General features: G+C 36.5%; 3 protein-coding genes across 6 annotated transcripts in view; 2 read left to right on the forward strand and 1 right to left on the reverse strand.

Moving 5' to 3' along the window:
- Positions 1-5158: 5158 nt before the first annotated feature.
- On the reverse strand, positions 5159-5659 carry LOC130055030 (uncharacterized). The gene has a single exon (XM_056166187.1). The coding sequence runs from the start codon at positions 5657-5659 to the stop codon at positions 5159-5161; it is 501 nt and encodes a 166-aa protein (XP_056022162.1).
- Positions 5660-19131: 13472 nt separating this feature from the next.
- On the forward strand, positions 19132-33563 carry LOC125651810 (protein dispatched-like). Its single transcript, XM_048880589.2, has 10 exons — positions 19132-19792; positions 22132-23924; positions 25990-26214; positions 26306-26431; positions 26822-26950; positions 30391-30529; positions 30926-31053; positions 31500-31577; positions 32331-32501; positions 32988-33563. Exons 1-10 carry the CDS (start codon positions 19633-19635, stop codon positions 33366-33368), a joined length of 3330 nt encoding a protein of 1109 aa, XP_048736546.2. The 5' UTR covers positions 19132-19632; the 3' UTR covers positions 33369-33563.
- A 25505-nt stretch (positions 33564-59068) lies between these two features.
- Positions 59069-72089, forward strand: part of LOC125649107 (YLP motif-containing protein 1-like) — a 74805-nt gene continuing 61784 nt past the window's right edge. For 2 of the 4 annotated variants that reach the window (XM_056166505.1, XM_056166503.1), the window contains exons 1-4: positions 59100-59437; positions 66707-67052; positions 69909-70016; positions 70999-72089. The exon at positions 70999-72089 is cut by the window's right edge and continues 32 nt beyond it. In XM_056166505.1, the coding sequence (XP_056022480.1) occupies positions 59180-59437; positions 66707-67052; positions 69909-70016; positions 70999-72089 (1803 nt within the window). In that variant the 5' untranslated portion in view covers positions 59100-59179. Of the gene's footprint in view, positions 59438-66706; positions 67053-69908; positions 70017-70998 lie in introns of all 4 variants that reach the window. The other 2 variants (XM_056166502.1, XM_056166504.1) reach the window with 2 other exon arrangements.

Genomic DNA, 72089 nt, shown 5'->3' on the forward strand with positions numbered 1-72089 from the left:
TCTAAAGGTAACACTTATGTAAAAGAAAAAAGTCAAAATCAGCAAAAGAAAAAGAGATAATTTCTATATACGTTCACTAAAATTTTCGTGATCCATATGGGCGCCGCCATTTATTTTTTCATGACCTGTTTCAACAGTTATTCGTGTTTTATTTTGAATGCCAATAATAGAAGACTCTGACGTGCAATTCGTAATTAAAATACTCAGTTTGTTCAAAGTGAATAGTATAATTATCATTGTAACAGGTTTTAGCAAATAAATACATATAAAACCGTAATACGACTAAATAAATGAACGAGTTCATGAGTTTCTTTGAATAAGAATATACGATAAAATTACAGTTACTTTTTTTACCATTTTGAATTTATTGGTTAATTTAGTTTAGTTTTAACGGCCTTTTTCATTGCATACGGAATGTATTATTGTTGTTTATAATTGTTTGCTTTGAAAAAGAAAAAAAAGTCGAGGCTAAATGTGACGTCACAATGCACAGTTTACGTCGCCTTGCGTTTTATTTCCCGCGTTCAATGAATAGGCGGATCATGTAAAACTGTTGTCCCCATATAAACTCCTTTAATATTGAGATGTTACTGGGTGTTTACCGCAAGGAAATTTCATTAAATATATATATTTTTTAAATAAATCTACCGTACTTAACGGAATTATGATTACCACTTGGGACATTCCAATGACCATTACGTACATGCTTCGCTCGGTCCAACGGTCACACCGTATACATATTATGATAAAGATTTGTCATACTATTCTGCTGATATACGGCCTAGATAAGCCTCATTACTAATTTGAAACGTTGAAATTCCCGCGATCTATAGAAGCTGCCATGATGTGTAACTCTTTTGTATTCAAGATCACAAAAATCAATAATTTTGACGTCACACCGTCTGTTCCGGTTTTGACGAGATTCTAAGATCATCAAAAATGTGCAAGTGGTAAATCTTACGAATAAATAGGTTCATGCCTTCCTGTCAGGCAGTTAATTACACTAATGCGAAGGGGAGATGTGAAAAAGGTTTTTTCTCGAAATTCCCGACTCAACCAAGTCATTTGAAAAGAAAAGATTACGTAAACTGGATTCATCATTTGCGTAATGACAAGATGAGGTTCTAGACATTTGTATGAAGAAACGATTATCGTCTGGCTGGTCTGCAACTCGACAGAACGTCTTCTTTTCTCAATTTCTTCTTGCGAAAGAATGGGCTCAAATCTATACGGCTCCAAACTTAACTGTTCGTGACTTGTCATGTTTACAGTGCTGCTGATGAAATAAACCAAAATAGACGGTGTGACGTCATAAATTAAACATGAATGGCCGCTCTCTTAGCGGCGGGTAATTTAAAATACATGATAGATTAATATTGATTTAATTGTTAAGCAAGGATTTCTGTTGTTAAAGACTGTCAATTATGATATCAGTAAGTGATACTTTATTCATAAAAGCAACAATGTGGTTAGGGTTGTCTTTCCCTTTTAGTCCTGTAACAGGTTCTTGCTACATCACGATCACTCCAAAATACCCAGCATGAACATTTTACAAACATATTCATGGATGTGATTTAAATATATTCATACTACATGTATCTACATTATATTTCTGCCGCTTTCACTGTGACTTGTTTAACCTTTGACGCGTTACTTGTTCTGAACTGTATCCTCTTGACTGCCTTTCCTTTCCTTATTTTTTAAGTGACTAATTGTGTGATAAAAATGCTCAAGTCTTGTTGTAAACCTTTCAAGATTGTAAAACTGTGAACAGCACCACCTTTGAACAACAAAAACATTTCAATATAATGATAATTTTGAATAAATCGAAAAATTCAACAATGTTGCACATACGTGCGCCGATCCAGAATTTTTCTCTGCTTAGTAGTTACCCGCTTTTTAAGGTCTTGATTTCAAGGGTATGGGCCTTTCCAAATGGGAAAAATAGCAAAATTTGCTTGACAATGGGAGAAATCTTTCATACAAAGAAGTAGGGAGAAAACCAATCCAGAGTGCATATTGCTGTAATCTAACCACCGGGGTTGCCTACGTGTTCATTCCTTTAGGTACTATAGTTATACCATTGATATAAAGGTCAGAAGTTGTTCTCAGCACTTTTCAAACAACGATATATTTAGAATGTGTATCCAAACAATTGTATTACTGGCTATAGCAGATGCACCTGATCATAAAGCGTACCATATACACATGTATGCAGATTTGGGTCACAATATAAAATCTAAATTATCTTTGCTCATAACAATGGAGACAGATTCCAAAGAGAAATAACATAAAAGGCAAACTAACAGCTCAGACAAACGAAATTATTTCAGTTTCTCCATCGTCAGCCGCTTTATATCGCAATATAATATAATATAATGAGAGATATAAACACCATATGCAGGTGATAATGCAATATTACTACAAAAATATGGAAAGTTGACGATGGAGAAGCTGAAATCCCGTTTGTCACACAGTTGAGTTGTCAGTTTGCCGTTAATGTCTACTTTCAATAAAATATCTAAGTATGAAGCAGAAGTGGAGGACTCTGTGGTGTCTTTTATTTCGAGCTCACAGGGATATATCGAATCGACATATGAATGAAAGTTATTATTGTTAATAGACAAAACGTCGTCGATATATCTAAATGTGGAATTGAAGGCCACAGCAAGAGATTTTTTCTTCTTACGTGGTAGTTTTTTTTAATAAATTCTGCTTCGTATGAATATAGAAATAGGTCAGCTAACAAAGGACACAATGCGTGCCCATGGTTTGATTGATCGTATTGCTTAACGTCTCGCTCGAGAATATTTCACTCATAATTATGGAGACGTCACCAAGACCGGTGAAGGGCTTCAATTTTAGGCCTATGCTCGGCGCTTACAGCCATTGAGCAGTGAGGGTTCTTTAGCGTGTCACAACTATTGTGACACGGATCATCTGTTTTTAAGGTCATCTCTGAGGACCCGTGACATTCACATTTGATGCCGAGCGTTTGGCGATGGAACTGTCACTATTTGTTTTAACGACTTAGGTCTCTCGCGGCCGGGATTCGAACCCCGGCCTTCCCCGCGGCGGTCGTGCCCATGGGAATTCCAACAGACTGTTGGAAGACCTGATCACCAAAGACCACGAAGATATTGTCAATGAGGAACTCTAGCATATTTTTTTTATTTTATTTCAACTTCAGGGTACTTGTGCGTGGAATCAGAGTGGTGTTTAACAAAGTAAGTTTTTGGATGACTGATCTCTAGATATGAATGTTTCCGTTTTCCATTTTTGTTGAAGAAGCAACTGTCTATGATGTCAAAAGGTCTCGTCTTTAATTTATCGTGAGGAATGGTCGTGTATAGTGTTGAAAAGTCATAGGTTTTAATGTTATTGATTTGGGAAAAGTTTTGCGATTTCAAGTTTGCTGAAAGTTCTTTAGAATTGTTTAGAATCCACATTTGATTAACACCACTTCTGGCATATGTAGTCGCACAGTAAGTTTGAAGTTTCTCCTTCACAGCTGTTAATATTTTCGTGAGGAGCAAAGATAGGGGCTTCGTATAGCATTTACTGAATCCAGCAATGTATCTTTGTTTGTAAGGGTTTTTATGTAGTTTAGGAATCCAGTATAGGTACGGTAACTCATATTCATTCGACCCATTGACTGGGATATTAAATGTGTCTAAAACTGAAGCATGGTTTTGAAGAATTTCATCTTTTGAAAGGGCAATAGGAGTATAAGTACGATTGCAAAAAGTGGAATTAATGCCAAGTTCGTTTAAAATATGGTTGTAATAATGAGCCTTACAAACAAAGACAATGTTGTTACTGGCTTTGTCAGCTGGAACCAAAACATATTCCTCATGTAACCTATCTAATTCTTTTATGTGTCAGGTTTGAAGTGAGAAAGTGTAGGCTTTCGCAAGGTGAACAGCATAGTGCACAGCTAACCTGACTACCAAGCACATGTTTAGTGACGTCAATAGCTGAAAATAAAGAATGAAGGTTATTGATTGAACCACGAGACTTCATCAGTGAAATCCCAGTGATACAGAAATGTTGTATGCTTGAACGTTTGATTCAAGTTAAAATATAAAATGTAGATATCCAATATTGATCATAGCACAGGAGTTTATCACGATTACTAAATAAGGTGATTCGGTTACATTTGTAAGCGCCGACACAGAACCACTACCAGCCAGACTGCATGAACACTACAGTCATGCGATTACACTATAAATTGCAACTACATTGCAGCACACCGCTTTTGAATGAACTCTACAAACGTTTTGAGTATACCTACCCCCAATTTCCAGCCTGCCAACGGAATAACCCCAATCACGCGGATCGTTCTTCTTCTTCTTCCTGTATGGTATTTCATCACTTAAAGTGTATTTTCGTACCGTGTGGTGCAAGGACGTCTTATGATATTAAAATAAAAATTTACAAGTGCATTCAAAAGTTTAAAATCCAGGTTGTCTATGGTCGGATACTGATTGACTGGATCTGGCATTTGAAGCTGTCTAAGGATGTTGCATTGACAGCCTCAGATGGTAAAGAGTTCCAAATCCTAATCCCATCTGGACAAAACGATTTCCAGTAAACTGTAGTCCTGGCATACGGCACAAGGAATGTGATGTTGTTCCCCTTGGAGAAAAAGTTGGTATCAGGAGTGTAAATGAAATGTCAATCAGCTAATACACAACCAGGCACATCATAATACTCATGGCCTGGGGTCTGCGCTCCAGTAGTAAGGGCCAGTTGAGTTGCTAGATCATATTGGAGACACTGCTGGTTGTCCTAAAATCATTCATTACCATTCTAGCAGCTCTCCTCTGTACCATCTCAATCTTTTTGATATTTTCTGCCGTATGAGGATCCCAGATAACACTTGCATATTCTAATGTCTTATAGAATAGGGCTTTGGGTTCACGTGGGCATTGATGGATGTTACGCCGCAGAAAAATTGATGTTGAGTTTGCTTTTTTGGTGATCTGGTTAATGTGCTGAGTCCATTTCAAACTCTTGTGGATATTAACCTCAAGGTATTTGGCAAAATCAACCCCTTCAAGTGTGTGTCCATGGATGTTGATGGGGTATTCTACACACTTCCTTTTGTTGGTGACATGCAGTACTTGACAATTACCATCCCATTGCTGTAGAGCTTCTAGGTCTTCTTGAAGCTTGATGGCGTCCTTCTCCTTTCTGATATTCCTGTAGAGGGCACAGTCATCTGCAAATAATCTTGCTGTAGATCCCTCTGAGACACAATCTGGTAGGTCATTAATAAACAACAGGAATGGTCTAAGCAGACTACCCTGGGGGACTCAACTGGGGCTGTAGATAATGTAACGCCCTCCAGTAACATTTGTTGGGACCGGCCTACAAGGAAGTCTTTGATCCAATGCAGATGACTGTGTCTAATCCCATAATGGTATAACTTATACAGAAGACGCTTGTGAGGAACTTTGTCGAAGGCCTTTGCAAAGTCTATTAAGATGACGTCAGCCTGGCCTTTGGACTCGATGTTATAAGCTAAGTCCTGGATGGTAAGTATTAGCTGACTCCCACAAGAACGCTTCTTACCAAAACCATGCTGGGCATCATGGAGTATATTGTTACCTTCCAAGTGTCGCATGATGTCACTGCACATAATATGCTCCAGCATCTTGCATGTCACAGATGTTTAACTGACTGGACGATAATTTTCCGCTATATTCTTCTCCCCTTTTTTGTAAAGAGGTACCACATTTGCTGTCTTCCACTCTACTGGGATAGATGCTTGGTTTAGAGATGCCTGGAAGAGTACCTGAAACATTGGAGCAATCTCATCAGAAAAATCTTTCAGTAACCTACAGGCAACTCCATTTGGACCAGTTGCCTTGTGGATCTAGAGGTTGGAGAGCAACTTCCTTACACCTTCGAGTCCAATTGTGATGGACGGCATGTCCTTATAAGGGCTGCGACCTATCTGGGTTCTCTCTTCCACCAATAAAAACTGGGAGCCACCAGATAACTGAAAAATTGTTGAATGTGGCGGAAAACAATCAATCAATCAACCATCTTCAAACGATGGTATCTCTGGATGTCCTTGTCATTCTTGGTTTGCCTCGCTTTCCAGAAGCTGCATTTCTATTTCCGGGTGGCCCTCTTTACGCTTCGATTAACCCATGGTTGCGAGTATCTTGGTGACGACATCTTAGATGGAACGTGCTGGTCTTGTAAGCAAAGTAAACTTGTTTTGATATAGGCCCAGCTATTTTCTACAGGGTTGGTGTTGTTAAACCCTGCCAGGAACTTGTTGGTCAGGATGCGACACTCCTCTTTCATGGTTTTCAGATCAGCCCTATTCCATACATGGATTTTGTGCTGTACAGACCTTGAACGTCTGACTGAGGCAGACATCAACAAGTACAATATCATGGTCGCCAACACCTGGGGCTGGTCTGCATTTGTCTACCAGAGATGGCCTATTGGTCATGAAGAGATCCAGTGTGGCATTTAGACGTATTGGGAAGTCTACCATTTGCTCAAGTGCACAATGGTGAACACAGCTGAAAAATCGTTGATAGCGACAGAATTTGAATTTCCCTCTATTGACTGCGATGACCAGTTGATGTCGGGTGATTTAAGTCTCCCCCTATCCAAAGCACTACCTTTTATGGCTGTCCTCTCAAGGTATCTGCATATGCTGTCCATGTGGTCCAGGTCAGAACTAGGGGGACGTTATCAAGCTCCAATGATCAATTCCTTAGAGTTTTCCAGGGTCAGTGATACATACACAGCCTCATTGGTTATATACTTGTTTATGCGATCACAGACAATATTATACCTGAACGAACCGCAACTAGTACGCCTCCATATTCGTCCTGTCTTTCCTTCCTATATATGCAGTAGTTTGGTGGGAATAATTCTGAATTGTGTATAGATTCGTTCAGCTAGGTCTCTGTACCAATCAGGATACTAGGGCTGTAACTGTCAATGATGTTAAGCAGTTCGGCTTTTTTTGTTCTTGATGCTCTGAAAATTGATGTTAAGAATCACAAAGTTGTTCCATGATTTAACTTTATAATGTGGTGATGTTCCAGATGTGCTCTTTGGAACCTTAGGTAATGAACAGGCCCTATGTGGTCCTCAGTCCACGTTATAACTACTCGTATGGTTGGAATCGAGACTACTAAATGAGTTGTTGTGCACGTCTATGGAATCAAAGAAACTAGATGTGAATTGAGGCATACCACATGCTACACAATGCCATGAAATGTCATTAAGGCATTTACACATGTTTGTTGTCATATGCATGCATTTAGCATGGTACCAAAGGTTAGTCATTACAAGCTACACCCTGTTGCTTCATTGTAACAGCCTTACCACAGATCTGACATGGATACTTTGGGGCCCTTGGCCCTGGGTTGGATTCAATGTCAGATGCACATGTTATTAAAATGAAGCATAGGTATAGTGACGTGTAAATTTTACCTCTCCTGATATTGGATTAGATTTCAAACCTCTAATTGTTGTCATTATTCTGATGCCATTCGACACAAGTCTGGTCTTGATCCTGCTGTCAGGTTGTGCAGTAGCAGTTTCATTCTCACATGATACTCTCCATATTGATAATATCAGAAAGAGAAAGTAGAAATTGAAACACAACGTCATTGTTTACGTATTTTTCCGCACCGGAAGTAAGTTTGGCTTTGTTGGTTTTTGTGTTCAATGTTTGGTTTTAGCCACAAGTAACATATACAGAAGATCAGTTGGTCATACGATCATTATAATCGTCATTTCCAATAGTTTTTGCATTATCTCCCACAGAAAAGCTGAATTTACACGCTGAAGTTGTTAGTTTAGAAAGCCAGAAACGAAAGACGTCCTTACACCACGCATGCGCGATATGCACCCATATCTATCGTGGTACAACAAATGGATAAACTGGCGAGGAACCTGATAACGATATTCATGGTGGAGAGAGACAAGATGGGGAATACGAGAGAGCAAAACATACACCCATCGCGTTCCAATTGCACGTATAATCTTAGAAGTATTAACCAAACATCATAGAGATAAAGACGACATCATATCGTATGTTGCAAAGGTACGGCGGCATAGAGAGGCCAAGTAAAAAAAAAAATATTATTCGTTCGGACGAATTAGTAATTCGTTCGGACGAATTAGCAATTTGTTCGGACGAATTAGCTATTCGTTCGGACGAATTAGCAATTTGTTCGGACAAATAAGTTATTTGTTCGGACAAATAAGTTATTTGTTCGGACGAATTAGCAATTTGTTCGGACAAATTAGCAATTCGTTCGGACGAATTAGCTATTTGTTCGGACAAATTAGTAATTCGTTCGGACGAGTTAGCAATTTGTTCGGACGAATTTGTAATTAGCTATAAGGTAACACCAATGCCGTAGTGAAACATCATAAAGTGGTGGTTGGGAAGCACAAAACTTAAATTGGGGCACATGCTAAAATGGGATTCAATTCCAAAATTTTCCATATAAACATCATGAAGATGGCGACGGTAAATACAGTAAACTACATAACCACCCCAACCCCTGAAATAACAAGCTAAAAATGACCCCCAAAAATTCGATAGGACAAAATGATATATGCTGTCTTTATAGAGAGCTCTGTAGATACATGTACATGTAGGTACATGTATACATACCTATACAGAGATCTATAAGGTTGTAGGGAGGGTTGGCAGCGGATACTCGTCAGGGACGTAGCAACAGGGAGGGAGGGGACAGGAAGGGCCTGGTCCTCTCCCCACTTTTTAAAAAAATCTTCCCCCTTTTTTTTTTTTTTTTACATATTAAAATTCTTTTTGGTTCGGCTGACCCCCCCCCCCCCCCCAATCCTTTTTGGCTGGCCCCCAGCTTCCCCCTTTCAAAAACGATGCTACGCGCCTGCTCGTGTCCCCATAACACTTTCAAAAATGTTTGTGCCCCCTCCTTACACTTCTGGGAAATTTATGTTCTAAAATTGTTAGACCCCTAATTGCTATAAAGAAAAATTGGTATAAAATTTGGATATCCAGATTTGCGTTGACAAACCTTTGATAGGCTCTGATTGGCGCATAATTGCATTATTGTCGTCCTATACAAAACTTTAGTTTCTTATTGAATGTGTTACACTCCGTTGTACAGAAAATTTTCATTTAACATACTTTTGCCCGGGGAGGGGAGTTTGAGGCCTACCTCAAACTTTTAAGACTGAGCAAGGTGTAGGGATTTCGACAATTTTTAGCTTGTTATTTCAGGGGTTTGGGTGTGTGTGTGAAGTTTACTGTATTTACCGTCGCCATCTTCATGATGTTTATATGGAAAATTTTGGAATTGAATCCCATTTTAGCATGTGTCCCAATTTAAGTTTTGTGCTTCCCAACCACCACTTTACGATGTTTCACTACGGCGTTGGCGTTCCCTTATAGCTAATTACAAATTCGTCCGAACAAATTACTAACTCGTCCGAACAAATTACTAATTTGCCCGAACAAATTTACTTATTCGTTCGAACGAATTTCTACTTCGTCCGAACAAATTGCTAATTCGTCCGAACGAATTGCTAATTTGTCCGAACAAATAGTTAATTTGTCCGAACAAATAACTGGCTTTCTCCTCCTAGGACCCTGATTTCGCCCAACTCTCTGTTCGTTATCCTCACCATCTCATGTTTCAAAAAAAGGGTGTTGCACCGAAGCAGGAATTTTCCCTAACGGAGCTCGGTGCTAGCACCCGTGTCATAGAACTGACCTTTATCCGTATTTATACTCTTATTACGTATTTGCCATTTAAATATCTGTAGAATTTCCCAGTACTAAGGACAAGCCTAATACATTTTATGTGTCAATACATTATACATGGAGTGTAAACATAAGTTTTGAAATCATGAACATTAAATTGTGGGTTTTTTCTGAATATCTGAATGTATACGGTTACGAGTGTATAAAATATCTGATATTCTATACGACTACAGTCTAAAACCTCTTATATTCTACGTATTATTTTCTACAACCATCAGTTAGCAACTGCACATGACTCTGACCACAAACAAAATATGGGAAGTTTAATACGTATTAATAAAGTTCAACAAAATTATATGTGCATGCACATGAAAACATTAATTCACCATAGCAATATGTCACTGGAATACATAACATCTTATCCGCTCAAACTGTTTAACAGTTATTTACCTTTATTTGACCTTAAACTTTTTTCCTTTCAGAGCTTTGCAAAGTTTACAACGGGTTTTCGTGAAAGACACCATATTATGCCTTTGTCAACACCTTTCACTCAGGAAAACATACAAGTTCTCGTTAGCAACCTTGACTATTAAAACACAGGTATTGCACGCTGTATTCGGCGTGTTTACAGCGAATCCCATTCACAAACTAAACAGTGTCCAAACTCGACACATTGTAGTAAACAGAGATTTGACCTGAAACATTTATAAAAATTAGAAGTGGGTTTCAATTAGCAAAAAAATCTAGATGGAAAACGTCATATGAAAAAAAAAGTGTTCGTGAGGGATTCGAACCCGGTCGTTTAAAAAAAAAAAGAACTCATCTTTACATATTAAATTCGACGACCTTACCCACTAAACCACGCAGTAGACAATAAATTTCTAAGGAAAATCAACGCACAGGTGAAGTTGAAAATACTATCAATGAAGTCGTTTCGATTTTTTTGAAATTTTACCAACAAAAAAAAAATGTCCCCTATGAAACAAAATTTCAAAGCGACAGTTTTTTTAGTTGAAAACTCGAAGAACATATTCATACTAAATTTATTTTGTTTCACGGAGGCAGTTTTTCTGAAATTCGGGGATATCCCTCTATTGTAACGCTAAAATTATTATTAATCGCTTATTGCTTGATTTAAACTCTATTATTTTAGCTATTTTTGTCAACACACGTCTTTAAAACTTATTTTCAAAAATGTTTGAATCAACACATAAATTCCAATTGGTTTTATCATATATTTGAACAACTTAATTTTGTAGATCTTTCAAGCAACACTTTAGGGAAATTATCACGAGACGTGCAGCACTTTCTTTCTTCCTGTAAAAGTTTTTCGGCAACCGTAACTTTGATTTCTTGTTTTAATGGAAGATTAAATCCCAAAGGGCATAGCTAATCCAATCAACTCATCCTTTTCCAAAGAATCCTAAACCTGAATATTTGGCGAAACAAGAAAAATCTGTGACCGAAAACTTGTTGATTTCTGCGGGCTGTGATTGATGGATTGTTTCTTTATTGTTTAATGTCCCTCTCGAAATTTGTTCACGTCACCATTGACGATGAGGGGCTTCAAATTTTAGGCCTATACTCAGCGCTTACGGTCTTTGAGCAGGGAGGGATCTTTATCGTGCCACACCTGCTGTGACACGGGGCCCCAGTTTCTGCGGTCTCATCCGAAGGACCACCCCATTTAGTCGCCTCTTACGAAAAGCAAAGTGTACTGAGGACCCATTCTAACCCGGATCCTCACGGGGTCTACTGGCTATGAAATTCAATAGATAAAATAAACTAGACACAATTTTTGAGTTGATTTTACTTTCATTCTTTAGCACATGCCATTTTTATTATCCTGTGAGATATCTCAATCTCATGGTCATGGGTGGATTGTTTTGAATGACCAGTTGTTATATAAAAGAATGTCCCGTCTTACTCGAGGAGCGCACGTCCGTCCTGTAATCGGTGTTGTTCCACATATGGATAGTGATATGGAGGATATTAGGTTTTCGTGAGAACTGAATCCTCAGTCAGGGTAAGTGAATCTTCTTTTACAAATTTTATTATTAAAAAGTATCTCTGTAGATTTGTACGTGTATAACTTGCTCTATTTCATATCAGAAATGTCGACATTCTAGCTGTGATAGATGTCAAACAATATAATGGAGAGTTTATCAATATATCACCACTATTTAGCAAATAATAGCAGGACATTTCTACTAAACATACAATCTAAAGCAATACAAGCTGTAACAGACGGTAAATAAATTAAAAAATAAAAGAATAGTCAACATAATAGAATCAGAGTGAATCTGAAGCAATAAACCCGTCAAATTAGCAAAAAATGTTAATTCACGAATCATTGTCATCCTGTCAGTAATTCCTGCTCGCAACCTCCGATGTGCATTGACCTTGGAGGTCACCAGTTCGGAAAAAGTGAAAGAGAGACACTGAGCACGTGTTAGATTTGTAAACAGTTTAACATGCCAATTTTATAGAAAATTCACAATTTTAAAATTTCATTTGAGTGGCACATTTGCGTAATTATTACCTTTTTACACTTACAGAGTATTTCTAGTCATTCATGAAACAACGTAATATTTTAAAACAAACGACACGTGTAATTACTTGCGTCAGTTTCCGTCTTTGTATATGGCCTCGGTCTCAGCAACCCGATTACCTGTGTTCGACAATCATCGTTCCCATGTCCGTGTATACGACACAATGGCGGTTTATACGAAACGTTCATTGTAGGTGTGCTCTCAAACAATATTCCCTTGTTTATTTTGCAGGATTTTTCTTCAGATCTTGGGGATTATATTAGTTATGCCGGTAGGTGTTATTTGGTGAATAATTGGATAGTTGAAAAAATACCGTCAGTTACAGCTTGTATTGCTTTCCGCGACAGCTTCATCACAGTCGTCACTTTCATCCAAAGTTTCGGGATGTGGTATGTTCTTAGCATCCTTTAGAAAGTGTACCCAATCCTTCACATAGCAGAATGATCGAGGTGTGTGCGTGGTATAGCTTAGATACCAAACCTGTGCACACATGCCGACGACCCTAGATCTGCAGTACCAGAACTTCACTGTGGCTTCATCATGGGAAATCCAAAGCATGTACACTTTTGTTGAAATATGTCGACTTTGTAATCTGGCACAAAGAAGACATGGATCGTACACACAAAGCAGGACTTTGTATTCTGAATCTTCTTTTAAGTGTTCAGCTGTGTATGCTTTAGCTAAATTCACGTGATATATGCCAATGGTGAGAGCACGTGAGTCGTCCTTTGTCATCTTTGGAAACACAAGATCAGTACTGTCGATTATCATCTTAATCTATATTATATATCAACATAGTACCTCCGATTTTTTTTTATTTACAAAACATCTTTGACAGTTGGATATGGAGATGGGGCTCTGTGTGGTTGGCTATGGAGATGGGGCTCTGTGCAGTTGGCTATGGAGATGGGGCTCTGTGCAGTTGGCTATGGAGATGGGGCTTTGTGTGATTGCAGTTATAGCTAGTACTGCCATACCTGCTGTTTTAAAGGGAAAGTAGCGATAATGAACAGTAATCAATTTCATAACTCCTATAAGCAATACAAAATAGAGAGTTGGGCAAACACGGACCCCTGGATATATACCAGAGGTGGGATCAGGTGCCTAGGAAGAGTAAGCATCCCCTGTCGACCGGTCACACCCGCCTACTAACTAAATCGTTGCATGATCATCAGCTTAATTTTGACCATAAAGGAATTAAGGTCTTTCGCACATGAAATGTAGCAAGAATTTGCATTGGTGGACTTGACATTGAGTTTGTCTTTCTCTAGATAGATGTCATCGTTGATTCTTTTTTTGTATTTTATTTTATTATTATCATTTTCTTTTTTTGGATTTTTTTTTTTTGGTTGTATTTTTGTATTTATTCTTTTTTGGGGGGTTATGTTTACTGTGTAGAGAGCATCCGAAATCAACAGAACACCGCCGGTGATGTCTTTGAGGAAAAAACGTCTTTCAGTTTCCGAAATACGTACAAAGAAAAGTGGTAATGCTGTTGAGAGAGGGAGATGGACACGGAGAAACTAAGACGGTGAAACCATTAGCCTGTCAGATATGTTTTTAGAGAGAGGACCACAACTTTAGATTTATTGTATGATAAAGTTTGATTTTAAATTTATCGATTTTTATGCTATTCATGTGATTTGAACTTTTCCCCTGTAGGTATATACAAATTGCTTTTTTATTGTGTTTTTCTTAAAACACACACACACATACACACTCACATTTAACTGTGGTTCGTATTGTTGCCCTAGCGAGGCAAGGTGTACTGTTTTGTTGCATGAAGGGTAGATAACTCTTTATTTTCCAATAATTTTTCGTCAATCATCACAGTCAACTGGAGATAACAGCAGTGAATGTCCCGTGTGTATCTTAAAAACACCGGATCAATGTTTCGCTTATCTGTTACAAATTGAAAATTTCCGTTGTGTTTTGTCTAATTAATTATTAATGATAATTGACTATTTTGGGTACATGTATTACCCCGGTATGGTTTGGAACTTATAAAACATCTGTGCGTTTCTTGATATTTCTCATTCATGACAATAACTTTCAGAAGAATCGGCACTTTGTAACGAGAATGAAAGCCCAGGTCCTTCATCTCATTCAGACTTCGAATTCCTCAAACAGTGAATCGTATTATAGAATTTGCAGTGCTTTGATCAATCTTGAGGGACCCCCCCCCCTTTGGTTGGACATTTTTCACATCATATTTTCCCCCTCTTTTTGTGATTATTAGGGACTAGGCTTCTTTGACCAGTAAAAGTATTATCCAATGTGTAACACCCCCTATGAGAATGGTCTGGATTCACATTTGTATATTGGTGGATCTAAGATATCACAAGAGAAGGCCGGTTCAAGACATATTTTGTGTATACCAGTATATGAATTGTAATTGCGAGTGAGGAAACTTGCTTGGCTGGCTTGGACCTAAGCATTAAAAAAATCTCCAAGAACTTAGATTTTATTTAGATTTGTCAGCTTGGAATAATACCTCAACCGTCAACGCCCAGTGAACAGAACGATCCGCCTGCCCAGAACATTTTCCAATAAGCATCAAACGCGAGCGATTTTCTGTATTTACATTGTATTACTCTCTCGTTGAAGGTATCACACCGGTAATTGTCCAATCAAAATGAACTTAGTCAATTGTAGTTCCATATATTTAAAGAAATATTTTTTCCTTGCGCGATTTAGTTCCATATATTTAAAGAAATATTTTTTCCTTGCGCGATTTAGTTCCATATATTTAAAGAAATATTTTTTCCTTGCGCGATTTAGTTCCATATATTTAAAGAAATATTTTTTCCTTGCGCGATTTTTCTCATTTCCTCTTCTTCTTTTCTCTTAATTTTTGTACCCCTGATTAGGAAATTTTGTGTAATTTGTAGAAATAACCAAGTGTATACAAAGGAACTATTTGCTGTTGGTAGCTGAGGCTACTTCCTGAGGTGCACTCCGGCTGTTTACACACATGTGAAAAACACGTGGATTTGAGGGTAGTCTTGTTTGCGGGTAATTTATTTTCGAAAATGCCGCGTAGGGTGTTGTTTTTCTGGTGTCGGCAGACGAGATAGGTAACATAGAACTTGTCTGACTGCGTTATTCGGCATCAATTTTGTAAACTGATTTTTAATGATTTTTTTCCCTCTATAGTAATATATAGTGAAAATAATTACCGGTGTGATACCTGAACCCCAGCACATAAGAACCGGACACACAGTTCAACGTTCCTGCGCGTGCGCGGGTTGTAACTAGTATAACTAGTATATAGAAAACATTAGAAATTTTCATCAGTTATGTGCAAGTTATATATAACAAGAGATCTAATGGTCAATATGCTCACCTGATTCAAATTAACAAATTCACAGATGAATAAAACTCAAAACTTTGAAATCAAATGGTTAAACGACGTGAACCCTACATCAATATAGATATATTCATTACAGAGCATTTTCATGCTGACTGGGAAACTGTAGAATTTGTGTTCATGAGATTGTTTCAAGTTTATATCCTTTTGTGGCTCAATCCTGACTGGGGGGGGGGGGGGGGGGGGGGGGGGGTTGTTACCATTTGAAGCCCTCTCAAAGTTTTTCAGTTAATCTTTATTACCTTCTTATACATAAAGAAGACAATGAGGGTTAAGTTTTTGCAGAGACATTTTTTATAATCCTCACCAGAATGCCATGATAGATACTAGTCGTCCATTTTCAAGATACAATTAATCCTGACATGGTTCATCAATATACGCACACGAGTAAAATTTAGCGTAATATATATGTTTATTTGACATACTGTTGTCTTGCTTTTCCAGAGAACATTTTAAATTGGTTTCCCTACATATTCCCGTGAATGTTTCAGCCACCTTCGTGACCTCATTCTAAGCCACGGACTATCATTTGAACAAACTTGATTCTACATTAATCATCTGATGATGTTCCTGTCTATGTTTGGTAATTTTAGATCCAGTGGTTAAGAAGATTTATATCTAAGCCCACCTCGTGATCATTTTCAACACTTACTACTTGTGTTCTCTTGGAAATTGGCATGTTTTATATGTGGACAAACTTGAAAGCCCATTATTTAAGGATTTTTGGTGCAAATAGCCCAGAGGTTCTTACGAATATAACTGTTGATGTGCAACAATTCCTATTACCATCCCCCCTCTCCCTTTAAAGAGGGTGTGGTCCTTCTTTTGCCAGACTTAATAAATCCTCTTCGTTTAGGGATATTTTGTGCTAAATTTAGTTGAAATTGGCACATTGGTTCTTGTGAATATATTGAAAATATAGAATTTAAAAAATATATATTCTTAATTATCTCCCCTTTGAAGAGGAAGTGACCCGTCATTGGAATACATTTGAATCCCCTTGATCCAGTGATGCTTTATACCGAGTTTGCATGGTTAATAAATCTATTGACCGACCAGTTTCTGACAAGAACTTGATGTGAGAAAGTTAACACCGACGGCACCGACCATGACGAAGAAGCTGACCGACAACAGGCAAAGTTTGAGCACAACCTTAGGTGAGCTAAAAATAGTCATGGTTTTCATGATGTGCATTCGTAGTACTGTAGTCTATTACGATTATAATCTATATACTGCTTTGGCTTAATCACCAATTTCTATTATTGCTCGATTTTTAGGGGATGTGCTTCCTAACAATTATAAATGCCTTTGAAAATTTGTCACTTTGTATATAAAAGTACACTGTTATGAGTATCACGGAAAATGTGCGCTGATATGAGCACCCCTGATATATCAGATCTAAGTACTATGCACATATAAGAGTGTACTCCTATGAGTACCCCGGATATAACATATCTAAGTACTATGTATATAAGAGTGTACTCCTATGAGTACCCCGGATATAACATATCTAAGTACTATGTATATAAGAGTGCACTGCTATGAGTACCCCGGATATAACATATCTAAGTACTATGTATATAAGAGTGCACTGCTATGGGTACCCCGGACATAACATATCTAAGTACTATTTATATAGGAGTGCACTGATATGAATACCCGGCTGTTTTATATACCTGTACCCAAAAGTTGTCACTGAGATAAAGAAGCTAAGAAAACTGTATTTTGTGTTAACAACAGTAAAATATTTGCCTAAGATAATAAACTGTTAAAACCCTTACTGCACTGGGTGACCTGTTCCTGAACACTTCCTTCACGTTATAGATAAAGTTTTTCGGAAACTTTTTATCCGAACGTGCACTGAGCTACCCGGCTGTTACACTCCGACAGCCGGGCCGATGTACCTAGTCACCGCGCGCTGCCAAATTTTGGACCTAGAACAGGAAATCGAAATAGCGACACATCGATTTCTCCTCGTCTATGACAGGTGTAGATTACCTGATTACCTTCCATCCAGCTAAGGCCCCTGCAATTCATAAATACCATATCAAAAGGAACCTAGCCTTTTAAATCGAAAATCGTCTTTTATATCACTATTTCAATCTTTTTAAAGTGTTTAATCACTTATTTGATTGGTCCTGTTTCCACTATATATTTTTTCTTTTCTTTAATCCTGTCTTTTCTTAAGGAAATTCAGGAGAAATTTCTGTAATTTTCAAGGACATATTTGATAATAGTCGAAACATTCTAACGATATGTATTTTGTACCGCTCAAGAGATCAGTTATAAGATGAAAAAGTGAAGATAACGAACAGTAATCAATCTCATAAATAGATTACATCGGTATATTCAATATTCATTCAAAATAGAAATAGATTAAGCGAGGATTCAGAGACACTTCTTATTGATCGTTGACTTTCTAGTGCTTGTAGATTTACTATTAAAGGGTTCGCATAAATCACATGGTCATCAATACGAAAGTAAACTCGCTTCATGAAATCAGTTGGGTACCCATAAAAAGCAATTTGAAAAGTAAACGTTTATACAAAAACACCTATACATGCAAGTTTTATATATCTGTCACTATATTGTACAGACTGTATGTGTAATATATCTGTTCCTATTGTACAGACTGTATGTGTAATATATCTGTTCCTATTGTACAGACTGCATGTGTAATATATCTGTTCCTATTGTACAGACTGCATGTGTAATATATCTGTCCCTATTGATGACAGTATGTGTACAGCTTTTCAGTATTCCTATATGACAATCTATGTATTTTGAAGTAGTCCAAAAATTGTCGTTGTATGAGAAACTTTATATGAGCGATTGCTTGTAAATGTCTTTCATTTTATACGGAAATAGCATCCCATCTACATACTAAGGCAATCAACAATAAGTTTTTGGTCGTAATTTCGTAAAACAGATCCCTGAATTTAAATAGATTTTCAGAGAGCACGGTGAAATTTATCGAATTCCATTAAACATGCATGCACATTGACACGCCAATCTACTAATAAACACCAGGTCCTCTATCGCAATTTTCCGTTACTATTGAAAAAATTCTAATTAACTATTATGAACATCTTCCCCACCTTACACCCGGTTTCCTTGGTGTCAGTTATGATTACGCGCGAGACTCTGCAGGTGGTTAATTTAACATTTCCCTAATGAAAGCTTGGTTGAATATCATAATCTATTATTCAAAGGCATTTCGGCGAGAAATGTACTACGTAATGATTTTAATTTCCTGTAAAAATGTAGTGATTATTTTTACAATTTAGTCTGCCAAACTGCTACATTAAATTCTGACTATAAACCAACACATTCACAATAAGTATCCTGCATCCCTGCTCATTTTATTTCTATGATTGATCTCGCAGGTCATGTGACTAATATGACGAAGAGTTCTCTCCAGGTAAACTTTTCAGATATTGCTTTATCTCAAAACGGAAAAAGGGGGAAGTAAAGGTTTTACTGCATGACAAAATTCAAACAAACAGGCATGCAGGTAGTTAGACATAAATTTCCATAATTAACAGCGCTGTATGCGTTTCCATGACAATATCGTCTATTACTGAATGATCAGAAACACCTCCTCTTGATAGAGTCATTATATAATTCTCCAATTGTTAATCTACGAACAGACTGAATACGTATAAACACCGTCTATTGTGTTTCAGCACTTTGAAGCCACGGTTTATCTTTGTATAAGCGATTTGTTTTAAATCCCTGTTTCGCTTGAATGCGGGTATGCCTGTACTTACATCGGGTGCTTAAATACTCAGCTTGTGTATAAATCCCAGCACAATCCACTACAGCAGTGAATACAACGACTAGCTGCGGAAAACACGGTGTTAAGTGACGGGGAAGTCCTGTCTATGAGGACTCGGTAACGTTTGTGTATCATCCATCGAGGAGTATTTCAACCATTCGGTTAGACCATTGTGTTTTCACCTCTCAGAATGAGCACAGGATCCCCAGAAAGACGGACGGGTCCCTCCAAGGTAACCCCTAGTGAGGACACTCAACAGGATGATACGAAAGACCTGGAGAAAAGTCGGAGGGAAAAGAAACCGTTCTTTTACTGCAGGATAGTGGCTAAATACCCCGTCAAGAGTTTTGGTAAGTCTTTTACACACACACCCCCAACAACCCACTATTGTGTATATTGTAATCCTCAAGTTGTCTGTTAGATCCATCATGTGTTTGTCATTCCCCAACCAGATTCATCGGCTGATTTCTGTATATGGTTCCATGACCCTCAAGTGTTGTTAAATTGTTTTATAACACATGTAGTCTTTGCATAACGCGGGGCGTTTTATCTACACCTCCAACTGCAATATAAGTCCAAGTATAATCCTTAAATGTCAAGCATTCTGAAAAGATTAAGAGACAAGTGATATGGAACATATGTAGTCCGCATTGACTTTCACGACAACCCGCTTGTGCCATGGCCGCGACAAGCCTACGAAGTAAAGAAAATCGCCAGATGCTCAGCATTTAGAGGAGAAATTTTCTCCTAATGATTAGTAAATTATGTGTAATTGTTTACAAAAGAACTATTTGATATTGGGAGCTGAGACTACTCGTACTTTCTGGGATGAACTCGGACTGTTTACACGCATAAGGTCTTTTGATTTTAAGAAAAATAGCCTATCAGATGTCCCTTAGAAAAAGTACATTTTACACATATAGTCTGGGTCATCCCGATATTTGCATATACTCCAAACAAACGTATGGACGCTTTCTGAGAGTATACAATACACAGTTAGGATGATACAGACTGCGATGTAGGTACCAGGGTAGGGGGTTGAGATGGTACAGACTGCGATGTAGGTACCAGGGTAGGGGGTTGAGATGGTACAGACTACGATGTAGGTACCAGGGTAGGGGGTTGAGATGGTACAGACTACGATGTAGGTACCAGGGTAGGGGGTTGAGATGGTACAGACTACGATGTAGGTACCAGGGTAGGGGGTTGAGATGGTACAGACTACGATGTAGGTACCAGGGTAGGGGGTTGAGATGGTACAGACTGCGATGTAGGTACCAGGGTAGGGGATTGAGATGGTACAGACTACGGTGTAGGTACCAGGGTAGGGGGTTGAGATGGTCTATAGTGCCCCTCCTCGGGAGACATTAGTCCTTGTCACAGTGAGAATGAAACCTGCTCTTCTGATTGCCGCTCGATACACTAATGATGATACAAAAATTTCTACTGTTTCACTGTCCCTCAACATTGATTGTCCTTAAATAACTGTAAATGAATAGAGATATAATTCAATATTTCATGTCTGGAGTACCCAGCGATCGACGTAACTTCGTTATTTCTCTGTCTGTGGAAACAATCGTATATAGCGCTGAAGGTATAAGAGGGCGCGGTCTGTGACAGGTTTATCAAGACTGCTGTCAAACTACACAACCACCCAGAACCATTTTCCCGGTAATCTCAAATCAACATATTATCTTCACATGTAATCAGAATTACCCCCCAAAAATCACTGTTGGAAATCCATTTTGCTTTCGTCACGGACATGACTGACTAATTTTCCCCCCCATGGAACCGATAAACCATTTCCATTCCTATATATTAATAAAAGTATTCGGAAATACGTGCGTTCAATTTATAAATTCTTTGTAAAAAAAATTCCTGTATCACATTCAAAGGTTTCGTTTCCCGTTGAATTCATTTCCATAGTGTACTAATATTCTCATTATAATGTCACGGCATACAAACTAGCAGACAACAGTGAAAGACAACACTGTGTCACGTTTGGCTGGTTTCGAGGCCAGGGTCAATTTCAAGTCATTTAAACTGTATGATCAATTACAGATAAAAATGTATAGGACTTTTATAAACTACACATGATGAATTTACTCCTCTTAAATTAATCAAGTGATTCCCGAGTTTTAGTTAAATATAAATTACACATTAAAACATGGAGGATGGGTATTTATTCTTGTCAAATTGCACACTATGGAGGAGAGCATTGAGACTGAAAGTGAAATTGCTATAACAACAGGAAGATGGATGTAATTTATGTGCTTATAAAATGATCTGCCCTTAGATGGTATTTGTAAATGATTCTAAAGAGGTAGTAAAGCTCATTTTGATGAAAGTTTTTCTCTCACCCCAAATCATCTTATTCCTTTCTAATAACATTAAACAAAAAGATTTTTATCAACTTTGAAGTGGTTGCATTTGCGTCAAAATTTACATTAGAAGCAAACTTATATATAGCATATTGATTTTTTTGTACAGGATGCAAATATTTAAGGGTTTACACGTGTATGCAAAATATCAGGATAAATGTCGCTATCAGACATTAAGAGATACGATTCATCAGCGTATAGGAACTTTGGAAGTTTAAATTTTTGTTTTGATAATGTTTAGATTTGAGTACAGTGTATTTTGTTATGTATCCCTAATATTTTAATAAAACTCTCCATTTTCGTCACAGTGATCACACTCCTTTGTCACGTTGCCATGCTGGTCATATCCGGAATTCTCGTAGCTTCCGGTTTCAACCTCTTTCCCACAAACTTCGAAGTTCTACCTATGGAGTTGTATGACATTCCCTACAGACTTCGAGACTACGCATGGCGCGATAAAGACAACTACAATAACAAGTTCAAGAGGACTCTTACTAACGATGGCCTCGCCACCTACGAAAGAGGTCTATATTCGTCTTTCTCGTCCGTGGATTTATATTACGACACAGACGGAGGCAACATCTTCACGAAAGCCAATCTACAGAGAATCCAAAGGATAGAGAACGATTTAAACAGTTCGTCCTCATTTTCCTCGATTTGTATGACGCAGAGCAGTTCTATGTCTTGTAAACCAATTAAATCTGTTCTGAGATATTTTGACGGAACTTATAAACACATTAATGCGACCTTCGACGATCGCTACTTTAACAACATACCTGCCGTTCTGTTCGAGGCCTTCAATAACAGTGAAACTAAGGAGGACTTCATGTTTTTTCTTCCAAATGGATACAGTTTGTCCGATTCGAATGCACACGGATCTCTCACGCGCTCAGTTATGCTTGTAGGGTGCTCCATTAACAGCACATCTAAGTGCAGTTCAGATTCATGGAAATCACTAGCACTATCAAATCTACAGGATGGAATTGAGACAAAACTGAAGGATTCCGTAGATTCGTCCACGGATGACTTTAAATTTTATTTCTTCTCGTATAATCTGTGGTTGGCGGATGTTCTGAAACAAGCGATATTGGACATGATGTGTGCAGTTGGCAGTATGCTTTTTATATTCTGTTTCATGTTGTTCCATACCAGATCTTTCTGGATTGCTGGCTGGGCCATGATTAGTATCCTGCTAAGCTTTCTGGGTACAAACATTATTTACACGGGAGTCATAGATTTCCAGTACTTTGGTTTCTTTCATATTTTATCCATTTTCATCATCCTGGGTATTGGTGCAGACGATGTTTTTGTGTTCTATGATAACTGGCGACTGACAGCATTTGCAACCTACCCCAGTCTCGCACATCGTCTGTCAGATACCTACTCCAAATCCGTGACGAGCATGCTTATTACGTCACTTACCACATCAGTCGCCTTCTTCTCCAGTGCCATCTCTCCACTTTTAGCCACTCGTTCGTTTGGCGTATTCTCGGGACTGCTTGTAATTTATAATTATTTATCAGTAATAATTTTTTTCCCTACCGTAGTAACTATGTATCACTTGAAGTATGAACAATGGACCTGTCCATGTTGTCGAAAGTGCACGAAGAAAGACGATGAGAGTTTATCAGAGAAAGGTAAAGCCGGTATATCGAATGAGGTATTTATTATTAGTGACGTTGAAATGACGGTTCATGAACCCGCCCTTGATACGAAAAGTAATGGTGGAAGTCGCGTCAACGTTACCGTAAATGGAGATTCCCTCCCGTACATCAAAGAAAAATCTGTCGCATCAGTGGGGCACAGCAATGGACGCATAGCTAATGGTAACGCTGGGCATACTAACGGAATTGTTGTGAATGGTAAGCCATCCACCAATGAAATTAAAACACTTAACAGCGAGAAGAAGCCCAAGGAAGACTCCCTAGTGGTGAAGGCACTGCATAAAAAGAAACAGAAGAGGATGGTGGTGTTCTTCAGAGACCATTACCTGTGGTTCATCACTCACAAAATCACGCGCTGTGTGGCTCTCCCTCTCTTTGTAGTCCTGGTGGGCTATTTTGCTTACTCCGCTTCCACACTTGAACCAGACAACGAACAGGTAAGCTTTCGTGTGCACCAAATTCAAACACGTGATCACAATCGCATGGAAAAAGATTAAATAGGGGTTTATACGATGCAGATAGGAGAGTAAAATACTCTAAATCTGGCTCTGTCGCAGAAAGCATGCAATAAAACACACTTGTCAAAATATTGATTGAAGCACAGTTTATTTGTTGTTATTATTTAATTGAAATGTTGTTTAGAAGAATTATAGAGAAATACGAGTCAAAGAATCGTCGTATTTACAGAGATTTGCCTTAAAAGATTATTTCAGAAGTAAAATTGCAGTATTATTGACAGTTTACTGTAAAATATATCCAACTTTCACAAAATGTTTACAAATTTCTGAGATATTTAGTTTTTCTGAATAAACTGTTTTGAACTTCTTGATATAAAAGGGTTATATTGAACTTAAAAAAAACAACATAATTCAGTTATCTCCCCCCCCCCCCCATATTTACTAAAATTACTGAAATGTAATCGTGACCTTGACTTTTCTGCTACTGACTTTGAATGTCATCCAGTCACTGCACCTATATTCAAGTGTCTGGATAAAGTATTTCCACATTTACTTTAACATGAAAGTTGAAGACAGGTATAGTGTAAAATTAAAAGTACACACTAGTGACGGTGGCTGAGTGGTTAGAATGTTTACTTCGGAATCTGGGGGTCCCGGGTTCGAATCTTGATCTTAGTGCCGTGTTAAACGTAAAACGTACCTTTTAGATAATAAAATGCTTTTTATGGTTTGTTAAAGGAATATGAAGGTCGTAAACTTTGCAAAAAAAATTGTATTCTGCAATGTTTGCGACCTTCATATTCCGTTTAACAAACCCAAGGAAGACATTTAATTATATTTTTCCGCTTTTTAAAAATTCTTGATACTTTCAAGTACGTAGAATATAGATATTATTGACCTGTAAGTTATTTAAATGTGACAGCTGAAAATCACCTGATATTGTCTTCATATATTTGGTAATGATTTCTATAACGATGATACAGGGAAATAGTCCATGAAGGACAAACTCAAAACGCATAGTATAAACCATCATATAATACAAATAAAAAGTAAAACTATAAACCAGAAATATATTTTTTAACAATTTCAAGAATGCCGTGAGGTAGGTGACAGAGGTGTGTTTCACACGCGGACAGACGGCACCAAAAAAATGGATCTTACTAGACTGAAAAAAAAAAATCCGTTTTCATAGTTGCAAATGAAAAGCAATGGGTTTCAGTAGATTTTGAATGTAAATATTTGGGTCTGACCTCAAGAAACAAGATACCTTGTCATGGTAGGTGTTGGCACGATCAAAAAGGCCCATCACAAGAGGCATGTATACGTCACAATGTGTCGCACTTCATCCTCAGCTGGGGATGCCCCTGTACGAATGGAAATCAATCGATTGTACAAACAGTAACAAACAAACTGTAGCATGTACAAGTTTTTGTCATCTAATGTCGTCTAAACATGACAGAGGAAATTCGAACAATGACGATTCTTTTTAAAATTCATTTTCGATAATTTGAATATTTTATGATTGATGCCACAGGTGGATTGTTTTAAATATAGCATTTGTTATACGACATAAAATGTTAACGTTTTAAAATAATTTGTTACAAATACAGGCCTACATTATCAACGATGTTTTTGAATAAAGAGATTACAATGTGTATTCTACAAAACATTAATACTATCGATATGATATGAAATACTATTCATTCAGACAGAAAATGCTCATTGTTTAACAAAATCGAATTACCCAAATCTCGAAATCAATATCTTTTACAGCTTCAATTTCACATAATCATTAGACATATTGTTTCCCAATTTTAAAAATTCATATTTCAAAATCAATATCTTTTGCATCTTCATATTTCGCAAATTTTAATGTCAGTATCATCTTTTAATGCTTCAATTTTACAAAATACAGATGTGTTCCCCAGTTTTACAAAGTATTCCCCAAATCTCAAAATCAATATCATATACAGCTATTGGGAATTCGCATTCCCAATTTTACAAATTCATATTCCCCAAATCTAAAAATCGGTATCTTTTACAGCTTCAAATTTACAAGAAATCTCATTTCTACTCGCAAGCCTTAGACAAAGAGTTGTATTCCTTCGTCAAAAACGTGGAGGACAATATGGTGTCTATCTACATCGTCTGGGGGATTTCTCTTAAGGACCGAAGTGACTGTCATTTTTCTTCCATCGCATGTCGAGGTAAACAGGTATACGACTCGTCATTTGACCCAAATCCAGAAGCCAATCAAATGGCTCTGAAGGTATGATCCTTGTTTTAAATCCTCATTTGCACATAGTGAAACTCATAAAGAAAATCTGGGATAATCATATGAAGATATTGTTTTGTTTCAGAGGTTTTGTGATTTCTTCTTCGATAATATGACGTCCTCGGACTACAGTCTCTACAGAATTAAAACGGACGCCTCCGGGACTCCGGATGTGGCCTGCTTCACAAGAAGTCTTGAAACATACCTCGGGGTGAGAACGAAAAACATGAAATGCCTGTTGATACCTGTTTAACTCACCTCGAATGGGGGCTTTCATCACCTTTTGTCCACCGTCCGTTTCCTTACCTGCCCCGTGTAGTTCAAAGATATAACAGAATCTGGTTATCAAAAAATCTATGACACATGGCGGGAATCCCTTCGCTGTTGGATTTGATGTGATGCGTAATCAAATATGACCTCTCTTGTGTTTGATTGGCCAACACGTTGTATGTTAAATTGATTTAAAATACGCTACCCAAGTTAAAGAACTTGAGTATCATTTTCAAGTTCATTGTACGAAATAGGTTTTGCAGGCAACACTAAATGGGAAACATCGCAATTTCTTATGAAGTTTTCATGTGTATATGTAAATTTCTTTCAGTCTTTGTCCATTAGCGGGCTGCCAGACCTTTCTCTTCCTTGGGATTCTACAAAGACGTTAGCCTTCATGAACGCCCAGACAAAGTTTTACGATACCTCTGGGTTTTCCACATACACGGACTTCTTGTCGGTAAGGTCACAGTAAACCATCATTTAAGTATAAAGTTAGCAATTGACAACATCTGTGGTCTTTATAATGAAATTGTTTACAACCTGTCATTAGGTTGAATGCTTCTGTCGTGTTTTATACCAATTATTAGACTGTTCTTTATATACTAATTTTGAGTCCCGTGGGGATCCGGGTTAGAATAGGTCCTCAGTACCCCTTGCTTGTCGTAAGAGGCGACTAAATGGGGCAGTCCTTCGGATGAGACCGAGGTCCCCGTGTCGCAGCAGGTGTGGCACGATAAAGATACCTCCCTGCTCAATGGCCATAAGCGCCGAGCATAGGCCTAAATTTTGCAGCCCTTCACCGGCAGTGGTGACGTCTCCATATGAGTGAAATATTCTCGAGAGGGACGTAAAACAACATTCAATCAATCAATCAATACTCCGTTTATCTGGTCTAGATATAGGCCCCATGCCGGTTGTGAGAGTTCAGCAAGGAATGCTTACTCCTCCTGGACACTTGACCCCACCTCTGGTGTGTGGAGGGGTCCGTGCTTGCCCTACTCTTACACCCAAAATCACTGTTTTGTTAACGATATAGATTTTGGGTGTGTTTGGAGTTGAGTGCTTTTTTGCCGATATTTAGGCGACAAAAGATAAGAAATATGAAAATGTTAACTTGGAGAAATGATTCTGTGATTAATGTGCAGAAACCTAATTGAAGATAAGTAGATCATAAACATTTGTCTACTAATACACTGTATATTGATTTCTCATGGCCTTTTACTTTGAACGTTGCTGATATACTGATTCCAGGTTCATTGTAGGATTATACTTCTATGGATTTTTCACTACTAGTAGTATATAAAAGTAAATCGATACATTTTGCCGATCCCTGAAACTCGTCGTAAAATGACTGATATCCTTGCTAAAACGTACGTCAGGCTGATGAACTAATGCACCTAATGCATACCTATTATATTCGGAACACCTAGCAACTTCTTTTTACCTTATGAAATAAATGGGATATACATGTATTCCGAATGGAATCATTTGATTTTATTATAAATAGGAATTGCATCACGAGTTATCTGGTCCCCGATGGTGAAGTTTCATAAAGCTATGTTTCCCGAGGCAAAGCCTCGATCGGGAAAAGAATTGAAGAACTGGAATCTTGCTGACTCCTTCAATTATACGTTTTAACTGTATACTTAATAACTGAGGGGAATAGAGAAGAAAAAGATGGATGTTTAGAAATGTGCTTAGCTAATATTGTGTACTTTAACAGAAAGAGCTCTCATATGTTACCCATTCTGTTTTTATTTATTTGTTTTACGTCCCATCGAGAATTTCTCACTCATATTGAGGCCTCACCAACTGTAAGTGAAGTACCACAATTTAGACCCATGCTTAGCGCTCATGGCCGTAGTGAGGGTCCTTTAACGTGCCAACGCCTGCCGCGAAACAGAATCTCAGTTTTTAATGTCATATCCATAGAACCCGTGATTCTCACTCCTAAATGCCGAGTGTTGACGAAGGAGGAATCAAGACATGTGTTTACGTCTTAGGTTTGACACGGCCATAGCTGGAGCTGGGCTCTAACTCACGACCTCTCGGTTACTAATCGGTCTGTACAAGCACTTACCTAAATGTATATTTAATACGGAAGTCGATAGGTGCCAGGGTATAGAATCAATATTTATTGAACTGGCGGCCGCCACTTAATTTATGTGGCGGCCGCCACTTAATTTAACTGGCGGCCGCCACTTATTATCTGGCGGCCACCATATAAATTAACTGGCGGTCGCCAGTTATTTTATCTGGCGGCCGCCACTTAATTTATATATGGCGGCTGCCAATTGCAAAAACGATGTAATTCGTATCGCTGAGTGATTATTTTGGAAAGATTTAGAATAGTACGCAAACACGCAGCATCGTTTTTCAAAGTGTATAGGGACAGTCGGAGGAGAAATTGTCTTCTGTAATTGTTGACAAGCAGAAAAGGAACCTAAAATGTCTCTTTAGTCCAAACTTCGTACTCCTAAATTGGAGGGAGGGGGCTCCGTTCATCCTTCAATTGATCAGTTCATTCATTATTACATTTTTACCATTCATTACTACCACCAAAAAGAGTGGGACGGGGGCCAATCCGCCAATTAATCTTATTTCACATGTGAAAATAATTTAGTTTGCATGTGAAAATAATAAAACGTTGTCAAAAAATGGAGGGTCAGCCCCTTGGTTCTACGTATTTAACAGTACAATCGATAAACAATAATTTAATGCTCTTAATTGTGTATATATATATCACATACATATTACTAAGCATTGGGGAGGGATTGCACCCTTTCATTTTGAGAGAGAGATAGAGAAAGAGAGAGGAATTGAATAACTGGTGACAACCATATAAATTATCTAAATTAAGTGGCGGCCGCCAGTTAATTTATATGGCGGTCGCCAGATAAATTAACTGGCGGCCGCCATATAATTAACTGGCGGCCGACACATAAATTAACTGGCGGCCGCCAGTTAAATTAAGTGGCGGCCGCCAGTTAAATAAATATTAATTATATACCCTGGCACCTATCGGCTTCCGTATATTAACATACATGTACAAGTTAAATATGTGTTACGATATTCATACCAAGAAAGATCACTGTGATCAATCTCATAAATCCTATAAAGAATTTAAGAGTAGAGCAAACATGGGCCCCAAGACACACCAGAAGTGGGATCAGATGCCTAGGAATAGTAAGCATTTCCTGTTGACCGGTCACGCCCATCGTGAGCACTATATCTTGATCAGGAATAGTTCGTAGTCAGAAATCAGTATGCAATGCATGGTTTTATCTGAGACACGTCAGACAGCACCCAGCCCAATGACAGGTTGTATTTGCAAATTAGATCATTATAAAGACCAAGGGATTTACAAAATGCTGACTTTAAACGAGACGTTTGAAACCCCTCTAACATCAACTTATTTATCAATAGCCCACTGCGATATGGAAATTGATTATACACAGAACATGCTCTTGAGTATTGCGTATTTCAAAAATCCTATACAGTGTGCAAAATTGAGAGAATGATGGGGTCAGATGCCAAGGAGGAGTAAGCATCCTCTGATGACAGGCCACAACCGCCGCAAACAGTATCTAACATTTATTCGTTTTGTTTATATCCTACAAACCTCTTTTGGTGGTCAGGGTATTTTGATAAATCGATGGTAAATTGAACAGCAATATTCTGAATACGTCACACCACGATCAATCTACTATATGTAAATAATTAACTAATTCATTACGTGCGGAATGCGTCTCAACAGAAGCAGTTTTTGGATTGACTGTCACAGGGTTATGCGTTGACAATGTGATTCTGTTGACTGTTTCACGGGTTTCTGTGTTAACAATATAATTGTGTTGACTGCGTTTGGTTTGAATGTTGACTTTCGTCTTTGATTTGCAGATCCCTATGCAGTATTGGATGTATGATGGTTATTTAGGAAATTACACGGCAGATTATGGACTATACAACGATCTCTTTGGAGAAGAGAAAACAACATTCAGTAAAGAACTAAAACTACAGACAAATCTGACAAACACCCGTGAGTTTGGGGCATACGCTACTCTGTGCTTCAGCAATGAACGAAACAAATAGATTTGATGATTCAAAATGGCAAACTTTATTTTCTACCAAAACAAAAACCTAGCCATTACTTGAAATTTTTTACATGAATTCAGGGATAGCTGAACCAGGAGAAATATGATAAAATCTTCATTCTTAACTTGATCATAACATGAATACAATTTTCATCTTGAACACAACATGGGTACAAGTCTTGTCACAAAATACATTCAATTAGTCTTCATGCCAATAATAAATCCTTTCAATTAGCTTACCTTTACCAACAACTGCTACCTATAAATCCTTAGAAGTATGTGAAATGCACTCTTCCAACTATTGTAATTTTGTTTACTGTTTATGTCTCTGTTTGTCTTAGCCATATATTACGGGAATAAGCTGAAGTATCTAGCTGTGAGAGTGAATACGACCATCAATAGAAGGACTACAGGGTACTCCACAGGTCTACCTATAGTGGAACGGTGGGAGAACTTCATCCAATCCCAGGTCGGTGTCATTAACCTTAAGGGTAAATCTTGATCCTAGAAAGATGTTTCATCAAATTCAGAAAAAAATTATTTGCAGGTTATTATAATTCTTATCGAAAACAAGTTTGTTTTAGCAATATTGTTTTAAAAATTTTCGATACGCGTTTCATTTAACAAGGCATGCTAGATTCAATGAAGAAGTAAATTTCATTTTTAAAATAAACATGAGGGAATGAACTGTGACGTTGTACGCCTTCATGAAAAGTGATCCCAAGTTGTTCATACCCTCGTATTTCTGTTGTATAATTCCCAGTCGTTAATATACTAGTAGTGGCACAGTATTTATCCAAATTCATACGCCCATCGTTCACATTCATGAGGAAATGGCTATCATTTCAAATGGTAAAGATATCGAAGACATACACATTGGAAACGTAAATATCAAGAAATATGTTTGTCTTTCAGATGTCTGGGATGCCTACAGGGCTAAAGAATGGCTTCCAACTGACCTGGCGCTCCTGGCATTGGTTTTATGTTTTACAGGTCAGCATATAAGTCAATCATCATTTCTTCATATAAGTCAATCACCAGTCCTTCATATAAGTCAATCATCAGTCCTTCAGAATTGGTCTGGTGGTTAATGGTCAGTTCAGGAGTTCGATTACTTTTTAAGGTTTCATTTCCTTCTGATGAGAAAGATATTCAAAACCTCCTGTTTATCCCACTTGTCAGAGAGATAGCTCTTCTGTTGATGTGTTGGCTGAATCTGCACGCACTTTTATTATGATTTGAAGACCTTTCAGGAAAAAAAATTACTATCCGTAGGACACTTACAACTTAACGATATTTGCTACAAACAAGTTTTATCAAAAATGATAAAATGAAAACTAAATGTATGCTTTTTAAAGTAAAATGAATACAATATACCGAATGGAATGTAATTTATGCCCGTGATTTCTCAATTCGATTCAAAAGTGGGGAAAATTTTGTAACGAAGTATATGGGAGGAGTGTATTTCAACTTTTAAACATCATAGATAATTTAAAAATCCTTTTTAAAAAGGAATTTTATATTTGTACTTATTACAACCAAACTAAGTCAAACAATGTATATTAACCTATGCAATGTCCTTAAGATATGATATTGTCTTACAACTATGGTTGATATTTCTACATCTTCGCTAGCCAAGGGTGACGCTACACCGTTGAGCGTCAACCATGGCTAGCGAAGAATATCTTTTTTAAGAGTACATTTGCAACGCGATGGTGTACTTTTGGCCTTTGTTTTTTTTTCCAGAGTCTGGCTGATAACGCCGTCACAGGGATCGTCATTGGTGTGTCTCTCGCCTTCCCCATCTTGTCTCTCTCCACCATGAATGTCGTTATCGGGTTCCTCGCCAGTTTATCCATTTGTTGCACCACTGTCTGCGTGATTGGGGTTATTCCATTGGCAGGCTGGAAATTGGGGGTAGGTTTACTGTAAATGTTCGCGGAATTATTTTAAAAGAGGCGCGCTGCGTGGTTGCAATTTAAAATGTAATTGCATGACTGTACAGCTACAGTCGCGTGTCAGTGCTTACACCGATTCCCTGTACAGCCTGTCTATTTCCATTACATTGATATTCAGGGGAACGTCCTAAATTGTTCATCATATATAAAGTTTTAAATATACAACAAAATAATGTTGAACTTTATCAATAATTTTACTGGAGGTTTATTTTTACTTCAATATAACAGATAGTTCAATACAACCCACTTCACTATTAGTGGAGTAGACTGTATTAATCTTGATATACTCTTGTACTGAAATAGATACCGTGTGTCTAAAATTTGCTGCAAACTTTAAGTATTTTAACTAGCATAAAATGTTCAAGCATACAACATTTCAGTATCACAGGGTTTTCACTAATGAAGTATCGTGGTTCAATCAATAAACTTCACTCTTTATTTCCAGCTACTGACGTCATTAAACATGTGTTTGGTAGTCGGGCTAGCGGTGGACTATGTTGTTCACCTTGCGGAAGCTTACACCTTGTCACTTCATAAGGACAGATACAACCGCACACGAGACATGCTGGAAGAAATGGGTCCTTCTGTTTTCTCTGGAGCATGTACGACTCTAGGAGCATCCATATTTATGTTCGCGGCGCAAGTTCAATTTTTTATGCAGTTTGGAGTGTTTATGTTCTGCACAATAGGGTTCTCTCTCATTTTTTCCTTAGGACTGTTTACAATGCTTGTGGGACTAATTGGTCCACAGAACAATATAGGTAACTTGAAAGTTTTATTTCAAAAGTGTCGATCCAAATGTCAAAAGAAAGCTAAAAAAACCTGAGATTGGATCCTCCCATCCGCCTCAGTGAAGACAACTATCATTGTTATATATTGTTATGTTTTATTATTGTCGTTAAATTTTTCTTGTTGATTTCATTGTTGGCATCATTGTTAAAGTAAGTCCATTGCAATCATTTAATGTTGGAACGTGATGTTATCATGATATTTTTCAAAAAGATAAAACATGGAAAGAAAACCTGTTTGTTTTTAAGTGCTTGAGAGTAATAGAATCCTTCATTAGTACGAGTGTGAGATAGGGAAATTCCACCGAGGGGACAAGATTCGCAGTCTTGGACGAGGCTTTGCCGAGTCCTAGACAGCGAATTTTGTTCCAGAGGTGGAATTTCCCTATCCCGCACGAGTAAATAATGAAGGATTATTTTTCTCACATTTTAACTACAGTTTAGTGCATAAAATTAGGAGCTTTCAGAAAATTTTAGATTATCAAAATCCTCATTTGAACTTCGATGCAAAAACTAATTAGATAGACAAAAAGAGCATACCCGAAAATGATTTACACTGTAAGTGTAAACTAAAAAACCCAAGGTTGTCCACCAGAAAGCTATACTACATTAAAATTTAAAGATAACAATGCAAAATATTTTTACTTCACTGTGTAACGTAAATCTTCACCGTGTAACGTAAATCATAGAAAATATATGACGTCACAATCAAATGACGTCGCAGCAGTGTGAGACAGAAAAATCTCACATGGGTAAAGTCGATCTCACGCTGGTGATAATGTGAGAATAAAAGGCCTTCAGGGTATGAAGTATTGATGAGAGAATTATCAAATTTGAAATTTTATAAATTGTTATCATTAAATGTAAAGAGATAGAGAGTAGGGTGGTGATTATTGCACGATCGAGTGAATGTGTCTGAATGAGCATTCAAGTTTTTTTTAGGAATGTAGAAAATGTAACGGACTAGACTGAGATTTTAACACCCCCCCTCCCGAATTTTTAGTCAGGTTCTCTATCAACTGAGCTATCTGGCGATCGAACCCGTCTGATCCCGTCTGATCAAATGCATGTCACATGTGTACGTACAGTGCCCTGTAAACTAACTAACGAGTGGTTTGAAGCCATCTTTCCAATCGTCGCATCACTGACTGCTATCGGAATGAAGAGCCGTTTCTAAATCGAATGCTTCTCCCCAGCTGTGTTAAAACTATAGTTAACTCTATGAAACTGTGTCAACGTTGAAGATGCAATTTAATACGCAATTTCCGAGTTACCCAATAGTTATTTCCCTTTGTTGAGCTCTTGTCCCGTGGGTATTAGGATAAGAATAGGTCTTTAGTACCCCGGCCTTTGCTTGTTGTAAGAGGCGACTAAATGGGACGGTCCTTCGGATGAGACCGCAAAAACGAGACCCCGTGTCACAGCAGGTGTGGCATGATAAAGATCCTTCCTTGCTCACATTCTCTCACCAGAGGGCGCGTTACGCAAGCTTCACTTACACCTCTATCAACGCTTGGATTCACATGACAATATAATCTCCCTCATGCATAGCTCTTATCCTTGGACGAATTTGACCCCACTTTTTTGGCACGCTGTTTTTGGCTATATTTAGATCTAAAACTCCATAGTTATTTCGGATTTCAAACATTTCGGTTGAGCATCACTGAAGAGACATTATTTGTCGAAATGCGCATCTGGTGCATCAAAATTGGTACCGTATAAGTTTTACATGATATAAACAATCATTCTCGGTTTCCTTTCCCTTTAAAAGTTCTGGCACAGGTGATACATCAGGCTCTTTTCATAGCCCACTGGCACTTTAAGTACATTTTTACCATTTAGGTGTTTGTTTCTTATTTTACAAGTTTTATCGTATTTTTAACAGATTTTCTCAATTTTGAATCCATGTTTACATTTAAATCTCCACCACGTGAATGTTATACATTCATACGCATATTACGAAGTAGTTCCAAATTTAGGATAAGAAAACAGCTATTTTAAACAATTTACAGTAAGCATCATATTCGTACAAAACTTTACTCTGTTTAATTAAGAGTTTTACATACAGCTAGTATATACTTGCATTTTTCAACACCTGAATATAGACTGAACTCTATGATTATGGATTTTTCAACACCTGAATATAGACTGAACTCTATGATTATACTGAACTCTATGATTATGGATGTTGCCTATCACAGACTCTTTAAACCAGCATGGGTCATGGATGATATTCCTTCCAAATCATGCCGCCAGTTCCTTAAGCTCAAATTTACAAACAAAGGAATATATACCATCAACATAAGCAACATTCTTCGTCATCAAAGGGTTCAGTCGTGTATTCCAACTTATTTCAAGTTCAAGTCTACACCCTGTATTTCCTACAGCTATACTTCTACTATTGCATCCAAACTTTTAAATTATAAACAAACTTTGCAGTGCCTAGATATAGACCATCTTATACGAAATCCACCAACGTGTTCTTGTTCTTCATCTTCTTTCAACTATAGTCCAGCTGGACATGTCATTACTGGTAGTGTTGATAGAGTTGAAAATGAGGACCTCAAATTACTTATTCTAAAGGGTCCTAAATACAGAGAACCTCGGTCTTTTAATTGGCGACAGAACTTCATCTCTATTATGAATTCTGTCGAGGATTATGCCAGACGATGGGCTAAATATGAAAAAGAAGAACTTGATACATTGTCAGAATGGGTTAAAAGCATAAGAGGAATATTAAAATCCCGTATTAGACATATTAAAACAAAAGTACGTACCATCTATCATTCAGTGTTTAGTAAACCAGAAGTGATAAAAGAATTAGATAGGTTACATGAGGAATATGTTTTGGTTCCAGCTGACAAAGCTAGTAACAACATTGTCTTTGTTTGTAAGACTCATTATTACAACGGTATTTTAAACGAACTTGGCATTAATTCCACTTTTGGTAATCGTACTTATACTCCAACTGCACTTTCAGAAGATGGAATTCTTGAACACCATGCATCCGTTTTAGACATATTTAATATCCCAGTCAATGGGTTGAATGTATATGAGTTACCATACCTATACTGGATTCCTAAACTTCATAAAAACCTTTACAAACAAAGATACATTGCTGCATTCAGTAAGTGCTATGCGAAGCCCCTATCTTTGCTCCTCACGAAAATATTAACAGCTGTGAAGGAGAAACTTCAAACTTACTGTGCGACTACATATGCCAGAAGTGATGTTAATCAAATGTGGATTCTAAAGAACTTTTGGTAAACTTGAATTCGCAAAACTTTTCTCAACTCAATAACATCAAAACCTATGACTTTTCAACACTATACACGACCATTCCTCACGATAAATTAAAGACTAGACTTTTTGACACCATAGTTGCTTCTTCAAAAAATAAATGGAAAAAGGAAATATTTATATCTAGTGATAAGTCATCCAAAAACTTACTTTGTTAAACATCACTCTGATTCCACGCACAAGTACTCTGAAGTTGAAATAGAAAATATGCCAGAGTTCCTCATTGACAATATCTTCGTAGTCTTTGGTGATCAGGTCTTCCAACAGTCTGTTGGAATGGCACGAATCATTCTTGATATCGTCAGTTAAATGTATACCAATGGCTGATATCAAAAACAAATATGAGTTCATAACTTTTATCTGTATTTACATAACCAGTCTATATAAAATATGTACACATCTTGTACCCACCCAAGCGTTCAACAGAACACTCAAAAGAACTGATATCTCGGAAATTGTGTATTATAGTTCAACGTGGAACTTTTTAGATCATGATTCGAATGAAGTTTAGAAATGCTACACCTTGATTAAAAGTAATTGAAATAACCAACATTCAGTAAGTCATTGTACAGTTACCGTACTATATATAGTGTCAATGATTATTTACAGCGAGCACAACAAGCTCTAAAAAGATACACTATGGCAAATGAATTTTCGATTCGACGTCAAGAAAAACAAGAGGCCCAAGGGCCTAAAATCGCTCTTCTGATAAATTGTACAACCCCAGCATTTCTATTCTTAGCCTCTTAGTATTCTAAATCTTTAGTTAAATCCTAAGAATTCAAAAAAGTAGGTCAATGTGACCTACTTATGATTTACACATTTTGAGAACCCAAGAAATATCAACTGACAAAGTTTGATGATTTTAAGCCAATTAGTATCTGAATATTGAAATATAGCTGTCAAATTCCAATCGTAGGTCATGGTGACCTACTTTTTGGTCAGCGAACTCCGAACATGCAAGACCCATCAATTGACAAAGTTTGATGACTGTAGGTCAAATAGTATCTGAAATATATAAATATAGCCGTCCAATTCCAAAAGTAGGTCAAGGTGACCTACTTTTTCGTCAACACCCTTCAAACATGCAAGACCCAACAACTGACAAAGTTTGATGACTGTAGGTCAAATAGTATCTGAATTATATAAATATAGCCGTCCAATTCCAAAAGTAGGTCAAGGTGACCTACTTTTTGGTCGACACCCTTTGAACATGCAAGACGCATCAACTGACAAAATTTGATGACTGTAGGTCAAATAGTATCTGAAATATATAAATATAGCCGTCCAATTCCAAAAGTAGGTCAAGTTGACCTATTTTTTGGTTGAATCCCTTCGAACATGCAAGACCCATCAACTGACAAAGTTTGATGACTGTAGGTCAAATAGTATCTGAAATATATAAATATAGCCGTCCAATTCCAAAAGTAGGTCAAGGTGACCTACTTTTTGGTCGAAACCCTTCGAACATGCAAAACCCATCAACTGACAAAGTTTGATGACTGTAGGTCAAATAGTATCTGAAATATATAAATATAGCCGTCCAATTCCAAAAGTAGGTCAAGGTGACCTACTTTTTGGTCGAAACCCTTCGAACATGCAAAACCCATGAACTGACAAAGTTTGATGACTGTAGGTCAAATAGTATCTGAAATATATAAATGTAGCCGTCCAATTCCAAAAGTAGGTCAAGGTGACCTACTTTTTGGTCGACACACTCCGTAGACTCAAGATGCATCAACTGTCAAAGTTTGATGATTGTAGGTCAATTAGTGACTGAAATATATAAATATAACTGTCAAATGCCAAAAGTAGGTCACAGTGACCTACGTTTTGGTCGATACACTCCGAAGACTCAAGATGCATCAACTGACAAAGTTTGATGATTGTAGGTCAAATAGTGTCTGAAATATAGTAATTTAGCTGTCAAATACCAAAAGTAGGTCACGGTGACCTACTTTTTGGTCGACACAAACCGAAGACTGAAGACGCATCAACTGACAAAGTTTGATGATCCTAGGTTTTATAATGCCCAAAATATGCATCTAAAATTGAAAATGTGAAATTTGAATATCTGCAAAATTCAAAAAGTAGGTCACTGTGACCTACTTTTTTTATAAATATGTTTCAAGGCCTCAAGATGCATCAACTTACAAGATTTGATGATTCTAAACCTCTCGGTATTTGAAATAACAACTTAAAATATATCTATAATTGATAAGCCATAAAATTCAGAAAGTAGGTCACGGTGACCTATTTTTCAGTTGACGCATTTCAAGGTCCAATGATCCACCAACTGACAAGTTTTGATGATCATAGGCTTGAAAGTGTCCAAGATATGCATCAAAATTAATTTTAAAATAAATACCTGCAAAATTCAAAAAGTAGGTCACCGTGACCTACTTTTGAGACAACTTGACACAAGGTCCTAAGATGCATCAACTGTCAAAATTTGATGATCCTAGTCCTTATAATGACTATAATATCAAAAATTTAAGGAAATATAAATTTAGGTCAACTTTGAAGTGACCTTGAGACCACGCCCTTTGCCCCAGGGTAATGCCTTGAACAATTTTTAATCTACAACATATCCTCATCCTTATGTGTAAGTTTGGTGATAATCTGCCCAGTGGTTCTTGAGAAGAAGATTTTTTAGCAACCACTACTTTTGTTTGTATTTTCCTGATTATCTCCCCTTCTTAAAGGGTCACATCCCTCTATTTAGTACGTATGAAAGCCCTTAGGCCAATGATATCCTGTAACAAATTTGAAAAAAATTGGCCAAGGGGTTCTTGAGTTATAGCCCTTTTTCTAAAAAGTTTACGCACACCGCACACCGCACAAATGGCCATAGCATTAGCTCTTTGAGCCTTCGGCTCAGAAGAGCTAAAAACCAACATAATACCAACGATTATTCTTTTTGATTTGGCAAGTTCCGATCTCGTTGACCCGAGATGAGGAACTTTAGTGGATTATCTCAATTTCATCCTAGTCTTGTGGCCCCCAACACAATGCAGTGTGCCACATTATATCAGAGGAATATTTAAAGTAGACGTCTTTGATTAGATCTAATGTATAATGAAATGAAATCGACGATAGATGTGACGTCAATGACTATATCTTGGCGTCATAATACAGATGATGCAGTAGTGGATGTAGATGAGGACACTGTGTAGTGCAACAGAAAATACAAATCTTCGGTTTCTCCTACTATTCTCTTTAGAGGAGTGTTCAGGCATAGTCTACATCCACTTCTCTTAGTGGACAGGCATAGTCTACATCCACTTCTCTTAGTGGACAGATATAGTCTACATCCACTTCTCTTAGTGGACAGGCATAGTCTACATCCACTTCCCTTAGTGGACAGGCATAGTCTACATCCACTTCTCTTAGTGGACAGGCATAGTCTACATCCACTTCTCTTAGTGGACAGGCATAGTCTACATCCACTTCTCTTCGCGAACCTTCATGTTTTGATTCTGGAGAACGTGTAAATACCGCAACTGGTGGCGTTCACGCTTCGATCGACGTTTCAACTCAAATATGGCTGCATTTACTCTCTACATAATTAATGCACGTGCATGCCTTTGTGATAGTGTAATAGTGTTGTCTTAATGTGCGAGTTTTATCTATGTTCACAACGGCCAGGACGTTTAACATAGGAGCCAGATTCGATATCACTGCATGAGGAATGTTTTGGTAAATTCAAATGTTATCACTCTGATGAAAATGAACACAGAGTCAAATCAATTACCTAACTGATTGATATGTACCCCCTGGTAATTGGTGGCGTATTGCTAATTGTAAATATATCAAAAATTAAGAAACAAAACTCTCTTCCTTCTTCTATAAAGTCTAAGGAAGGCAGGATATTTATTCATCCTATTGAAAAGACAAACTAACTCGACTCCTTTTTTTCTATAAAACACACCAGACTTACCCAAACATGGAACTGGTCTCCCAGATTGAATACTTGAAAAAAAAAATTATCAATGAGAAAGAAGTCCAGATCCTTTATCAATTAAGTATATCAGATTCATTAAAACCACGTGGTCCTGATGGTTTAAGTCCTAGAATTCTAAAAGCAACACGCTTATCTATGCATAAACCACTTACAAAAATATTCAACATCTCCCTTAAAAACAAATCTTTCCCATATATTTCGAAACAAGCTTATATTACTCCTGTCTTTAGAAATATAGGTGATCCAGAGCCCCCTGATAAATACAGGTCTACATCAGCTGTCTGTAATATTAAAGGGAAAATCCTCTAAAATATTCATTCAATTTTGCTAAGGATAACAATTTGCTGTCTGAATTTCAATCATGGTTTAAACTAGTAGACTCAACAGTTAATCAACTGATGGATATTTACAAGAAAATAATACCAAATCTTAACAAAGGCAATGATATCCGCTTTATTTACTTTGCAATATTCCATTATCACCTGCATATGGTGTTTATGTCTTTCAACTGATTTGATACACAAGAGCTTGATCTGCGCATGATCGGTTTTTAAATCGATACAAGCTACTGACAAACAAGTTGATGTTACAGGGGTTTCAACAGTCTCGTTTAAAGTCAAATTCTATGGTTGTTAAAACAATCCAGTTTCCCAATACAACCTGTCATTGGGTCAAATGCTGTCTGACGTGTTTCATACCGATTGTTAGGCCGTTCTTGGCACACTGATTTGACTATGGATTACTCCTTTTATCTGATCAAGATATAGGGTTCACCTCCTGTCACAGTTTTTAAGCGAGAGCCTTTTATCCATATGATGCAAAGAAAGTTTGTCACAGTCTGTCTGGTGATGGTTGATACTACCTGAAGCAAAGTTCTACAATTAATAGCTTAAGAAATGCACCCTATTTAAGCAGTTTCACAGGCATATTATGTACTAATTTTCACAGGCGTATTATGTACTAATTTTCACAGGCGTATTATGTACTAATTTTCACAGGCGTATTATGTACTAATTTTCACAGGCGTATTATGTACTAATTGCGGTACTCTAGTTACATACACGTACATAAGTTGCTTATGAAAATAAGATTATTCCTGACAATTTTTTCTTCATATTCTGGTTAGATATTTCAAAATCAGGTGATTTGGGGGAAGGGGTAACAGTATGATTAACCTTATGTTGTCAGAAATGTATATAAAGATGTGCGAAAATAAGTATTTCAACCAGTCTCAAGGAGGGGGAGGTCCCCCTCTTGGACCGCACTTGAGACTGCATTCAGTATATCAATACATCCCCTCAAGACGTACAGCTAATGAAATGAAGAGTCATCCATCGCAAGCTGACAATCTAATCGAATGATTGTTACTGTCAGTATTAAGTTTCAATTAGTAATCAGCTGGTTCTACAATACGTATCTACACATGCATATTCATTTATTTTACTATAGCAATGAATATTGTTCAAACACACTATCAACATTATTCTGCAACATTAAATACATGTAAGTATCGAACTATATATATATATATATATATATATATATATATATATATATATATATATATAATTCCACCTGAAATTTCCAATAAATTGTACATGTTCAGACAGTCACCAAGGAAATTGTAAACTCATTTAGAGTGATACCCACACATGTAAACTTATTTAGAGTGATACCCCCACATGTAAACTTATTTAGAGTGATATCCACACATGTAAACTCATTTAGAGTGATACCCACACATGTAAACTTATTTAGAGTGATATCCACACATGAAAACTCATTTAGAGGGATACTGACACATGAAAACTCATTTAGAGTAATATCCACACATGAAAACTCATTTAGAGTAATATCCACACATGTAAACTCATTTAGAGTAATATGCACACATGTAAACTCATTTAGAGGGATATTCACACATGTAAACTTATTTAGAGGGATATCTAGACATGTAAACTTATTCAGAGTAATATTCACACATGTAAACTCATTCAGAGGGATATCCACCCATTTAAACTCATTTAGAGTGATATCCACACATATTAACTCATTTAGAGCAATATCCACAAATGTAAACTCATTTAGAGTGATACCCACACATGTAAACTCGTTCAGAGGGATATCCACCCATGTAAACTCATTTAGAGTAATATCCACACATGTAAACTCATTTAGAAGGATATCCACCCATGTAAACTCATTTAGAGTGATACCCACACATGTAAACTTATTTAAAGTGATACCCACACATGTAAACTCATTCAGAGGGATATCCACCCATGTAAAATCATTTAGAGGGATACTGACACATGAAAACTCATGAGGGATATCATAGCATATCATAACATAGAGGGATATCTATGTTAACACATCTAGAGGGATATCTACTATGTTAACACATCTAGAGGGATATCTACTATGTTAACACATCTCGAGAGATATCTACTATGTTAACACATCTAGAGGGATATCTACTATGTTAACACATCTAGAGGGATATCTATGTTAACACATCTAGAGGGATATCTACTATATTAACACATCTAGAGGGATATCTACTATGTTAACACATCTAGAGGGATATCTACTATGTTAACACATCTAGAGAGATATCTACTATGTTAACACATCTAGAGGGATATCTACTATGTTAACACATCTAGAGGGATATCTACTATGTTAACACATCTAGAGGGATATCTACTATATTAACACATCTAGAGGGATATCTACTATGTTAACACATCTAGAGAGATATCTACTATGTTAACACATCTAGAGGGATATCTACTATGTTAACACATCTAGAGAGATATCTACTATGTTAACACATTTAGAGGGATATCTACTATGTTAACACATCTAGAGGGATATCTACTATATTAACACATCTAGAGGGATATCTACTATGTTAACACATCTAGAGGGATATCTACTATGTTAACACATCTAGAGGTTAACACATCTAGAGAGATATCTACTATGTTAACATATCTAGAGGGATATCTACTATGTTAACACATCTAGAGGGATATCTACTATGTTAACACATCTAGAGGATTGATTGATTGAAATGTATTTAACGTTTTGGCATTATTTCAGCCATTTTGCGGCGATCAAGTAAGTGAAATATGATCGATTTTGAGAAAATTTTGAGTTTCCCTGACTGCTCTCAATGAGCATATTCTTTATTGAAAACCACAGAAATGATCTTTTATGTACCTCGTGGGGGGGGGGGGGGGGGGTCCTTCACACGAGGCACCCTTTAAAGGGGCATGGACACGATTTGAGCTGAAAATTTTCAAATTTTATTTCTAGTGTTTAGAATACTTAACTAAGGTGGTCAGCAAAAAATTTGAATGTCAGTTGTCGAGGTACAAGAGAGATACAGCGCTCACAATTCTTTGTTATGTAAACAAGGCTCGTGCCATGCTTTTGTTTACATAGGTTAAGTATACTATTAAAAGTTTCGTTTAAAGCAGTTTTTTTCTAATTTACAAGTTAATTCTGAACACAATTAAACAGTTTCTAGTGTTCGGTCAGCAAATACTTTAGTTACGATTTAAGCTGAACATTTTATTTTTATTTTTCCATTTGTATTGTTTACAGTGCTTAACTAAAGTATTTCTAATGTTCAATAAATATTTGAATATAAATTTTTGAGTTACAGGTGATATACAGCACTCACAATTCTTTGTTAGATGTAAACACGGCTTGTGCCATGTTTTTGTTTACATATACATTGCTTGATAAAAAATGACATGTTTAAAATAAAATATTATGTGCTAAAATCTAGAAACTATCTTTAAAAGTATGTTCAGAATGAACTCGTAAATTGAAAAATCTGCTTTAAACGAACTTTTACTAGTATATTTAACCTATGTAAAATACATGTAAAGCATGACACGAGCCTTGTTTACATAACACAGAACCCTGAGCTCTATATCTATTATATACCTCGACAACTGATATTCAAATTTTTGCTTACCATAGTTAGCCATTTTAAACATCAAAAATGAAAAAAATAAAATTTAAAACTTTTGCTCCTTTGACGTCCCACCCAACAGATATAAAAGTTAAACAAGAGGCCCATGGGCCACATCACTCATCTGAACAGCAGTTCCTAGCAATAAACAAGCATGAGAAAAACAATCGTTACACAAGCAGCTTGGTTCAGAAAAAACTTTTCAAAGGTATCGACTAAAAATTCATTAATTATCAAACTTAATTATTAAACTTGACTACAAATTCATCAATTATCATATGCCCTTGTAGACAGATATGGCCTGATATGGCCTTTAGGGGCTGATCCAGGAATTGCGGTTACGGGGGGGGGGGGCACTTTATGAGGAAGGGGGTCTGGATTTCACATATTTTATAGGGCTTGAAATATGTCTCCCATTTAGTCATTTGTACTATTTTCTATCATTTTTTATAAGGTGAAATTGATAAAATAACGCAAATTTTAAGGGCTTTGGGGGAAAAAAATAGTTCTCCCAATAAAGTAATTCAAGAAATCAAAAGATTTTGTCATTTATTTCTCCGAGAGTGGAAGAAAGTGTTGCTTCTTTGCTTCGTTTAGTACAATTTTCTAAATCCGCCACTGGCCTTTCATATTAACAAATTTTATCTAAGGATGCCTTGTGCCAAGTTTGGTTCTCTATACATTCGTATGTAAAACTTTGATCCCCTATTGTGGCCCCTTCCTAGCACCAGGAGTCATGATTTTTACAAACTTGAATCTCCACTTTGTCAGGAAGATTTCATGTAAATTTCAGCTCTTCTGGCCCAGTGGTTCTTAAGGAGATTTTTAAGCGACCCCGCTCTATTCTTACAATTTTGTAATTATCTCCCCTTTGAAGGGGACATGACCCTTCATTTAAAGAATCTGGAATCCCCTTCACCTAAGGATGAGTTGGTCCAAATTTATCCAATGGTTCTGGATAACATTTTCCTATATATCAGCATGTAAAACTTTGACTCCCTAATGTGGCCCCACCCTACCCTCGGGAGCCATGATCTGAACAAATGTGAATCTACTCTAAATTAGGAAACTTCACTTAAATCTCTACTCATATGGCCTGGTGGTTCTTGAGAAAAGGACTTTAAAAGATTTCCCCCTATATATTCGCATGTAAAATTTTATCCCCTATAGTGACCCCACTCTACCCCAGGGGTCATGATTTTAAAAACCTAAATATCCACTGTCAGGAAGCTTTCATGTAAATTTCATCTTCTCTGGCCCAGTGGTTCTTGAGAGGATTTTTGATTGGCCCCACCCTAATTTTGCATTTTTGTGATTATCTTCCCTTTGAAGGGAGCATGGCTCTTCATTTCAAAAAACTTGAATCCCCTTCGCCCAAAGATGATTTGTCTCAAGTTTGAATGAAAATGGCCAGTGGTTCTGGAGAAGAAGATTTTCCTGTATATCATATGCAGCATATACAACTTTGATCCCCTATTGTGGCCCCACCCTATCCCCAGGAAGTTTTCAGGTAAATATCCACTCTTCTGGCCCATTGGTTCTTGAAAAGAAGATTTTTAAAAGATTTTCTTTGTATGTTCGTTATTTAAAATATATATATATATATACCTATCCGTGTACTTTGTCGATTGTTTCACTTGAAATATGTGAATAAAATTTTGTTTATGCGATAAACTGATAGCATTTTGACACCAATAACAATATTGTGTAGAGAACATTGTTTATTTTCACACTAGATATCTCGTGTATTTCTACCGTCGAATCGTTTTTGTTGACGTACATGTGTGATTACATACTGTTCAAGTTTCCTTTCTAAAAGGACGGCAACTTATCTGAATCAATACTTTAAAGCTATAGGATTTGAAACTATAGAAATATATGTAGTAAATGAATATCTGAAAGTACCCGGTGCCCACATCATTAAGTGTCCCTTCCTTTATAACTGTTAATAAATAACGTTTATACTAGCTTTAAAACGGAATATTCGGCAAAATTGTTGCAATTAAATATATCATTAAATCTTCATTTCCATATAATACACGCCTGTCGAACCATAGAAGTTCCAGTTTATTTGTAAATTCCATCCAACATGCGAGACAATATCAGTGTGCCACGTGTGCGAGATCGAAATTATATATATTATGAGGATATCGTTATAAAAGGTGAGGGGGGGGGGGGATCAGAGGTTCAACATTGAGATTAATATAAGCTATATTCCGTGGAAAGTATTACTTGCGGGTTTGCAGAGATAACTTACCGAGTGTATTATGCGTAAACAGTTTCAACAGTAATTAAAGTCAGCATTTCACAAATTCTATGGTCGTTATAAAGATTTAGTTTACCAATACAACCTGCCATTGGGCCAAATGTTTCATACCTATTATTGATGAGGATAACGAACAGTGGTCATTCTCATTAAACTTCTGTATAAGGAATACAAAATTAAGAGTTGGACAAATATGGACCCCTGGATATACCACAGGTGGGATCAGGACTGGGTTGCTCAAAACCTTGGTTAAATTTAACCACTGGTTAAGCTTAACCAAGGTTTTGAGCAACTGGGTCCTGGTGCCGTAGGAAGAATAAGCATCCCCTCTCGAACGGTTACATTCGCCGTGAACCCAACATCTTTGATCAGGTACATTGTAAATGGAAAAATCCGTAGTCAAAATCGGTGTGCCAAGAACGGCTTAACAACCGGTATGAAACACAAGATAATCCGAAAGTGTATAAAAAACAACAACAAAAAAACCACACACACACCCTCCCAAACTATAAACAGACAGAAAAATTTACAAAGTGACATAAAACAAAACATTTACAATGTAATTATGTAGAAGAAAATGTTGTAAATTACGAATTTCGTGATATTATTTCATTTGATATTTTATTTATTTGTATTTCAGGGATGTACTTAGTACGTAGTAAACAGCAGGTAGTAGTCGACAACGCAACATCTAGCACAACACCAGTAACATCCGGAGTTCCCCAGGGAACGGTGCTTGGTCCGACGCTGTTTCTAATCTTCATCAACAACATAGCTGATAACATAACCTCATCCATCAGACTATTCGCAGATGACTGTGTCAGATACCGACCCGTACTTAGCCAACAAGATCATGAATACCTGCAGAACGACCTAAATACTTTAGTAGACTGGAGCAATACATGGCAAATAGAGTTCAACGTTAAAACGTGTGCCATCATGCAGTTCGGAACAAAAACAACTAAGAGAACCTTCAGTTATACCATGAAGGGGGAGCCACTTGAAGTAGTTAACCACCATCCCTATCTCGGCGTTGAGCTCAGTGACAACCTGAAGTATAACATACATATTAATAACATCTGTAAGAAAGTTTCCAGTGTATTGGGATTCCTGAAGCGCAATTTCCGGCATTGTTCATCAAAAGTTAAGGAAAGAGCATACCATAGTTTAGTAAGACCAAAACTGGAATACGCAACACCAATATGGAACCCAATCCAAAATAACAAAAAGAAACAGATAGAACAAGTCCAACGTAATGCGGCAAGATTTGTAAAGAACAAGCCATACAATCTAGAAAAGCCGGAGAGCGTAACATCATTGATACAAGAAATGAAGTAAAACACCTTAGAACAGAGACGTATATGGACCGATGCAACACTCATGTATAAAGTAGTAAACCAACTGATAGCTATTCCAACGATATACTTACCATCATTAGCAACAGTACGAGGAACGAGGAATAGTCACTGCGTGAAGTTTGTGCCACCAAACTGCCGAATCAATATTTACAAACATTCATTCTTTCCGCGAACAATACAATACTGGAACACTCTACCACAATCAGTTGTGATTTCACCATCGTTGGAGGTGTTCAAATCATCCATCCAAACCCTCCAGCCATGGCCCTGGCATTCACCGTACTAGACAGTTACAGCGACCTGTACAATGTATATATTTTTGTTGTTCATTAACTATTTAATTGTTGTTTTCTATTCTGGACACTGCCATTCCTTTATATGCATGAGCCTAGATTCCTCATTAGTAAATGTCCATAGATCGGTAAAGTTGGCTACTAGTAACCAGCTACTAGTAACTGGCTACTTAAAAAGAGAAAAGTTGGCTACTAGTAGCTAGCTACTTGAACCAGGAAAAGTTAGCTACTAGTAGCCAGTTACTAGTAGCCAGCTACTAAAAGTAAGAAAAGTTAGCTACTCGTAGCCAGCTACTACAAAATATAAAAGTTATAATTACTGATAGCTCGCTACCAGATAAAGGTTAATGAGTTTGAAAATTATTATCTATCGGATTTATTTCTAAAGAGGACGAGGAGTCGTATGAAATTTCATGCTCAATTATCCCCAATTACATAGCGTTGCAATGCAAAATACGAATAAACTTTTTCAACTGAGTGTTTACTTTAAAAGTGAAAAGGATTTAATTCAGACCTTCAATCATTTGATATACCATCCATTTTGAGATATCTGCTACTTTTACAATTTGATTCGAGTTACCCTGAAATTTCAACATAAGTGTGAATACCGTAAGAAATTTTATGTTTGACTTTATGTTTGTATTAGATATCTGATGAATTTACGACTATACATATGGCAAGAAGTGATAGATGGTGTTCTGGTACGCCATGAATTTTCAGATATCGCTCTTTAGGAAATCCGTTACTTATACATTTTGATTATCGGTACAATCAAATTTCAAGATCCGTATGAATACCTTAAGGAACTCCGTGTTTATATCATATATTTAACTAACTTACAACGATACGTATGGCGAGTAGTGATATTGGGTATCGTAATATGTCATCAATTTTCAGATATCACGCTTAAGGAAGTCAACTACATATACCTTTTGATAGCAGGTAAACTGAAATTTGAAGTTTTTCATAAATATCTTAAGGAACTCTGACTAATTTATAACTACCCACGTGAAGAGGTGTGATATTAGGTATCTTGATATGCCAACAATTTTCGGATATCATACTTAACGAAGTCAGCTACTTATACCTTTTCATTTCCAGTAATCTAACATTTCAAGTTTTTCATAAATATCTTAAAGAACTCCTTGTTTGTATTAGATATCTGACTAGTTTACAACTATCCATGTGAAGTGGAGTGGTACTAGGTATCTTGATATGCCATCAATTTTCAGATATCACCCTTAAGGAAGTCAGCTACTTATACCTTTTGATTGCAGGTACCATGAAATTTGAAGTTTTCTACCAATTTTTTAAGAAACTCTAAGTTTGTATTAGATATCTGACTAATTTACAATTATCAAAGTGAAGAAGAGTGATATTTGGTGTCTTGACATGCCATCAATTTCCAGATATCACACTTAAGGAAGTCAGCTACTTATACCTTTTGATTCCTGGTAACCTGAAATTTCAAGTTTTTCATAAATATCTTAAAGAACTCCTTGTTTGTATTAGATATCTGACTAGTTTACAACTATCCATGTGAAGTGGAGTGGTACTAGGTATCTTGATATGCCATCAATTTTCAGATATCACCCTTAAGGAAGTCAGCTACTTATACCTTTTGATTGCAGGTACCATGAAATTTGAAGTTTTCTACCAATTTTTTAAGAAACTCTGAGTTTGTATTAGATATCTGACTAATTTACAATTATCAAAGTGAAGAAGAGTGATATTTGGTGTCTTGACATGCCATAAATTTCCAGATATCACACTTAAGGAAGTCAGCTACTTATACCTTTTGATTCCTGGTAACCTGAAATTTCAAGTTTTTCATAAATATCTTAAAGAACTCCTTGTTTGTATTAGATATCTGACAAATTTACAACTATCCATGTGAAGTGGAATGGTATTAGGTATCTTGATATGCCATCAATTTTCAGATATCACACTTAAGGAAGTCAGCTACTTATACCTTTTGATTCCTGGTAACCTGAAATTTCAAGTTTTTCATAAATATCTTAAAGAACTCCTTGTTTGTATTAGATATCTGACAAATTTACAACTATCCATGTGAAGTGGAATGGTATTAGGTATCTTGATATGCCATCAATTTTCAGATATCACACTTAAGGAAGTCAGCTACTTATACCTTTTGATTCCTGGTAACCTGAAATTTCAAGTTTTTCATAAATATCTTAAAGAACTCCTTGTTTGTATTAGATATCTGACAAATTTACAACTATCCATGTGAAGTGGAATGGTATTAGGTATCTTGATATGCCATCAATTTTCAGATATCACACTTAAGGAAGTCAGCTACTTATACCTTTTGATTCCTGGTAACCTGAAATTTCAAGTTTTTCATAAATATCTTAAAGAACTCCTTGTTTGTATTAGATATCTGACTAGTTTACAACTATCCATGTGAAGTGGAATGGTATTAGGTATCTTGATATGCCATCAATTTTCAGATATCACCCTTAAGGAAGTCAGCTACTTATACCTTTTGATTGCAGGTACCATGAAATTTGAAGTTTTCTACCAATTTTTTAAGAAACTCTTAAGTTTGTATTAGATATCTGACTAATTTACAATTATCAAAGTGAAGAAGAGTGATATTTGGTGTCTTGACATGCCATAAATTTCCAGATATCACACTTAAGGAAGTCAGCTACTTATACCTTTTGATTCCTGGTAACCTGAAATTTCAAGTTTTTCATAAATATCTTAAAGAACTCCTTGTTTGTATTAGATATCTGACTAGTTTACAACTATCCATGTGAAGTGGAGTGGTACTAGGTATCTTGATATGCCATCAATTTTCAGATATCACCCTTAAGGAAGTCAGCTACTTATACCTTTTGATTGCAGGTACCATGAAATTTGAAGTTTTCTACCAATTTTTTAAGAAACTCTGAGTTTGTATTAGATATCTGACTAATTTACAATTATCAAAGTGAAGAAGAGTGATATTTGGTGTCTTGACATGCCATAAATTTCCAGATATCACACTTAAGGAAGTCAGCTACTTATACCTTTTGATTCCTGGTAACCTGAAATTTCAAGTTTTTCATAAATATCTTAAAGAACTCCTTGTTTGTATTAGATATCTGACAAATTTACAGCTATCCATGTGAAGTGGAATGGTATTAGGTATCTTGATATGCCATCAATTTTCAGATATCACCCTTAAGGAAGTCAGCTACTTATACCTTTTGATTCCTGGTAACCTGAAATTTCAAGTTTTTCATAAATATCTTAAAGAACTCCTTGTTTGTATTAGATATCTGACAAATTTACAACTATCCATGTGAAGTGGAATGGTATTAGGTATCTTGATATGCCATCAATTTTCAGATATCACACTTAAGGAAGTCAGCTACTTATACCTTTTGATTCCTGGTAACCTGAAATTTCAAGTTTTTCATAAATATCTTAAAGAACTCCTTGTTTGTATTAGATATCTGACAAATTTACAACTATCCATGTGAAGTGGAATGGTATTAGGTATCTTGATATGCCATCAATTTTCAGATATCACACTTAAGGAAGTCAGCTACTTATACCTTTTGATTCCTGGTAACCTGAAATTTCAAGTTTTTCATAAATATCTTAAAGAACTCCTTGTTTGTATTAGATATCTGACTAGTTTACAACTATCCATGTGAAGTGGAATGGTATTAGGTATCTTGATATGCCATCAATTTTCAGATATCACACTTAAGGAAGTCAGCTACTTATACCTTTTGATTCCTGGTAACCTGAAATTTCAAGTTTTTCATAAATATCTTAAAGAACTCCTTGTTTGTATTAGATATCTGACTAGTTTACAACTATCCATGTGAAGTGGAGTGGTACTAGGTATCTTGATATGCCATCAATTTTCAGATATCACCCTTAAGGAAGTCAGCTACTTATACCTTTTGATTGCAGGTACCATGAAATTTGAAGTTTTCTACCAATTTTTTAAGAAACTCTTAAGTTTGTATTAGATATCTGACTAATTTACAATTATCAAAGTGAAGAAGAGTGATATTTGGTGTCTTGACATGCCATAAATTTCCAGATATCACACTTAAGGAAGTCAGCTACTTATACCTTTTGATTCCTGGTAACCTGAAATTTCAAGTTTTTCATAAATATCTTAAAGAACTCCTTGTTTGTATTAGATATCTGACAAATTTACAACTACCCATGTGAAGTGGAATGGTATTAGGTATCTTGATATGCCATCAATTTTCAGATATCACACTTAAGGAAGTCAGCTACTTATACCTTTTCATTTCCAGTAATCTAAAATTTCAAGTTTCCCGTACATATCTTAAGAAACTCTGCGTTTGTAATAAATATATCATTCATTTACCATCTCACATATGACAAGGAGTGATATTAGATATCTTAATATGCCATCAATTTTCAGATATCACGAGTAAGGAAATCAGCTACTTATAGCTTTTGATTCCATGTAGCCTAAAATTTCAGGCTTTTCGCAAATATCTAAAGGAACTCTGTCTTTGTATTATAAATATCATTAATTTACCATCTTACATACGACAAGGAGTGAGATTAAGTCTCTTAATATGTCACCAATTTTCAGATATCACGCTTAAAGAAGTAAGTTACTTATATATTTTGATTCCAAGAAACTTAAAATTTAAAGCTTTTAGCAAATATTCTAAGAAGTCTGTGTTTGTATTAGATATCGTATTAATTTACCAGTAAACATATGACAAGGAGTTATATTAGGTATCTTGATATGCCATCAATTCTGAGATATTACGTTTAAGGAAGTCAGCTACTTATACCTTTTGATTGCATTCAACCTAAAATTTCAAGTTTTCCGTAAATATCTTAAGTAACTCTGCGTTTATATTCGATATCTGACTAAGTTCCAACTATCCACGTGAAGAGGAGTGATATTAGGGATCTTAATATGCCATCAATTTTCAGATATCATGCTTAAAGAAGTCAGTTACTTATATCTTTTGATTCCAAGAAGCTTAAAATTTAAAGCTTTTAGCAAATATTCTAAGAAGTCTGTGTTTGTATTAGATATCTGTCTAACTTACAACTATCCACATAAAGAGGAGTGATATTAGGTATCTTGATAGACAATTAATTTTCAGATATCACCCTTAAGGAAGTCAGCTACTTATACTTTTTGATTCTAAGTAACCTGAAATTTGAAGTTTTCCGTAAATATCTTGAGGAACTCTGCATTTGTATTAGATATCTGACTAACTTACAACCATCCACGTGAAGTGGAGTGATATTAGGTATCTTTATACCGATTATCATACCTCTTCACGTGAATAGTAGTTTACTAGTCAGAGATCTAACAGAAACACAGAGTTCCTTAAGCTATATACAAAACACTTTAAATTTCAGGATGTCTGGAATCAAAAGGTATAAGTAGCTGACTTCGTCGAACGCGATATCTCAAAATTGATTGCATATCAAGACACTTCATATAAAGCCCTGTAATATCGGCAAAAATAAATTCGTCAGATATCTAACATATCTATCTGAAAATTGATGGCATATCAAGATACCTAATATCACTTCTCTTCAGGTTGATAGTATATAATTAGTCTGATATCTAATACAAACACACAGTTCCTTAAAAGATATCTACAAAACATTTGAAATTTCAGGTAACCAGGAATCAAAAGTTCTAAGTAGCTAGCTAACTTCCTTAAGCGTGATATCTGAAAATTGATGGCATAATAAGACACTTAATATCACTCCTTGTCATATGTGAGATGGTAAATTAATGATATAGCTAATACAAACGCAGAGTTCCTTAAGATATGTACGGAAAACTTTTTCAGGCTACCTAGAATCAAATGTTATAAGTAGCTGACTTCCTTAAACGTGATATCTGAAAATTGATGGCATATCAAAATGCCTAATATCACATCTTGTCATGTGTGCATTGGTAAATTAATCAGATATCTAAAACAAACAGGGAGCTCCTTAAAATATTTTCTGAAAACTTGAAATTTCAGGTTACATGTAATCAAAATGTACAAGTAGCTGACTTCCTTAAGCGTGATATCTGAAAATTGAAGGCATATCAAGATACCTAATATAACTCCTTGTCATATGTGCATTAGTAATTTCATCAGATATCTAAAACAAAAACGGAAATCCTCAAAATTTATACTAAACACTTGAAATTTCAGTTTACCTGCAATCAAAATGCACAAGTAGCTGACTTCCTTAAGGGTGATATCTGAAAATTAATTGTATATTAAGATACCTAATATCACTCCTCTTCATGTGGATAGTTGTAAGTTAGTCCGATATCTAATAGAAAAGCAGAGGTACTTAAGATATTTATCAAAAAAGTTGAAATTTCATGTGTTGAGGAATCAAAAGGTATAAGTAGCTGACTTCCTTAAGCGTGATATCTGAAAATTGATGGCATATCAAGATACCTAATACCATTCCACTTCACATGGATAGTTGTAAATTTGTCAGATATCTAATACAAACAAGGAGTTCTTTAAGATATTTATGAAAAACTTGAAATTTCAGGTTACCAGGAATCAAAAGGTATAAGTAGCTGACTTCCTTAAGTGTGATATCTGAAAATTGATGGCATATCAAGATACCTAATACCATTCCACTTCACATGGATAGTTGTAAACTAGTCAGATATCTAATACAAACAAGGAGTTCTTTAAGATATTTATGAAAAACTTGAAATTTCAGGTTACCAGGAATCAAAAGGTATAAGTAGCTGACTTCCTTAAGGGTGATATCTGGAAATTTATGGCATGTCAAGACACCAAATATCACTCTTCTTCACTTTGATAATTGTAAATTAGTCAGATATCTAATACAAACTTAAGAGTTTCTTAAAAAATTGGTAGAAAACTTCAAATTTCATGGTACCTGCAATCAAAAGGTATAAGTAGCTGACTTCCTTAAGGGTGATATCTGAAAATTGATGGCATATCAAGATACCTAGTACCACTCCACTTCACATGGATAGTTGTAAATTTGTCAGATATCTAATACAAACAAGGAGTTCTTTAAGATATTTATGAAAAACTTGAAATTTCAGGTTACCAGGAATCAAAAGGTATAAGTAGCTGACTTCCTTAAGTGTGATATCTGAAAATTGATGGCATATCAAGATACCTAATACCATTCCACTTCACATGGATAGTTGTAAATTTGTCAGATATCTAATACAAACAAGGAGTTCTTTAAGATATTTATGAAAAACTTGAAATTTCAGGTTACCAGGAATCAAAAGGTATAAGTAGCTGACTTCCTTAAGTGTGATATCTGAAAATTGATGGCATATCAAGATACCTAATACCATTCCACTTCACATGGATAGTTGTAAATTTGTCAGATATCTAATACAAACAAGGAGTTCTTTAAGATATTTATGAAAAACTTGAAATTTCAGGTTACCAGGAATCAAAAGGTATAAGTAGCTGACTTCCTTAAGTGTGATATCTGAAAATTGATGGCATATCAAGATACCTAATACCACTCCACTTCACATGGATAGTTGTAAACTAGTCAGATATCTAATACAAACAAGGAGTTCTTTAAGATATTTATGAAAAACTTGAAATTTCAGGTTACCAGGAATCAAAAGGTATAAGTAGCTGACTTCCTTAAGTGTGATATCTGAAAATTGATGGCATATCAAGATACCTAATACCATTCCACTTCACATGGATAGTTGTAAATTTGTCAGATATCTAATACAAACAAGGAGTTCTTTAAGATATTTATGAAAAACTTGAAATTTCAGGTTACCAGGAATCAAAAGGTATAAGTAGCTGACTTCCTTAAGTGTGAAATCTGGAAATTTATGGCATGTCAAGACACCAAATATCACTCTTCTTCACTTTGATAATTGTAAATTAGTCAGATATCTAATACAAACTTAAGAGTTTCTTAAAAAATTGGTAGAAAACTTCAAATTTCATGGTACCTGCAATCAAAAGGTATAAGTAGCTGACTTCCTTAAGGGTGATATCTGAAAATTGATGGCATATCAAGATACCTAGTACCACTCCACTTCACATGGATAGTTGTAAACTAGTCAGATATCTAATACAAACAAGGAGTTCTTTAAGATATTTATGAAAAACTTGAAATTTCAGGTTACCAGGAATCAAAAGGTATAAGTAGCTGACTTCCTTAAGTGTGATATCTGAAAATTGATGGCATATCAAGATACCTAATACCATTCCACTTCACATGGATAGTTGTAAATTTGTCAGATATCTAATACAAACAAGGAGTTCTTTAAGATATTTATGAAAAACTTGAAATTTCAGGTTACCAGGAATCAAAAGGTATAAGTAGCTGACTTCCTTAAGTGTGATATCTGAAAATTGATGGCATATCAAGATACCTAATACCATTCCACTTCACATGGATAGTTGTAAATTTGTCAGATATCTAATACAAACAAGGAGTTCTTTAAGATATTTATGAAAAACTTGAAATTTCAGGTTACCAGGAATCAAAAGGTATAAGTAGCTGACTTCCTTAAGTGTGATATCTGAAAATTGATGGCATATCAAGATACCTAATACCATTCCACTTCACATGGATAGTTGTAAATTTGTCAGATATCTAATACAAACAAGGAGTTCTTTAAGATATTTATGAAAAACTTGAAATTTCAGGTTACCAGGAATCAAAAGGTATAAGTAGCTGACTTCCTTAAGTGTGATATCTGGAAATTGATGGCATGTCAAGACACCAAATATCACTCTTCTTCACTTTGATAATTGTAAATTAGTCAGATATCTAATACAAACTCAGAGTTTCTTAAAAAATTGGTAGAAAACTTCAAATTTCATGGTACCTGCAATCAAAAGGTATAAGTAGCTGACTTCCTTAAGGGTGATATCTGAAAATTGATGGCATATCAAGATACCTAGTACCACTCCACTTCACATGGATAGTTGTAAACTAGTCAGATATCTAATACAAACAAGGAGTTCTTTAAGATATTTATGAAAAACTTGAAATTTCAGGTTACCAGGAATCAAAAGGTATAAGTAGCTGACTTCCTTAAGTGTGATATCTGGAAATTTATGGCATGTCAAGACACCAAATATCACTCTTCTTCACTTTGATAATTGTAAATTAGTCAGATATCTAATACAAACTTAGAGTTTCTTAAAAAATTGGTAGAAAACTTCAAATTTCATGGTACCTGCAATCAAAAGGTATAAGTAGCTGACTTCCTTAAGGGTGATATCTGAAAATTGATGGCATATCAAGATACCTAGTACCACTCCACTTCACATGGATAGTTGTAAACTAGTCAGATATCTAATACAAACAAGGAGTTCTTTAAGATATTTATGAAAAACTTGAAGTTTTAGATTACTGGAAATGAAAAGGTATAAGTAGCTGACTTCGTTAAGTATGATATCCGAAAATTGTTGGCATATCAAGATACCTAATATCACACCTCTTCACGTGGGTAGTTATAAATTAGTCAGAGTTCCTTAAGATATTTATGAAAAACTTCAAATTTCAGTTTACCTGCTATCAAACGGTATATGTAGTTGACTTCCTTAAGCGTGATATCTGAAAATTGATGACATATTACGATACCCTATATCACTACTCGCCATACGTATCGTTGTAAGTTAGTTAAATATATGATATAAACACGGAGTTCCTTAAGGTATTCATACGGATCTTGAAATTTGATTGTACCGATAATCAAAATGTATAAGTAACGGATTTCCTAAAGAGCGATATCTGAAAATTCATGGCGTACCAGAACACCATCTATCACTTCTTGCCATATGTATAGTCGTAAATTCATCAGATATCTAATACAAACATAAAGTCAAACATAAAATTTCTTACGGTATTCACACTTATGTTGAAATTTCAGGGTAACTCGAATCAAATTGTAAAAGTAGCAGATATCTCAAAATGGATGGTATATCAAATGATTGAAGGTCTGAATTAAATCCTTTTCACTTTTAAAGTAAACACTCAGTTGAAAAAGTTTATTCGTATTTTGCATTGCAACGCTATGTAATTGGGGATAATTGAGCATGAAATTTCATACGACTCCTCGTCCTCTTTAGAAATAAATCTGATAGATAATAATTTTCAAACTCATTAACCTTTATCTGGTAGCGAGCTATCAGTAATTATAACTTTTATATTTTGTAGTAGCTGGCTACGAGTAGCTAACTTTTCTTACTTTTAGTAGCTGGCTACTAGTAACTGGCTACTAGTAGCTAACTTTTCCTGGTTCAAGTAGCTGGCTACTAGTAGCCAACTTTTCTCTTTTTAAGTAGCCAGTTACTAGTAGCTGGTTACTAGTAGCCAACTTTACCGATCTAATGTCCATTTGGATTTTAATGAGTAAACACATTGAACTGAACGTATACTAATGGCGTAAGTATAGTACTTAGTGTGTGCACACAGTTCGTTATGACGTGTAGTGTAACTATCCCGAACCTACACATGAGTTATAACCCTGCTACCAATATTATGCAAACTCGCATCACAACTACCCAATGATTATTTCAAGTTTTTCATATTTATCCGAATCTTTAGAGAACGACTTACTGTGTACATGCTCTGACGCCATTTTTGCCGATTATTCGTAGAGTGTTTTAAGTGATTTATTTTGAGAAATTTTGTGGTCTATATTATACCATTATGTTTCCAAACTGGGGTAATATGCAAGGAGGTTATGCAATGTATGGACAAGTAAATCCTGGTTACCAACAGCAGGTGCTTCAATGGCAGCAGATGAACCAAATGACGGGTGCAGGTGCACAGCAATGGGGAGCGTATGGCCAGCCACCACTGCCAACCGGCGGAGAGGCAAAACCACCGCCACCAGAACCCTCACCTGACGAAAAACCTCCACTCCCTCCCGATCCGCCACCAGATGGGACAGCCACAGAGACTAAGGTAGGAGGCCCGCAGACGAGGGTACAACCAAAGTAGCATTGGCTGCCAAATCATTCCCCATATTCTTCAATTTCTGAAGCTGGGATTCTTATGTAGGCCTATATGTGTATAGATAGATAGATAGCACCGAAACAGTATTGAACTCTCAAAATAAGTAAAGAAATATTATCAGAAAGCACAGAAAATTTCACTTTATTTTATTTGGATACCTACTTCCTAATCTGAGATTCCTGACTCTTACCCTATTCTCTTTAGAGAAGTCGAGAGGCATAGCCTTCATCGACTTCTCTTCGCAAGCATTCATATTTTGATTCTGGAAAACGTGTAAATGCCGGAGTCGGTGACGGTTTATGCTTCGACCGACGTTTCGACTCAGATGTGCCTGGATTTACGCAATAGACAACTTGTTTTCAAACATTTAGCAGTAATGCACAAAACCGTCACAAGGAAATCAACACTTACTTGCTTTTAATCCATTTTCAACATGTCCCCTGTCCCGGGTTTAAATCACAACTCTGTTTACTTTCTCTTAACTGGTCCCCTATTTTGACAACTCCCAAGACCAGTTAACGTAAACCCGGGACAGGGGACATGTTGAAAATGGATTAAAAGCAAGTAAGTGTTGATTTCCTTGTGACGGTTTTGTGCATTACTGCTAAATGTTTGAAAACAAGTTGTCTATTGCGTAAATCCAGGCACATCTGAGTCGAAACGTCGGTCGAAGCATAAACCGTCAGCGACTCCGGCATTTACACGTTTTCCAGAATCAAAATATGAATGCTTGCGAAGAGAAGTCGATGAAGGCTATGCCTCTCGCTTCTCTAAAGAGAATAACTCTTACCCCTGCTTTTATATTGTGAGATGTGCTGGGGAGAGTCAGAACGGACTCCATATTGAAAAGTGGGAATTCAGCTACATCAGCTTGTGTCGCTGCTTTGCCTTATGTCCTACCTCTTTCAACTTTATTTTGCGGATCTATCTTCCAAGACCAGGGTTTGGCAGTCAAAACCACCCCCGGTTTTAACCGTCCCGGTCAATACTCCCCAAGTGGTCAATAGTGGTCAATTGTGATTTAAACTGTCCATTTTCCTATTTTTGTAAATTTCTTGCAAAGATAAAGATAAATTAAGTCTTTTCATTATATGGATCAATTGTTGATTAATATTTTTCATTAGATAATCAAATGTAATTTCATAAGTTTAATATATTTGGTTTGCTGAAACTGACCGAGATATCTTCTGTACCTACCAGAGGGTCACAGTTCTATAGCATAGCTTGACGATTGGAGACAGACCTTTTACTACATGTACCTGGACAGATTAAGAATAAAAGGTAGCTGGACATTACCTCAAGCACAGGGAGCAGAGTTGACACGTGTTAATAAGCATAGGCTGGGACCAGAGATTACCAGTGTTCCTGTTATTGTTATGAAAGCATGACCAACCCACCCCCTCAAATGTTTATTCAACAGTTAAAATGAAGATTGATGAAACAATACTTATATAGGTAGTTCTTGTTAAACTAAGGAATTGGAACAGAAATTTTACATCTTCCCCAATTCAACAGAGTCATTTGTACATTATTTAATATTATGACTTATAATTAGTATATTATAAACTGATAGTGCATGTTATGAATTACAGTATTTACCATAATGGTCACTTAAACATTTAAAACAAATAACACAGACTATAATGACCAAATAATCTTCAATCGACCAGTATTAACCCTGTCCAAGACGCAAGGATTCATTATCGGAAGATTATTTTACAAATAGATCATGATTAATACGATGATATCACCGTTTAAACAGCCCTAACACCAACAACTTTTAAACGATGGAATTTTGTGTGGTTATGTGCTGATGTCGTGCGCAAAGATTTAAGAAATTGAATGGCGAGGCAGCAATCTAGTTCAAGTGATGCTTCATTTGTCGGTGTTAGGGCCGTTTGAACGGCATTAGCATCGTATTAATCATGACAATGACTGACTCTCCCTTGTACATGTCACAATATAAAAGTGGGGATAAGAGTCAGAAGAATCTCAGATTACTTACTTCCGTGCCTGGGGTTGAATTCACAACCTGCAGAACTAATCTCCGAGCAGCATGTTAGCAGTGTGCTAGACCATCTACGCAAGTCTAAAAACTTGCTTTCGATTACGATGGAATTCTTGCTAAGCTCTCACAAGCTACATGGGGGTCATTGACAATGGATATTTGACGTAAATTTAAGAAGATCATACAAGATGCATGCTGCATTTGAAATATTTTGTATAAACAGGGTTGTGATTAACATTTGAAACCCTAGGGACTATGTGGGCTTTCAAAAGTTTATGGGCCCACAATTTGATCCAAGAGCCCACATTGTATATCAGTTACCAGTAAAAGATCAAATAACAGAAGAATTTGTTTGTTTTAGTAAAAACATTCCGCTTGCCCAGGGCTTTCAGTTGAAACTAAATTTTTATGTCACAGAGTTGTCGAAATTTTTAGATCACTGTCAGACATTTGGTCTGACTGAGTTAAAGGTTCTGTCAGACCAGACAAAGTTTTGTCAGACCAGATACATGTACCTTGACCTTGTATTGCATAGAAAGAACGAAGAAAAAAAGAACTGCACCAAAATGCCTTTTATTGTTTTAACAGCAATGCATCTCCAACTCATATCCAGACAAATACGGTCAGTTTTCCAACCATCTTGGAACTTATGAACACCAAGGAAACCTTCGTAATTTTTAAGTGGTCCAGGTTCAGCATTTCCCCCCCCCCCCTTTTTTTCTTACCAAGTTGTTTGTTTTACATCCCTGTGAAAGACCTGTGACTCTCACTGCTAAATGCCGAGCGTTTGGTGTCAAATTGGTGAGGATATATTTACATGTTAGGTTTGACGTGACCATGACATGAGCAGAAATCGGAACTCACGACCTTCCAGTTACGAAGCGAACGCTCTACCTCTGAGCTACCACTACCAATCTTTTCTTCGTGGGTAGAGAACCTTTCACAAATTTGGTCGGGCGCACAGCCATGTTGTTTGAGTGACCTTCACTTGAGCATCCCGAACCCGAACTCTAAAATAATTGGATCACAACCGATATTTTCAAACGGTCATTTGGACCGACATTTTCTAATAACTTATCGGTCCAGGGAATTTTTTACCAGCCTTGCCGACAGGATCGACAGTTTTCGACAACTCTGATGTCACCAGTCCGGCCGGACTGATAGGGTATAATTTCAACCAGTCCGCAGAAAAATTTACCAGTCCACCAGAGTTTTTCAGAAATAAATAAACATATTTCGTTCATGTTATTAAAATGAAATAACAGAATTTAACTTGATATGCCTCAGACAATATTGTAACACTTATGTGAGATTTAAATTTACTAATCTGGTTCACCTGATATCTGCAGAGGAATGCCAATTGTGTGTTTAAGATTCCGTAAGTGTGTTTTCCAAAATGACGTTTTAGAAAATTGACCAGTCCCATTGGACTGACTAAAACAAATGTCAGTCAGTCCGCCAGACTTTTAACCAGTCACAAACTGACGGGCATATGTTAATTTTGAGCCCTGCTTGTCATATCCAACAGTCATGGCCAATTAACAAGCCTATTCTACGAAAACGATCTTGATCATTGTTCTCATAAATCGATTATCAAACCGAATCAGAGGTATCTTTTCGATTCATAATCAAACATAATCGAAAATATACGGATAATTCAATTTAGTTACATTGTATTTCATCCATTCCAGGGTGTCCTGTTCACTTAGGCCAAAAAAATATATATGTTGGTTTCCACTTTCACCTCAAAATTTTTAAGGGTCGATAGGTAGGTAGTTTTTTGTGTTTAGCTCACCAGAGCTAAAAGCTTAAGTGAGCTTTTCTGATCACCCGTATTCCGGCGTTTGTCCGTCCGTCTGTAAACTTTTAACATTTATGACTTCTTCTCAAAAACCACTGGGCCAATTTCAACCAAAGTTGGCACAAAGCATCCTTAGGTAAAGGGAATTCTAAATTGTTAAAATAAAGGGCCAGGCCACCTTCCAAGGGAAGATAATCAAGAAAAGGTAAAAATAGAGTAGGGTCATTAAAAAATCTTCTTCTCAAGAACCACTGGGCCAGAAAAGATGAAATTTATAGATAAGCTTTATTAGGTGGTGCAGATTCTAAATTGTTAAAATCATGGCTCCCGGGGGTTGGATGGGGCCACAATAGGGGATCAAAGTTTTACATACAAATATATAGGAAAAATCTTCTTCTCAAGAACCACTGAGCCAGAAAAGCTGAGATTTATATGAAAGCTTCCTGATATAGTGCAGATTCTAAATTGTTAAAATCCTAGCCCCCGGGGGTCAGATGGGGCCACAATAGGGGATCAAAGTTTTACATACAAATATATAGGAAAAATCTTTAAAAATCTTCTTCTCAAGAACCACTGAGCCAGAAAAGCTGAGATTTATATGACAGCTTCCTGATATAATGAAGATTCAAGTTTGTTCAAATCATGGCCCCCGGGGGTAGGATGGGGCCACAAGGGGGATCAAAGTTTTACATAATAGGGACTACGGTTTTACATGCAAATTACGTTTTACATGCAAATATATATGGAAAGTCTTATGATATGGACCAAGGTGACTCAGGTGAGCGATGTGGCCCATGGGCCTCTTGTTTTTAATTTTATGGGTTGAATTATTTTTTAATGATTTAGTATTTTAGATGCATAAAACATATAGTGATTGTCTAGAAATGAAATTAAAGTTATATGATGAATCAAAACATTTCTTCCACTGTACTGTAAACAAAAACTTTCTGTGTTTATGGAATCTGTTAGTGAATAATAAATAACTTAATAAGTCAATAAATATACTCTTGTTGTAGTGATGACATTCACAAAATCTGTGAGAATGAGAAAAAAATTGTTAGGGTCGACAGAAAGTTTTAGGGTCAGTCGGGAAAGTGGAAACCAACATATATTATTTTTTGGCCTTATAGGGGTGATTAAATTGAATTCCAAGTATGAGGTTTTTGTTACTCATTTATCTAAAAAGAAACCGGAGTCTATGTTTTACCAAGCCTTCCGGTAGTCAATTTTATCAGAATGTCCTAACTACATGTATATTTATTAATTTATTCTCATATTGAGATGAGGTTGTAGTGATGACATGAGTGCACTGCTCACTGCGTAGACGATTATCAGGTTGTAGTGATGACATGAGTGCACTGCTCACTGCGTAGACGATTATCAATAAAGTTCATGGGACTCTTGATCGTGCTACTTATAAACCATGAGTTCAGGATTCGCTTTGAAAAATCACCAGTGACAACCCTGATGTGGCATGAAATTGGAAGACTTTGGATCTAGACAGGTCTGCGGTAAACAGGTTGTGGATTAGAGGTGCAATGGTCAAGACTCAAGAGACCTAAACATTGCACCATATGACTTACGTAACTTAGTATCTTGTCCAAATGATGCCTGTTGACCCACTAGGCTCAGTAATGATGGGGAAAATCATTGATTTAAAAAAAAGAGCACTGCTTCATTATCTTTATTTTAGCTTGTAAGGTTTTCATTTTAGCTTGTAAGGTTTTCATTTTAGCCTGTGTGTGGATTTTTTACCCACAGGTTAAAATTAGCCTCTGGTAGAAAAAGTTAATTTCAACCCCTGCTTTCAAGTAATTAAATCAAACACTGACCAGTGTTGATTACTGCAGTTGTTTAGTGACTTTAATTAACAAACATTTACAAGGCAACAGTTTTGTTTTCAACACTTAATTTCTAAAAAAAAAAATTTTCAACTGAACCATCAGACTTTTGTTTATGTCCGCTTTATCAATTTCATGGCCATGATGTTTGTTAGTCGTATTTCCTATGTCAAAGGAATTATAGATAAATGTATTAAGGCCAAATAAAAAAAAAAGTGTGGTTCCGGTTACCTGACCGTCCCTAGTTTTTACCCCCGACCCTAAACTTTTTTTTTTACCTTTTTCCAAAATCAGTTACCATATTTTGCCGAATATAATGCACACTTTTTTCAAGATTTTATTTTATGAGAAGGGGTGCATAATATATACCACTATACATAAAGGTTTTTGACCCATTTTCCTTCAGGTGAAGCTTGACTGTAAGTTCATTCATGGCCAATATATAGATACCGTTAAAATGCTAAACTGTGAACACTTGATACAGGCCATCTAACATTAGACAGAAAGTGACTTAGAACTAAAGAGTGCTTACATAAACAATAGTGCCAATTTCAGGTTGTTTGAATATACTGAGCAATCACCCTTCTTATTATACCCCCCGCAACAAGTTGTGGGGGGGGGGGGGGGTATACTGGAATCAGGTTGTCCGTCTGTCCGTCCGTCTGTAGACACAATGGTTTCCGGACTCTAAAGCATTATCCTTTCCACCTACCATCACCATATCATACATATGGACTACCCATGGGATGAAGATATTCCCTATCGATTTTGGGGTCCAAAGGTCAAGCGCACTGGACATCGAAGTAGCAATATGGTTTCCGGGCTCTAAAGCGTTATCCTTTCCACCTACAGTCACCATATCATACATATGGACTACCCATGGGATGAAGATGTTCCCTATTGATTTTGGGGTCAAAAGGTCATGCGCACTGGACATCGAAGTAGCAATATGGTTTCTGGGCTCTAAAGCGTTATCCTTTCCACCTACAGTCACCATATCATACATATGGACTACCCATGGGATGAAGATGTTCCCTATCGATTTTGGGGTCAAAAGGTCACGTGCACTGGGCATCGAAGTAGCAATATGGTTCGGTTTGTCATGCCATTTGTTTTTTACACTCAGAAAAGAGGTAGTTTATACCTATTACCAACACCCTTTGGGAGATTGGGGTAAGCGGGGGGTATTCTTAGTGAGCATTGCTCACAGTACCTCTTGTTTTTCAAAAAGTTGGATAGATTTAAAAACTTGGAAAGGTATGGTACTCTGGCTGAAATATCATTTCCTACTTTCATGTTCAAAAACATGATTTTAGGTCATGTCCAGAATGTGAGGCTAATGGGGTAATTAAAAAGTTGATCTGGAAATATTTTGGTATTGATAAGAAATGATGGAAACTCCCATGCATATTTTGACATTAGATTCATACAAAAAATTTTGGTATCAGAATGTGCTTAATAGACCCTTCACAAACAGAAATTGCACTCCAGGGGTTAGCCTAAGCCATGGATAAGTAAGTGCAGTTTCAATAGAGTTGGTATAATTTCTAAAAATAATTTATGTTTAGGAAACAGAGATGAAACCTGTATCTGATGCAGAAAAACAGAAACTGTCCCAGCTTCAGCAACAAGCAGCACAATGGCAACAGCAAAATTGGACACAGCAACAGCAGGGATGGAGTGAACAAGGAGGCATGCATCCACAAGGAGGTTTTCAACAAACCGGAGGTGTACAGCAACCAATGGCCGTGTCTCAACAGGCCAGCATGCCACAACAGCCGGCCATGCCACAGCAAACCAGCATGCAACAACAGCCAGGCATGCAACAACAGACAAGCATGCAGCAACAGCCAGGCATGCAACAACAGCCAGGCATGCAGCAACAGCCAGGCATGCAACAACAACAATCAACAGGTGCGTATTGAAGTTTTCAATATCTAGGGTTCGGCACTAAAGTTCAACTGTTATTCTTTTAATGATGAATGTGTAATCAACCTATATCATTTAAGATATCAATAAAACATTTGTACTATGAAATGTTTTATCTATATTACTGGTTTATAACTAAATGTTTTTAAGAATATATGATTAAAAAGTCAGCACAATTACAAGTACTCTCTCGTGTGTGTGTGTGTGTGCAGGCATGAAAGCATGTTTACAAATCTCTAGGATTTTGTTCAAAGATGGAGGAATAACTGATAATATTCACTCAATCATTAATCGGTTGATTTTCTGTCAGCAACGTATTTGCCAACATTAATGTTGTAGAATCGGATTCTGGAGTAATTTTTAATGTATAGCGAAGATTTAATCAATTTGAAAATTCTCTGGGTAGAAAAAAACCCAAAAAATCATTAGAAATATAAATATGAAAGAAAAATACTCTCTTGTGAGTAGCCATGAAATATTAAGGTAATTCCAGTCTCAGGTTTTGCCACTTTTTTGCAACCCTCGGTTGGAATTACCTTATATTTCATGGCTACTCATTAGAGAGTCTGATAATCTTCTTGATATAAAGAGTTCTTGGACAATTTCAGTAAAAGTTTTAGATTGTTGGGGATTTTTTTAGGGTCTGTAGATGGGCGAATTTCTGCCCCATTCCCAAAGCTGAAAAGCAGGTGTTTTTCCTAAACTCAGTGTTCGAAATTAACCATAGACTGATAGACCTAATCTATGTCAAATGACACCGGTCTATGCCAATTGTAATTGAGATAGACCAAATTGTCTAGGCCAATTTATCCCAAAGTCGACTTCTGATAAACATTATGAGGAAAGGTGGAAATTGTTTTGGAAATGGAAAGCAAATATGCTTTTTTTAAGCATCCGTACTTCATCTATTTCAATAAAAAAGGAACAAATCCAGTATTCTGACACTTTTATACAAGATTTCTGATTCTGTCTCTATGCTCATGTTTATCAATGCCCATATCCTATATTTGAGGTGTTTAAAAGGGATATCTAACATCCCATTAGTTTTGATAGAAAATACAAGTATGGCCAATGGACACCGGGTTTCCAATTTATGGGCAACCAAGCCCAAGAATTGCAACATTATGGTTATCTATGGTGTATCAGCACATCATAAATACTTTCTCAAAGTATCATCATTTTTCATCATATATCATGGCCACATCATTTTGATCATTGCATAGAACTGGTATTAAGTACATTAGCAGTAAATAACAATGTTTTGAATTTGTGTTATTATTTTTTTTCAATGTTGCGGTCTATGCCAATTCGATGAAGTCTATGTCAAGTTTTAAACCAATCTCAAACACTGTAAACTGACCCCAAAAAATTATGAATAAAGATTCCATGCCAAAAGTTTTGTTTGATCTTTGGGAAGAACTCATCACTGTGGATACTTGGGGTATTTATCTATTTTTGTAGCTTTATTGCTTGATTGATGGTCTATAAATCTTTCGGTGTGACAAGAATGCTATTGTGCTAAAATTAGGTTAGAGTATAATAAAAAAAAAACGAATTTCAAAATAAAAGATGGATTTTTAAGTGAGGAACCAATGTCCTTTGTCCTTTGACCATCCTAACAAGTGAAGAGATGGCAAATCAAGAAGAGAGTGGGTCTGAGATTGAATGCAATCATAACACCAACAGTGAAAATAGTCTTTCAGTTGAAACAAATTCCCGGGGTTTTACTTGGATATCAGAGAGATAAGAAAAGAAAAGCTATCAAAATGTTGATGATTTAAGTTCTGATGATTCAGTCTCCTCTTGCTCTGGAGACCAATGATAATGTCCTCTGACTTAGACTCTGCCAAAGTCATGGCTCTAATGGAACATTTCCATCTTTCTTTACCATGAAAAACAGAAAATTTAAGAATGATAAATGTTTTCCCAATATCAACCAGTTATCGCTGTTTTTCCCAACGAAATCATTTGAAGCTGGGAGTTTTCAGGTCGTATGGGGCTTTAATGAAAATTTGAAGGTATGTTTAGATACACGTATAGTAGGTAAATATGTTAAGAATTTTTTGATATTAAATTTATTAGACAGCAACTCAAGAATACAACGATATAAGGCCTCAACCGTGCGCAACTTTTTGTGCGCCGTAAATCGAAGGTTTTTATAAGGGGTGGCTCTGTAGCTCTCTGTTATTTCAAAATATTTTTTCAGAAAGCTACAGTTCTGCAGCTAATTCACTGTTAATGATAAAAGGGAGGGGAGGTAACTCACTATATCTTCTATTTCCATTACAAAATAACAAATAATGGTCATTATCAAAAAAAAAAGGGGGGGGGGGTCTACATGCCTGAGAGAGAAAGATTAAGAGAGAGAAAAAGAGTCATGCATAATCAAAACAATACACAAGGTTGATAACTTATATATATGTATTGATATTCACATGCTACACAACAAAATCCTATTCATTTCCAATATTATATACCTCATGTTCTTGTATTATTACAATGATTCAGTTTGTTGAATTTCTTTAATTGCGGTGATACACGTAATTGCTAATTTTAAATTTTGGGAAATGATTTGTATATTTATTTTTTTATCTGACCAATTACATTGATTAAAAACTGAACCAGCTGTGACACCTACTAGCTAAAATAGCAATTTTGAAATATATTCATATAACAACAGTGATGTCTTGGCTCCGCCTACTACTTTCTGATTGAACGACAATCAGTCAAAACAATTTCCTGAAACTTTTTGGAAGATAACCCCACACTTCAGAGTAGTTCACAGTATATATGTTTCAGTGTGATTAACTCCTTAAGCACGTACGGCTATGTTGTTTGTAGGAAGTGTCCAACAGAGACTGGATGCTGTTCTGGAGGAGGAGAGAGCTTTTAACATTCAGTATCAGCAATGGAAGCAACAGTTTGATGATTGGATCGAACAAAATCAGAGTGAGTCCTCATGGATATCTTACCTTAATGTTTAGAAAAAAGTTGTGTTAGTAACATGACCCTAGCTATAAAATATGGCTAAGCCAATTACTTTTTAGCTCAGAACTGATGGCTGAAATGAGTTTTTCTGATTGAAGTTTATCGTCTGTAAACATTTCACATTTTTAACTTCTTGTAAAAAACCACTGAGCCAACATCAGCCATACTTGGCACAAAAGTATATCCTTGGGTTAAAAGGGGAAATCAAGTTTTTAATCCCATACTGGTGAAGTGGAAAGTGACTACTAGTTTTCAGTCTGTCCAGGTGTCTGTCCTTCTGTCTGTAAATGTGAAACACTGCAGGAAAACATTTCTTCAGAGCTTCATCTACACAGAACTACATATTTCAAATTGATTGACATGATTTCGTAAGTGAAACCAAGCAGCTTTCTTTATCTTGTAGATGCATAAACACAGCACTTATTTCACTCTTGAATGAAGAGTATGTTGTATAAATGACTGAGAACCATTGTGTTGGAAGTTGGATAAGTTGTATGAGAAAAATTCAGTTTAACAAAATCAATAACTTGAATTTCATGCAATTTGTAGGAGGAAAAGACAGCTTCAACTGGGGGGGGGGGGGATTGGTAGTTTTGAGAGGAAAAAGGCAGATATTCAAACTGGAATTGGGTTTAGAAAAACTAAATTCCTCCAATTTACTTTGATCTACTTTTATTTTGATGGGGTCTTGTCTCAATCATAAAATTGGTTGATAGCCTAAAATTTCTCCATTGTGAAGACGAGAGTTACAAATATTTTTAAAATGACAGTTTGGGTCAACTGTAACTGTTATACTCTCAACTTGGAGTGCTGAATTTCACAATGCACTCTGCTTATGAATAACAATATCAGTTACTTTATAATATAACTTTGATTTATGGAATTCAAGGAATGCATTCATTAGAGTTTGATCAAACTATCTTCCTATTTTCTACTCTGATAGATCATCCAAACAGGGATCAGTTTCATCAGTACCAGCAACAGTGGATGACATATCAAAAACAGATGGATGAGAAAAGATCCGACATTATGCGACGGAAGCAGATGTTATACCAGGAACAAAGTCCAACAAGTTCTGCTCAAGATCAGTTCGGGGGTCCTCCTAGAGGACCAAGTCCTCGAGGCAGAGGAATAAACCAGACGCCAGAACCCAGGGGTGTTCAAGCAAATCGGGGAGGTAGACCAGATTTCCGACCAAGAGGACCTCAACATCAAATGAACCAGTTCAGACCCCAAATAAACAGAAATCAAGGACCCATGGGGAATTTCAACAGCAGTTTCCAGGGTATGAATGAGGAGGAGGACTATGAGGAGAAAGGGATGGACTTAGATGAGGATGAAGAATATGAAGAGGAAGGGGTCCATATGATGAACCAGTTTACACCCCGAGTACCAAATGCTTCAGGGCCTCGGGGTCCTCGTCCATTAGGAGGAAATAATAAATTTGGAGGTCAGGAACATCAGAACTTTGGTCGTGGGATGGCAAGAGGTCAGAGACCTCCAAGGGGTCGGGGTGGAAGAGGTGGTCCATGGAGTGGGATGGGAAGAGGAGGCGGTCCCATGCCTCTAATGAGTATGGACTTTACTGATGAGAACCAAGGGGAGGAATTTTATGAGGAGCAAGAGGGTACAGAAGAGGAGTTTGATAATTCTTTCAATAGAAATCCAAATAATGTTCCCTCTGGACAAGCTAGGGGTGGGCCTAGATTTGGATTTAATCGTGGTCAAGGAGACCCACGGTACAGATTCCAGAGGAATGACCCACATCAACAGAACTTTAAGTCAGGTTTCAACACCCCAAATCAAAATCCAAGGTTTGGAGGCAGAAACATGCAGAGTCCGGGACCGAGGTTTGGATTCCCAGGAAATCAGAACCCTCAGAGGGATGGGTGGTCAGGACATCAAGACGATGCAAACAGTCGGCAGAGGGATGGGTGGTCAGGACAAGATGATGCGAACAGTCGACAACAGCCCTGGCTTCAGAAGCATCTTCATGGAGGGGGTGGGAACCATCCACAGTCCATGACAGACATA

The sequence above is a fragment of the Ostrea edulis genome, chromosome 5 (assembly GCF_947568905.1).
Source record: "Ostrea edulis chromosome 5, xbOstEdul1.1, whole genome shotgun sequence".
Lineage (NCBI taxonomy): Eukaryota > Metazoa > Mollusca > Bivalvia > Ostreida > Ostreidae > Ostrea > Ostrea edulis.

Excerpts from the sequence above, each read along its gene's own strand:
- LOC130055030 (XM_056166187.1), bottom strand. The coding sequence starts at position 5,659 with ATGCTGGAGCATATTATGTGCAGTGACATCATGCGACACTTGGAAGGT.
- LOC125651810 (XM_048880589.2), top strand. The coding sequence starts at position 19,633 with ATGAGCACAGGATCCCCAGAAAGACGGACGGGTCCCTCCAAGGTAACC. Across the intron at positions 30,530-30,925 it reads GACAAATCTGACAAACACCC|CCATATATTACGGGAATAAG; the intron begins GTGAGTTTGGGG and ends TGTTTGTCTTAG. Across the intron at positions 31,054-31,499 it reads AGAACTTCATCCAATCCCAG|ATGTCTGGGATGCCTACAGG; the intron begins GTCGGTGTCATT and ends TTTGTCTTTCAG.